The sequence below is a fragment of the Chenopodium quinoa genome, unplaced genomic scaffold (assembly GCF_001683475.1).
Source record: "Chenopodium quinoa cultivar QQ74 unplaced genomic scaffold, ASM168347v1, whole genome shotgun sequence".
NCBI classification, from domain to species: domain Eukaryota; kingdom Viridiplantae; phylum Streptophyta; class Magnoliopsida; order Caryophyllales; family Amaranthaceae; genus Chenopodium; species Chenopodium quinoa.
Genome location: NW_018742597.1, coordinates 227007 through 299095, shown reverse-complemented (window position 1 = coordinate 299095; position 72089 = coordinate 227007). Strand labels below are relative to the sequence as shown.

The 72089-nt window shown below is 38.3% G+C and overlaps 2 protein-coding genes and 1 long non-coding RNA gene across 3 annotated transcripts; all 3 read left to right on the top strand.

The window, feature by feature from the left end:
- The first annotated feature begins 14837 nt into the window (after positions 1-14837).
- On the top strand, positions 14838-15413 carry LOC110721109. The gene has a single exon (XM_021900236.1). The coding sequence runs from the start codon at positions 14838-14840 to the stop codon at positions 15411-15413; it is 576 nt and encodes a 191-aa protein (XP_021755928.1).
- A 2878-nt stretch (positions 15414-18291) lies between these two features.
- On the top strand, positions 18292-19041 carry LOC110721118. Its single transcript, XR_002511393.1, has 3 exons — positions 18292-18336; positions 18442-18535; positions 18997-19041. It is a non-coding gene; the product is annotated as an uncharacterized LOC110721118 (long non-coding RNA).
- A 43063-nt stretch (positions 19042-62104) lies between these two features.
- LOC110721108 (protein FAR-RED ELONGATED HYPOCOTYL 3-like) lies at positions 62105-65209 on the top strand. Its single transcript, XM_021900235.1, has 7 exons — positions 62105-62237; positions 62320-62457; positions 62717-62783; positions 63577-63895; positions 64011-64157; positions 64276-64344; positions 64448-65209. Exons 1-7 carry the CDS (start codon positions 62105-62107, stop codon positions 65207-65209), a joined length of 1635 nt encoding a protein of 544 aa, XP_021755927.1.
- The last annotated feature ends 6880 nt before the right edge of the window (positions 65210-72089 follow it).

The window sequence follows — 72089 nt, the reverse complement described above, 5'->3', positions numbered from 1 at the left end:
TATCTATCAGAACACTGGCGGTACGTTTTTTCCCAGGAGGCAAAGTCGGCATTGGGGAAGAGGCGACCCCAAGTCATGCGCTGGATTTGAGCAGAGTCTTCCATCATCTCCCGGACCAGCTCTTTCTTTTCTTGCTCGGCCTTTTCCGAGAGCTCCTGAGTAAGACATTTCTCCTGGGTCACCAGGCGTTTCTTAACAGCCGCCAAGGATTTCTCTAAGGTGTCGTATGAGGACATCTTTTGGCGAAGAGGTCTCAGCTCGGCCTTGAGATTGTTGATGGTCGCCTCCAGCTCGCTATTCCTCTTCTGGGCCGCCTCTAACTGAGCCCGGATAGCGGCGGTAGCCTGCGCCTGATAATAAAGAATATCAATTGTCAGAACCTCATTTTGGGCAATTTGAAACATTGCCTTATCACAGTCAGAGGCGGCCATAGCTTTTGCAGCCTTTACCTCTTTGTTCTTCCTGTCAAGCGGCTTACGGAGGCCGTTTACTCGGAGCAGGGCCTAAGTAAAAAGGGGAACAGGCGTCAGTTTCCAAAAAAAAAAAAAAAGAGGCGTCCTGGAATTCAAATACTCAAAAATATGTTAAGTATACCTCAGCAAGGACTCCTGCAATCCCGTCTAGATCAAGGGTGCCGACACCCCTGACCGCCTCCCTTTCAGCTGGAGGAACGACCTTGATCATAGACTTGTCCACCTCGACCAAGTCAGGCTCCTGAGGGCCGACTGCATTAAGCATAGACAAACGGATTAGACCTAGTAAAGAAGGGAGCAAGTCTAAAATTTACAAGGACAACTTCATACTTCTAGGCGGCCCAATTGGAGTTTTGGAAGGAGTGGCCGGCTGTTTCTCAGCCGCCGCATGTTTCCTGGCAGAACCAGGAGAGCTCGCAACAGTCGTCCTCCGGGCCTTGGAGCCCGACTGTTGGGAAGAAGAAGCTCTTGGAGCGCCCGACTAAAAAAGAAGAAAAGAGTCAGTATATGCATAAACACAACTCCAAAAAGAGGGTGAAAGGTTCGAAGCCCACCAAGGGTGCCCCCTTGTTGGGGGAGTTGGTTGAAGACTGTTGCATGATGGAGGCCCGCAACATGGCCGCCGCAGTATTGGAGGCGGTAATTTTGCTCATGGCGTCCGCTGCAAAAACAAATAGCAAAGTTAATAAAAGTCATAACAAGAAATGCATGGAACAACAGAGTATTCGACAGGCCGGCTACCTCTTGAGCACCGACTACTGAGGCCACAGGCGGCCAAAAAGTACTCGTCGTAGAGCCATTTGAAGCTCGGGACGCAGTGCAGGGGTACTTGCTCTCGTACCCCTGAAGTAGAGTTCACCTTCGACTCTACTTTGAAGAGTCCTTTATCTAGGATCTCTTTCTTAGCCTTGGGGGGAACAGGCGGCATGCTGCGGCCGCCTGCAAGAAGGGGCGGATTCCTGTTCCACCTGTTGAAGCGCTTGTTCAGCTCTGTGTCTGAACTCTCAATGATAAGGAAGGTGCTCCGCCAGTCCTTCCATTTGTTTGCTTTACCTCTCGTCATGAGGTAGCCCCTGTGGCTCGTCAATTGATACCAGCCGGTACCGCCTGCCTTAGGGGTCCGGCTGAGGTAGTTCATGTGGGCGAAAGCCTCGAAGTTCGGCTCCACCCCGTGCAGTTCGCACCCGGCCACATAGCCGAGTACGTTGACCCAGGAGTTCGGGGCTAACTGCCATAACCCCAACTCATACCCATCCAAGATCCGCTGAACAGCCGGATGTAGTGGGAAGGCGTAGCCCAGCCTTGATGGCCGCCTCGTAGCAGCCAAAGCAGGCGCCATCATAACTAGTACCAGCCGGCCAGACGACTGTGTCTTCTGGATCCGGCACGAACACTAAAAAGCCGGGGCCCATTGTGTGGTTTGCGATAAAGCTCCCCACTTTTTCTTGCATGGCCGTGATCCGGCCCCGAGGTACTGTGCAGTAGTAGGGGGTATTTTGCTCTCGGTGAGAGGCGGATGGCTCCGCCCAATTGTTCCCCTTCTCAACTGCGTGAGAAAGCCTCGCCTCTTGTAGGCGACTGTTTTTCTCTTCTGTGTCCAGAGAAGCATGGCCAGAAGAGCTAGACTCGGATTCGTCCTCTGACGAGTCCGAAGAGGACGACTCCTCCCCTCTCCCAGAGGGGCCCGCCTCCTCTCCTTTAAAAGGAGCAGGAGAGAATGTAGAATTGTCAACTGTAAAATGGGAAGGGGTCACTTTGACTCCTCCCTCAGAACTGCCGGCTTTCAAGCCGCTTTGTTTCACTTCCACATCTGGCGCTTGGTCAGATGTTTCACTAATCGGCACCCGGTGGGAGGAGCCGTCTGAGTTCGAGATCCTAGCCGTCTTTTTTGTTCTGGCCATCATGTTCTGCATAGACACATATACGGTCGGACTTTGTATAAAGGGCAAAGATGGGTCCAGAAAAGGGCAGGCGGCACTCCTAGTCCTAGATTCAGCCGTCCCCGGTGAACGGCTGATCGCTAACCTAGGTCGTGTCGTGTGCTTCCGTGGTGCCATTTCAAAAAAGAATAAAGTAAAGAGAAAATTTAGAGTAAGAGAACCGACGGTTACCTGAACGAGTGACGATTGATGAAGTTCTGAAAATCCTTTGCAGTCGGCTTGTCAGAGCAGGCGGTAGGCAAAAAGGGTCCAAAATGTCAGAGCAGGCGGTAGGCAAAAAGGGTCCAAAATGTCAGAGCAAGTTCAGGGGTCCGAATGTTCTCTCACAAAGTTCTCAAGTGTGAAAATGATCGAAGGCAACACTCCCTTATATAGGCGAAGTGAGAAGGCGAAGGGTCACTTCCGGAATTCAAAATTTGGGCGGGAGAATCTCTCGGCCTTTCGCTAGTGACACCTGTAGCAGGCCGTCGCCTGTTACAGGGCGACACCTGTCACAGGTAACACGTGACCAGTCACGTGCCACCTGTGAGGGGCAAATGATTAGGGGATTTTGCTCCCACCAATCGAAATGCGCCACGTGGGCCAATCAGGTCCTGACAAGTGTCCCCCCAGTTGGACCTCTCAGGGCTTGCCACGTGGCACACGCTTATTCGTCCACCCTGGACCTATTATGTCATGACACGTGGAATACTCCATGCCTAATGGAGAAGTCGGCCACCTAGGCCCAACTTCCGAGGGAAGCCCAATCAGCCCAAGGTTAACCTAAACCTAGGATTGGCACGTTTCCCGAGGTTATAAATACCTCCCTTAATCCTCATTAAGGGGGATGACGTAGGTTACACACATTAAACACTCTCACCTAGAGAGACCCAATCACTTTAATTTCCGTATTAATTACTCCTTAATCAAGTACTAACTTGACCGTCGGAGGCGGATCTCCAATCATCCGGAGCATCCGTTTGTTTTGCAGGTACAGGCGTCCGGTTCCAGTCTCGGAATTGTAACTCTCCCGCAGGACATCAGAAAACCCCGAAACAATTAACATGTCCAAGTCTCAAATGCCATAGAGAAGAGTAATCATTAACAACATACACATTATCTTTCAAAGTATTACAAATACTAAGTTTAAACATTCCATCACACAAGTAGCCAAGTCCTACAAACAAACCACTTTTAGATAATACAAACTTGTCTGATTCAAACACTAATTTGAAACCTAAACGATTCAGGATAGCACCGGAGACAAGATTTCTCCTAAGCTCGGGAGCATACAACACATCCCTTAAAATAAGAGATTTTCCCGAACTAAATATTAGCTCAATTTGTCCCTTGCCTAGCACCTTAGCGGTAGAGTCATTGCCCATGTAGAGTATCTCTCCACCATCAACCTCCGTAAAGGTCTTGAACAATGATTTGTCCTTGCAAACATGCCTCGATGATCCTGAATCGATGTACCACGAACAATCAACCTGCACACAATTGATTTCAGAAATCATACACACATAATCCATAAAAGAATTAAGTGAAACTTGTGTACAAGAATTACCTTGTTTCTCATGGGATTGGCTTGGCTCGCCTTTCCCATCTTGAGCTTGCTTCTTGCTCACTTTTTTCTTCCATATGGTACAATCTTTCTTACAACACCAACAAGGTCGTGATTTTTGACCATCACTATCCGCTTTGGGCTTCTTGCCCTTGTTTGTGTTTGAATTACTTCCCCTCTTCTTATTATTAGTCTTACCATCACCCACTATATTTATAGTAGATGAATTAGGATTACCATCCTTTTGACCATCTTGGATTCGAATTCCCTCTTCAATCCGAATGTGGGCTCCTAAATCCTCAAGACTAATAGATTCCTTCTTATGTTTTAGGTCATTCCTAAAAGTCTTCCAAGAGTTCGGTAGTTTGTTAATGATAGAAGAGACAATAAAAGTCTTATCTAAATTAATGTTGTGTTGTCTAAAGCTACCCAAAATACTTTGAATTTCATGGTATTGTTCCATAATTGATCTATCATCAACAATTCTAAAACTATTAAACTTGCTAACAAGAAACTTTTTACTTGAAGCATCTTCGGCCATATACTTGGCCTCTAGATTATCCCAAAGTATTTTAGCAGATTCACTAAATTGATAAATATCAAACAAGACATTGGACATACCGTTAAGTATATGACCACGGCATATGTAATCATCATTTTCCCATTTGTTCCTCTTACGAGCGGCATCCAACGTCTCATTTTCCTCCTCCACCGGCTTCGGAGTTGAAAGAACATAAGCCACACCAAGGGAAGTCAACAAGAAATGCATCTTCTTTTGGCATCTCCTAAAGTCCACACCTTCAAATTTCTCCAATTTCTGAAAATTGGTCATCATTTCCTTCACCGAAGACATCTTTGTAAAGAAAAATTACACTTTTGGATTGTTGGGGATAATAGTAAACAAGGGAAATTACAAAGAAATATGGAAATGAAAACAGAGAAATTTATCCGAGTCGTGAACGGAATCACTTTCCCAAAAGTGTAATTTCGACCCTAATACTACAACCGGGTTTCACGAAAAATTCACTTAGAAGATGAAACGGAACAATTACAATTTGTTGTAGTCAAATTGTAATCACAATGATTCAAGTGGTTTGTATTTGTGATGATGAAAATATTGGGAACTTGCAATACGTTGTTAGAGAATGGAAACCAGAAAACTAAATTATAATTGTATACATAATACTCAAAAGCAAATAATATAACCGATCAAGAAATCAACGGTCACTTTAATTTCTTGCTTTTAGATTAAAACCTTTGACCCAATTTATACAATGTATAAATTGTATTACTTGCTCTAATACTTAATAAACCCAAAATGCTACACCATTACCTAAGCAAATTAAGAGTATTAACATGAAAATAGTCTTAATACTCTAAATAATTCTACAGGAAATGAGGCATGCATATAAAGAAACGCTGGGGAAATTTTTTGGAGTTTTTGGTTTGGATCAGCTCACCAATATTCCCATCCATCTGATTCAAATCCTGTAATTAGAGGAGGAATTGGTAAACAAATGCTAGTTTTACAAAAGCTCCTGGTAAATAAAAAATGTGCAGATCACACTGAAAAGCTTTAACATATACTAAATACTCACCTTAGCGAGATTGAAGTCAATCAGATACACATTTACGGATTTTGATGAGAATAAAATTTTTTGATGAGAAACACACCCTGCAACTCCTAAATAAAAAAAAAAAAAAAAAAAAATTAAAGAAACACACCCTGCAAACATATATCTGTACTTATACATAAGAATTTGCAAAGTAATACATCTAAGCAGCAACATTATCCCGTACCCGCTTATGGAGTCCAAAGAGTGCTTTGAACATGCAGTAACCATACCATTGAAGCTGAGATATGCCAATGTCCTAATCATATTATGCATGGGTCAAAATCATAATTTTTAAGATACAACACAATTGAAAATAAAACTCCAAAAGGATCAACTTACTTCAGGCCTGTCATGCTCAACATGCTGTAGAATAAAGAAGTCAGAATTTTCACTCTTGAGAGAACATTCCAGATTTATCACATAATTCTTCCCCCTGAGAAACCAAATTTCCAAAATCTTACTCGGACCACATGAATTAAATCTCATAACAGTGAACTTTAAAGTCAAGACCACACTTACCCAAATCGTTGAAGCATCTTAAGCTCATTCTTGACATGATGTTTTCCGAGCATTTGTGTGAGGACCTATATTTCCACAAACAAAATTCCATCAGTCAGCATAGTCGTTGCACTTAAGAGACATATCAATGGTAACCTTATAGAAGCAAAAGCAGTGTGTGAAATCTGAGTAGCTACATGAATTATAAACTATGTCATCTGTTATTCCTGAACGTCAGATTTTACTCATGTGTTTCGTCGTTCAATTTCTCCAGAACCAAACCCTATGCAGAATAACTAGTGTAAATAGTGACTTATAAAAACATAGATTATGTCCAATACTAGCAAAGCAACCACATAAATTATTCCCGTTACCCTGCCAAAAGGCTCAAAACAGCAAATATCTGTAATTTAGGAGAGTCTGTTGACTTTATAGGCTGAGCATTAATAGACAGCTAATTTTCCTGCTACTCTAGGAAAACCTCATCCTCTCTTTTTGCTATGAAACCTGAAACAGATTGAATATTGTACTCTGATGCCTTTTAACGTTGATATATGAATTGCAGTTAATTCTGGAGTATTTTTGCAAGATATAATTAAGCTAATGTAGAAATTTTATAGAAGAATGATATAAGGGCAGGCATAACAAAATGGTTCGGTACTATGGGAGGCCTAACTCCTATTCTTATAAACTTATAAATAGTTCAAGTGATGGGTCAAACTCTCCTTGGGTTCCAAGCACCAGTAAGATAAAGAATGGAATTCTTCTTAGCGTACAGTCACACAAAGAAAAGAAAGGCAGAAAAGAGTTAAAAGACTTTAATTAGGAGACTAATCACATGAGACATACCAAATACAGTGGAACAGTAGAAATAATATATACAGAGTAAATAGATTTCAAAGTAAAGCTTAATAACTTGAATGGGATAGAACAAAAAAAACATTACAGTCAAGCTGCACAGAAAGAGGCCTACCTAGGAAGGCTTGTGAACATTGTCACATCTTTCTTGGATTGACGCATTGTTCTTAACAATGTGGTTGGCGCTTTCTGATGCTTTTGAACATTCCGTTCTTTATGGATAATAATTGCGTTATCCTGTATTAGCTTGGAAGGAGTTTGCTGCTTTTTTGTTGAACATTTTTCAGATCCAAAGATTTTTTCCTTGACTTCTGAGCACTAAATGTGGATCTCCATAAACCAAAAGCTGGCATGTTGGTTTGATATTTGTTAGCTCCTCCTTCAAAGTATTTGTCCTATCCCCTGAAATTTTTCTATTTGCCTCACATAATTTGTCCACAGAAGTAAAAATTCTTGCTGCATGAGCCAAAGAAGACACTCTCAACCCTTTCTTCAGGACTAGCATTATCTACCAATGGATATTCACTCATTACTCCAATTTTGTTTCTTGCATCTGAATGGTTACTTAAGTTGTTAAAGACATTTATAACAGCTGTAGAATACACTGATAACTTTTCACCAGGTTGATTATGTTCTACAAGCGGAGGCCCTTCAATAGGTCATTCCACCCACCAAACTTGAGGACTCTTTATTTTCCTTTTATCAGGGGTTTACATTCTGCCATTGTTTGTGAAAGAAGAGTGTTAGATATCCCCCATGATAAGTTGGACAATCTAAATATTCTTCCACAATGAAATTAACCAAATTATTGACCACATTTGATTTTTCATTGTTTTACCCCTTTCCTGATCTTCATCCATCTTTAATTGATGATCCAACAGCCCAACAAATGAGGCCACAACCATGTCACCAATGTTTACGAGATTAACTGCTTTGAAAGATTTGTCGTATCTAAGATGATTTGAGACTCTGTCAGGATAAGAAATGTTTAGATCGATTTCCTACATGAAATTACAAAGAGCAGCATAAAAATTTGCAGAAAAGAGATTAGAACAAAGAGATAAACAATGATTGTAACTAATTATCTTCGGTGAACACGTCAAATGCCTTTATAACATGACTAGGCATAAAAAGATTGGATGTAGTAGTGTTAGCCTGGAGTGTTTTGTAACTGATGAGCTTTGAGAGGGTCCTTCCTACACTCCATATAATGAATAAGAGTGACTAAACAGAAAACGAGAGGAAAAGAACAATGGTGACAGAGATATGCAATGTCACTAAATCTATAGGACTACTGGATGAAGGTTCAAGTCCGTGGTTAGGTCATAGAAAGCACCACCCACCAACCCACCCAACCCCCCCCCCCCCCCGCGTCTTAACTTCTTACTCCGTACTATGTCCTTCATACCACCTAGGGAAGCTCTCCGGCCTCTTGATTGTCGGTCACTATAGATACTCATTGTCTATAAATTTTCAATGACCAGTCTCAAATTCTAATTGAAAATTTTGGACCAGGTTCGGATTGGTTCTTCTTTCAGACAACGCTCTGATTTAGCAATCACCATGGTTAAAGAATAGCTGGTTAAAAAGATAAATCCTAGACTAATGATACGATTAACTCCAATGATCCAGTTGTTCAGTCAATTGCGACCTGTAATAACCTAGTGTTCTAACATCAGAACAAAGCTCTTGGAGATCAGTTAGCAGCTTAGCCATTTCAGTAAATAATCTTTATACTTCGTATACTGTATTAATTTACTTTTTTTTAGTTTTTCTACTTACTTTTGAAAGATTTTGATTTACTTTTGAGGTGTTTTAAATAACTTTAGAGTGTTTTGTAATTACTTTTTAAGATAACTTATGTAGGAATCGAACCTAGTGCTCTACCACTTGAGCTAATAGGTTTGCCTTTTTTTTTATACAAAGCAAACAAAAGGTCAGATTATTAAAAAATAATCGAAAGTTGGGATTTTTTTTGGCGGATGAGGCAAAAGTCGGAATATTCCCAGTAATTTTTCCTATTTAGAATGAAGTTGGTTATGATCAATTTGTTTAAGATCTATCTTATAAATTATAAGGTTCCATTTTTAAAATAGTCATGTCACTCATGTGAGATATCGTTGGACATATCTCAACTAGTATATCACCTGTGTGGTGCATGGTTTACTATTAATCTTCATTTTAATTTCGCGTCAAACCTTAAATTAATTGAATATAAGAATAACATTGAAATTCTTCAAATTAATACATTAATCATAAATTCTTTTCAATGTTAATCATAAAAAATTCAAGATACGAACCTCTCAAAAGGATAAAATTAAATGATGTATAGTCGAAGTACTTATTAAAACAATCTTTTACTCTTATTTTTAGAGGATCTAAATTAAATACTCCTTCCGTATTTTATTACTTGCTCCACTTTCCTTTTGCATTCGTATTTTATTACTTGCTTCATTTCCTTTTTTGGAAATTTTTAACAATATTTTTACTATTTTCCTCTCCGCTAGAGGTCACCTCATATCATATTTTAATATTTTGCATATTCTTTCTCCTCTCCTCTCCACTTACAATCACTTTTACTTTTAAGATTTTTTATTCTCCAATCAACTTCATATCCATCATATTTTATTACTCTCTATTATTCCTCCTAAAACTCCGTGCATGGAGAAAATGGAGCAAGTAATAAAATACGAAACATCAACAACTTAAACTTACAGACTTACAGTGCTATTTTGGTGTGATCAACAACACCGTGCGGCAAGCTGATACACACCAAAACTGGTCGGGTAACCCCTGACCGACCGAATAACCCCTGACTAAAGTATCCCTAAGTGACCAAGTAACCCCTGACCGACCGAGTAACCCCTGACTAAGTTACCCCTAAGTGACCGAGTAACCCCTGATCGACCGAATAACCCCTGACCAAGTAACCTCGACGACACCTGTGGGCAGCCACATATAAAAATTTGTGTTAAAGTTCACATCTTTATTTTACATCTTGTCAAAAAAAAAAAACAAAAAAATTCTTTATTTTACATTATGAGGGTTCTTCATCATATTCTTCATATTAGAAAAAGAATTAATTTACAATAGAAAAGTACAAATAATTTCATTCTATTTCCCATACAGGCGAATACAAAATCCAGTACAATAATTTTTGTCCTCATTCACCAAGGTATCCATACCCAGTTAATATTCGATCACCCGCCCATCACGTATTATACCTGTACAATCCTTGCCCTTCACTTTATTTCCAAGGTATTTACATCCACTTAGGATCTGTCCTGTTCACCTTATTTTCACTTATTTTTGGTGCAATAAATTCAAATTAGGAAAAATAGTTCTGATAAGGCCGGGTTACCCAACACAAATTACAACTAAAGTATGTTTTAATAAGGTGTAATAAGTTCAGATAAGATTTATAAATTAAGTTCAGATTAGTGAAAATCAGGTGAATACAACACACCCTTAAAATACATGCCTCATCATCTCCTTAGTCCTTATTGGATCAAACATGTATCTTAATCATAACTTTTAAATTGAATTTAATATATTTTTTAAAACCTTTCAATTTTGTATACCAAAAAAAATAATATCACGTTAACACAAAATGATAGTTATTAGTAGCCATTAAAAAAACGGCTTAGTTAGTTAAAGTTCCTTTCTATTTCCAGGAGATCATAAGGTCGATTCCCATCACATATTCTTGTGGCTCTCTAAACAACAAAAAAATTATTTAATAATAAAAGTATAATAAAAAATACTACTTTTAATGCAATTTTCTCTATTTATTTATTTTTGACAGAATATTATCATTAATAAATAGTCATACAACATCTACAATAATAATAAAGATTTGTAAACCACATAACTTTTACAATCAAAATTATAAATATTTTGCATATCGGGCATAGCTCACACTCCACCGCTTCAAACTTGACGCGAGCAGTGATTTTCGATATCTGCGCTGGTTTTGATCGTAGAGTTGATGACGAACCCTAAACCCATATGAATCCAAATCACCTTCTCAATTATTATTAAAACCCTAAAAATGAAATTCTCATCCATAGATGAGAATCAAAATCCCAGAAAATTGGAAAAAATAATCTAAAATAATTGGGACAGACTCTCACAAACGGAGAGAACAAAGAAAGAAAAACAAACCAAATAAAAAATAAGCGAAATAATTAAAAAAAAAAGGTCGGAAATAATCTAATTTCCGAAGAAAATTAGACTATTTTCGGCCTGAACAACCAAAAAAATTCAAACCCTATAGAAGAGAGGAAAGAGAAGAGAGAAAAGAGAGAAGAGGGAGGCGCATTTGACAACTAACATTTACATTTACATTAAAAAAAATAAAAAAATTGATCGGTTAGTTAAAACGCTATGTACTTTTATTTTAGTATTTTAGTCAACTTTACAAACTATCAGTTATGAATTGTTAAAAACTAAGCGTAAAGAAATTAAAATTTTAGTCAACAATATGAGATCATTTTCTCATTATACCTTATATAAAAAGAAAACAATATTATATATAGATCAGATCCAATAAAATGATCATATAAATTCTTTTAAACAGTAATGCAATTAATTATTTTCATAACTTTAAAGATTCCTTTTATCATATAATTTTGTTAAAAATATGATTCATTAAACAAAGATTATATAGTATTCTGTAAAATTAAGTACTTTACTAAAATATGAATTTTTTTTTGACAATTTTTCACTTTATGATTTTTTTGTTAAAAATATTATATTTATTTGACAAAGATTTTATACATTTTTATAGTAAACAAAGTAGTACTATGTAGTACCCATGTGATGTCCCAGATGTTAACTCGGTACATTTATGTTAAAAATTATCGGTATTATAAAAATTTAATAGCCAAACTTAGTAATTTAAATTACAAGTATTTATTCAATTGAATGATACAAATATAAAGAATAATGTTGTTTACAAAAATCTTACTCCGTATTATATTACAAACATCGCCTTTAGAAAGTATGAGAGAGAATGTATGTACCAACGATTTCTTCACATGCGTCGAAATTTTAGAACCCTACAAATAAAAATTATTCAACTGAATTAAACTTATTTAATATAATATTAAAATAAAATGTCCACTTTTATTCAAAAAAATAAATAAATTAAAATGTCCACTTTGGGATAATTTATAATAATAATAATAATAATAATAATAATAATAATAATAATAATAAAAAGAAATCATTAACCTTTTCGTCCATGAGGACTGTATCAATGGTATTTATTTCGGATGGATTGTTGAACTTCGAGATTTCCATAAATGAATTATTCACACCTTAACCTTCCAGTTATCCTTCATGGGTTTTATTTCTTCAATGAGATTAATATTGAAATCCATCTCATATTGGAATATATGTAAAGAAAAAAGAAAAGTTTAACGCGAGGGATCGCGTCGCACCTTCATCACTAACCTCCCCAAAATCACCCTGTAAGCTGATCTCACCGAGTACTCCCTCTTTTTTTCTAAATCCTAACACAATGTGTCCTTTGGAAGCTGGAAGCTCAATGGAATGCTCAAGATACGCTCTTTCTCAAAAGAAAAAAACATAGAATTAAAAATATCAACATTCCATGTCGTTGTAGGTAGGTGGATTAAGTCACACACCCGCATATTCGCTCTCGCCTCAACTCTTGGTGAAATAACGTAACACACCTATTGGTAGGTACCTATGATGGTACCACCAATCTAGAAGATCACCTTATGGCATACACCAACCTCATGTATCTATAAGGGTTGGATGATGCCGCATGGTGCCGATGCTTCCTGGCCACATTGAAGGGAGTCGCCCAACAATGGTTCGACAACCTACCAGCCAAATGCATCAATAATTTCAAGACGCTTGCATATTTGTTTGCGTCCAACTTCTCAATGAACATCCCTGCTAAGAAAACAAGTCTTGACTTGGGTGCAATTTAGCAGGAAGAGAAAGAAGGCCTTCGATAATACATCAGGCGGTTCAATCTAATGAGAATTCAGATTCAAGGACTGTCTGATGAAGTGGCCTATACAGACTTTTTCAAAGGTCTAAAGGACGAGTCGACCTTTAAGTTCGACCTTGTCAGAAAGAGGGTTGCTACCCTCCAAGAAGCATTGATGGAGGCGGACGCATATATACAAGCGACCAAACTTTGCAACGTCAGTAAACAGTCGGACTCCAAGAAGTCTAACAAAAAAGAGAGTTGGTCAGCACAACCGGCTAAGAAGGAAAACAAGAAAAGAAAAGAAGTCTGGGTGGCTGATACCTCTAAACAGCCGTCCCAGAAGAAAAAGAAAGAATCTAAAACATACACCCCCAAGTATGAGTTTAACAAGGATTGTCACTCCATCCTCATGGAGATCAAAGACCGGGTGACCATTGAGAAGCCGGCTGCTACGAAAGGTTCCGCCAAAAATTGGAACAAAAATAAGTACTATCATCTTCATGAGGATGTTGGCCATGACACCAACGACTGCTATAGTCTCAAGCGACTGTTGGACCGCCTGGATGACAAAGGAGTGCTCAAATCTTACATTCTAAGGTCTAAGGTTACTCTGCAAACTAAACCAGGGTAGTCGTCTTAGAAAAAGTCACAACCTGCTAATTGTTCTGATACAGACAAAGAATAGATCTATACAATTGCTGGAGGCGGCCCTACCATTTGGGGAACCAAGGATTACATCAGGCGGCTAGATGTCAGCTCAGTTGATGAGGGGCAAGCGTTTAAGGACACTTTCCCTAAAGTTTTCATCTTTAAGGGAGGTAGGGGCAATGTTAGGAGGCCGTATGATGACCCCATTGTCATGGAATGAAAAGTGGCCAACCAAAAGGTGGGTCGAATCCTCATAGACACTGGTAGTTCCTGTTACTGTGTATGAAACTCCGGATTTTGAGGCCCATCTCTGGATTCTGTCTTTCAATGAAAGATTTGAATATATCAATCTCATCGATCGGGTAGAATGTGGGTCTCCAAAACCCAATGTCGTAGGTTCAAATCCTACAGAGCGTAGCCTTAACCAATGATGGATCGAGCCAGGCCTGTTGTATATTTAGAGTGTTGATTGTTGCGCTCTCACGCCCATGAAGAGCGCCCGCCCAAGGTAGGCGCGGCCGCGTAGAGAGCTCACCTAAACCGCGCACCCCTCTGGAAATTGACAAATTGGAAGGGTGTGGTTGGCGCGCTTGCGCGTCCTGGTGGAGCGCCCGCGCTGTTGGTCGCGCATAAACCGCGCCCCTCACTTCCTTCTTATGAAATCTCGCAGATGGGCGCGCCTCCCTGTTTTGCAGTTTTTCCTGACGGTTGAGTCTTTTATTAAAAGACAAGTTTTGTGAAAGAAAAATACAGAAGTTTATTCTTGATCTCTCCAAAAAGAATTCTCCACATTTTCTCTCAAATTTCTTGCAAACTTTTGTGAGAAAAACTCTTTCAATTAATCCAATTTTGGTGAATTTGTCATCTTGATTTCGATTCTAGTACTAAGAACGAAATTTGCTGTCAATTGTATCTCAAAGAGGATTTCCGGTTTAACCCAAGTATCGTGTGGGGGGAATAAACCTCTTTAGGAAAGTGTTTACACGCCTTTGACAGTGCATCAAGGTACTAGTCTTACGGGACATCGGTTTTCTAATGTTCATGCTTGGAATTAACGGCTTGGAGGAAAGGCAAGTTTGATCATCTTCATACTAGTGTAATCTTTGTAATTTTCAGTAATTTCTTAGATATATTTAATACTTGATTGTGATACATTGAATTGTATTTGACATTTACAATTATATTGTAATAATATTTTAGGATTTGTTCCCACACATTGTTTTAAGTGTTTTCTTGATTGAAATCACTGTAACTTAACAATCTAAAGAGGTTTAATCTTAGAATTTATCAAGTATGTCTAGTGTGAAGGAATTATTAACAAATATTGTCAAACTCAAGAAGTTCGATGGTGTTGAATTTAGAAGGTGGAAGAAGAAAATGTATTTTCTTCTTACATCTCTAAATGTTGCCTATGTGATAAGTACTCCAAGGCCGGATGAACATGAGAATGAGACCTCGGAGAACGCTCGGGAAAGATTGAAGTGGGACAATGACGATTTCATATGTCGTGGTCACATTTTGAATGGGATGGAGGATGATCTTTTTGATGACTATGAAAATGTAGAATCGGCTAAGGAGCTTTGGGAGTCCTTGGAAAGCAAGTACATGGCGGAAGATGCATCAAGTAAGAAATTTTTAGTTAGGAATTTTAATAATTTTAAATTTGTTGATGGTCGGTCCATAATGGACCAATTTCAGGAATTGCAACGTATTTATGGTAGCTTGGAACAACATGGAATAGCCATGAATGAGTTGTTTGTTGTTTCTAGCATTATTGACAAATTACCCCCTAGTTGGAAAAATGTTAAACATGATTTAAAGCATAAGAAAGAGGACATGACATTGTCCGATTTGGTCACCCATCTTTAAATTGAAGAAGGGATTCGTGCCATGGAAGGAGCTAAGGATGGAAATCCTAGCACATCTACCGTTAATATGGTAGATGAAGGAAGAGCTAGTGCATCTACTAGTGGTAAAAGGAAGAATAATAATTCTTCCAAAGGAAAGTCTAAAAAGCAAGCAAACAATAATAAATTTGCTTGTTGGGAATGCGGTAAGGTTGGACACCGCAAGAAGGACTCGTATTCTTTCAAGAAAAGAATGGAGAAAGCCAAGGAGGGTCGTGCTAATGAAAGCAAGGATTCACCCACCAAAGGTAATCCAATTCATGAGGTTGAATTTAATTCCGGTTTGGATTTAAATGCAACGGATCCGAACATTTTTATGGTGGAGGATGATGACTCATGGTGGATTGATTCGGGGGCTTCAAGGCACATGTGCAAGAGTAAACATTGGTTCAAAACCTTCAAAAGGTTGTTGATGGAGAAGACCTCTACATGGGGAACAATTCTACTATCAAGTTTCTTGGAAGAGGACAAGTTGAGCTTGTGTTTAGTTTGGGGATTGCAATTATTCTTAGGAATGTTTTGTATGCTCCGGAAATTAGTAGGAATCTTGTATCCGGGACTACTCTGAATAGTCTTGGCTATAAGCTTGTATTTGAAGCTAATAGATGCATTATTACTAGGGGTGTAACGTTTATAGGTCGTTGTTATTTAGATAATGGTTTGTTTAAACTCTCATTGAGAGAGATTTGTGTTATGGATGATATGTGCTTGAATGTTGTTAACAATGTTAATCAAGTTGATTTGAATCTGTTTGATTTATGGCATTCAAGGTTAGGACATGTGAATTATAATAAAGTGCTTTTTATGTCCAAACAAGAATTGATACCTTCTTGTGATATTTCTTCTAATAAATGTTCTACTTGCATGTTGAATAAGATCACTAGAACTCCTTTTAAGAGAGTTGAGAGAAGTTCTAATATTTTAGAACTAATCCATAGTGACTTGTGTGATTTTCATAGTACTCCTTCTTTGGGGAACAAAAGATACATGATTACATTTATAGATGATTATTCTAGGTTTTGTTATGTGTATCTTTTGCATTCCAAAGATGAAGCTTTAACAAAGTTTGATATTTATAAAAGGGAAGTAGAACTGCAAGTAGAATCATTAATTAAGAGAATTAGAACTGATAAGGGAGGGGAATACTATGATCCAGCTTATTTCCAATCTTTGGGTATAATTCATGAGACTACAGCGGGTTATGCACCACAATCAAATGGTGTAGCTGAAAGGAAAAACAGAACTCTTGAAGAAATGGTTAATTCCATGTTATCTTACTCTGGTTTGAGTGAAGGGTTCTAGGGTGAAGTAATGTTGACAGCTTGTCACATTCTTAATCAGGTTCCCACTAAGGAAAAACAATCTACTCCTTATGAACTTTAGTACAAAAGAAAGCCAAACTTGAAGTATCTCAAGATTTAAGGTTGTAGGGCAATTGTAAGAGTGTCTGGCAACAAGAAAAGGAAGCTCGGTGAAAGGGGTCTGGATTGCATATTTATAGGTTATGCTGAGCATAGAAAAACCTTTAGGTTCTATGTAATAGAACAAAATGACTATATATCGATTCATTCGGTTATTGAGTCAAGAGATGCAAATTTTGATGAAAATCGATTTTCATCAATGAGTAGACCGAAAGATCTATAGATCGGTGCCAATAATAAGGAGATAGTAGAGTTGAATGATCAACTTGAAACTCATGAAAGTACATTCGATAATGAGAATGTTGAAACTCCTCAAGTGAGGAGAAGTACTAGAGAAAGGAAAATTAGGAATCCTCTAGATGACTTCATAATATATTTAGTTGAAGGGTCTAGGGATGTCCTTAGTTCCACTACTCCATATTGTTTTAATGTGGCCCCAAAGACTTATAGCGAGGCTATATCTTCCCAAGATAGTGCATTTTGGAAGGAAGTTATAAATGATGAGATGGATTCCATTATGGGAAATAATACTTGGGTCATAGAGGATTTACCTCCCGGTTGCAAACCTCTTGGTTGCAGGTAGATTTTCACTAGCAAGTAGACGATGAAGATGTGGAGAAAATGATAAAAGATTCAGCTCTGGCTAGGTATGCTTCACTGGTTAATTAGCATAAAAAGAAATTAGCTATTGTAAGTTACTGCAACTTTATAAAGGATCTCACATCTCGATTTCAAAGACATGAGCTGTTTAACCCTCTAAAAAATGCTCTCTGATTCACCATTTCTCATTCTAAATTGCTTGCAGGCAAATCAGAAGCTCAAGAAGGCCGAAAAGGCTTTGGAAAAGGTGCAAGGATATCTAGAACCGGAAGAGCTCCCTACAGATTTAGAAACGATAACTGATGAGGAGAGATTAATATTCCGTAAAATTGGCTTAAGCATGAAACCTTTCTTGCTTGTGGGTAAGCATGTGAACTTAGCTCTTAGGTATATATATGCATCCTAAAGAACTACTTACAAAAGCTGCTTCTTTTACAGGGAGGTGAGATGTTTTTGATGGTACCATAGAGAACATACATCTGCACTGGAAATTCAGGGAGTTGGTGAAGGTAATTGTGAGGGGCAAAATTTTTGGACAAGTTAAACATCTTGCAATATCGTTGGAGGCAGAGAGTGGTGGTGTGCTTGTATCAATATATAAAACTACTAGAGGCTATGCAATCATTCTATATCGAGGAAAGAACTATCAGCAACCTCTTCGGTTGAGGCCTAGGAATCTACTGATAAGAAGGCAAGCATTAGCTCGGTCAATCGAACTGCAAAGACGTGAGGTGACTCTGGTGATCGATTATTTTTATCATTTTGACATAATGAAAACATTCCTCTTACATTTGTCATACACAGGGACTAAAGCATCATATATCGAGTTTACAGGAACAAATGGAGTTGCTGAAGTCTGAAATAGTATGTATTCTCATTTATACGTTGTATATACAATTATACATATATTTTGTTGCATCTTTGAAAGAGAGTATTAAGGTTGACCCACTTTTGTATAAAATTTTGCAGGAAGATATGAAAAATGGAAAAGAGATTGATGATATGGCGTTTTATAAAAAAATTGGATGATTCTTCTATTCCTTCAGATGATGAGATGGAACAGGTAAGACTAAGAGGGATTTTGTATGCTTGTACAACATTATAGGATAGTTTTGTCACCTATAGTGTGTTTTGGTAAAGGGGGATTTGGAGGGAAGGGAAAGAGAAGTAGATTGAATGATGCAAATTAAATGGACATAAAATGGGGAAGAGTAGAATATTTTCCTTTGCGTTCAATAAATTAAATCCATTTAAAACCTCGAAAAATTTGGAAGGATATAAATGCCCAACTCTCTCTGCCCTCCCTTCAATTCTCTATCCTGTCCTTCCCTTCCTTCAATGGTTGCTAAGAACACTAAACAAACATACCATTAGTGTGGGAGGTAATAGGCATTTAAGCACATTTTTGGGTTGGTAAAGACTAAGAGTTGAGTGCTGACTTTCGGAATGGATGGGATTTTTCCCAAGGGATCCTTAATGTCACTGAGTTCTTGCTGATTAATTATTCAATTTTCTTAATTGTAGGATGAAGATGAAGAGGCCTACTTGCAAACATATGACAGTGGAGATGAAAATGGTGCTTTCATAGATGCCGAGTCGTCTCAAGATGACTTAGATGCATAGAAGTTACCAGAGTAATTATAGGTATCCAGATGTATGAAACATACCAATGTACTCTGTATATAATTTATCTAAGATATATACAAAAATTGACTGAAAGCAGTTCCATTCCTTTGGTATGAAAATCATAATTCATTCATTTATCAGCAACCGTGTGCGTCACAACATCGGGGAATGGGGACGAGTTTTAAAAAAGACTTTCCACGAATAGTTGTTTAAGGGAGGTGATACACATAGAGTTAGTCTATGTGTAGCCCCACATAGACATCCAATGGTATGGCGACACGTTAGCGTTGTAAAAAAAGAAAGAAATAGAGTTGAGCGGGAGAGTTAAGTGGTAAAAAGCTTGTGAGATTCCTGCCTAAGAAGAGAGGAGCGGTAAAGGAGTTGTGGATGAAATTATGGTGTCATTTTGTTAAAAAATATTACTTCTTCGAGCAAGGTATTGTTCTGTAGTTTTAGAAACAATTTCTATGGCAATGGCAAACAAAGTTCAAGAAATTTGTTGAATTGAAACTAAAGTAAGAAGGTTGAAACTTTTTTGGGCAACATTATTGGAGATAAGCTTAAAGCAATTGATCAGGTTTAAATTGTATAATTGAATTTTTTTCTCTTTATTTAACATAGCTATAGCGAGTAAATTAGGAATATGTTATATTTGATGAAAAGGTTTTTACAAAGAAATATAATTGATTTGAAGTTGTAACTATTTCGGGGTTTTTTGATGTGTCCTGCGGGAGAGTTATAATTCCTAGTATGTGCCACTGACGCCTGTACCTGCAAAACCACGAAGACTCCGGTTGGTGGGAGCTCCGCCTCCGACGATCTAGTCAGTAACGTACAGGAGACAATAAGTGCGGAAATAGTAAATACTCCTCGCTAATACAGGAGGATTCTGCAATTAATATTGCTCGGGATTGGTGTTTGTATTTATGAATGCCCCATAAATGAGGTCTGACCCACTATTTATAGTGGGGGGGGGGGGGCAAGTACCCCATCTAGGGTTCAAAGGACACGTGTCAACAGGGGATTGGCACCCTGTTGACCTATGGCTGGCTGCCACATGTCGCAGGGCCATTGGGCCACCTGTCTAGGGTAATTTTTACCCTAAACATTTTCCCCTCTCAGGTGCTGATGTGGCGGTGCCACGCGGCACCTGAGACACACACACTCTCTCTTCTTCTTCTTCTTTTTTTTTTTTTTTTTTTTTTTTTGAATTCGAATTTTAGAAGTTCAAAAGGCAGAAGGTGAAAAGGCACGAGAGTTCACCTTCTGAGGATTGCCTATAAATAGCAAAACTCCTCTCTCATGTTCACATTTACAACCTTGAACAATTTTCAAAGATTTTGAGAGCAGGCGGTATTGAGAGCAGACTTCCCCTGAATTCTACTGAGTGCACATCCGGTATTTTCCGTCTGCGGGTATTGTGAACAACATCGCAAATTTGCAGCTGCTACTTCAGAGAACACATCCGGCTACGAGGACGTCTGAGTCTTTGCAAGCCATTTGAAGTGTTTCCAGCCTGGTCAAGCGGATTTCTCCTCTTCTCAATTAACTTAGGTACCGCCTCTGTTCTCTCTAGCTCTTCCATGTATTTACGTTTGTGCTTCTTTCTTTCTTTTTTCTTTATTAGTTCTATCAGTAGATGGACCCTTTATACCCACACCCGGAATGTAGTTTTGAGACCAACCGGTCCCTCAGCACGGCTGAGTCTTGGGCTGGGGATGCCGCCTCTGGGTTTTGGAATCTTTCTTGTTCATCTCCCATTCCAACCGTCTCCGTGTCTGTGCAGGACACAATGGCCAGAACAAAGAAGATGGCTATGGATCCCAATTATAGAGGTGAAAGCTCAGAAGAGTTGCCGCCTGAGGAGAGGATCCCGAATGAGATAACAAGGGGATCTCCTAGAGGCACCCCAAGTACCCCTAGCGATGGAATTCTAGGGTCCGATAGTGGAGGCGGTGAGGAAGCCGCCTCTGTTTCTGGAGCTGAGGACTAAGAACCCTTAGCAAGAAATGAGAACCCTACTTCAAGTTCCGGCTCTGAGTCCGGCTTTGATGAGGGTGACAGCAAAAGCAGCTATCTCACGACGTCTGTGGATAGCGAGGAGGAGGAGAGGCCTTTATGGAACACCAAAGGTGATCCTATCATGATCTCCGTCTCTGCAAAAGACAGGGCTAGCATGCAGAGGAACCTAGCCGACTTTGTACTCAAGCGGCCCTTAGGAGAAGGGTATAAATTAGTTGTCTCGCCTGAGATGCGGACCATTGCCTGGGAGGACAACTAGCGCAATGCAGACGAATTTTTTGGCTGCTATGAGACGGCTTTTCTAGCGGGGCTCCGCTTCCCCCTTCACAACACAATAAAGGCCATACTCAGGGGTTATGGCCTAGGTGTCTGGCAACTTATCCCCAATTCTTGGGTAAATATTTTGGGGTATATTGCCGCCTGCGAAATGCAGAGCCTGAACCTCGGCTGGGAGGCCTTCGCTCACATGCACTATCTGAGCCGGAGTCCAGGCGGTTGGAGGGCCTGGTACACATTAACGACATATCCCAAGTACCTTATGACGCTTGACAAGTCGTCTAAGTGGTCCGATTGGAAAAACCGCTTCTACTTGGTCAAAGCCCCGATCAATGAAGAAAATCATGAGCTCCGGAGATACAACCGGAAGCCTGAGCTGCTCGGGCAAAAATTCAAAATGCCCACGATACCGGATGGGGACTATGAAGCGATCATAGAGTCCGAATTTTTTGTACTCACCACTTCCACCATCTCAACCGGAGAAGTTATCAGCGTACCCAAGAATCGGGTGCCCAAACATGAGTTCTTAAGGGACGAGGCGTTCTTGTCCGCCTGTGGGCTAAGCACCATGTTCGAAGATAAATGTAGGTTAAAAGCCTCAGCCGACAAGTTTTTGCCAGATGTGTAATTTTGCCTTGCTCATGTTTTTAGAACTTTTCTAACCAGGCGTCTCTTGTCATTTTGCAGCTGAGGCCAAAGGTATGTTGCCAACATACAAGACGCTTGCCAAGAGGGCCTCAGATATCCGCTAGGAGAACGCGGAGAAGAAAGCTGCCCAGGCGGCTAAAAAAGTAAGTTCGCCTAACCTTATTGTGTATTGCTTGTTTTCTCTTTTATTTCAAGCCATTTTAGGTCTATCCGTCTGACCTCTTTTTGCCTCGTTTCATGATGGGAGCAAGGTTCCTTGCTCTCTTTCCAAACAACACCGGCCAAAGCCGGATGGTGAGGAGCCTGCTCCTAAAATTCAAAAGACCTCACACGCCGACCGACTGACTGTCGGCGGCAAATCAGTGAAGAACACTGGGATGGGGCTCGACCTTTCCCATAGGAGGCCGGATGCCCCTCCCTCCCTGCATACGACAGGCTGTACATCCGCCGGAAAAGGCCCACGCGGCCCTCAAGAGACCCAAGGTATGAATGACCCCTTCAATCTCACTCTAATTGGCCTGCCCATGCGGGTCAAGTCTTACTCCCAACTCCAGCCGGAGGACTCGTCATCCAGCCGACACTCTATTGGAGGGGCGTTTGCTCCTTTCTCACCGTCTGTTTCTGGTGCAGATCAATCTCATTGCTGGCCGGACGTGATACAATACGCCCGGGCCATGCTGAAAGCCGTCCCTAGGGACGAGAAGGAAGCGATCCCTGGGATCAACGCCTTCAATGCTGACCGTGTGATGGTCAGCCTGGATGAGGTATTCTTCTACATCCGCCTCTTTTTTACACTGATCTCATACTCATCCGATAGTTTCTAACACCGATTGTGTCTTCCTAGTCTTTGCTGCGCGTAGAGGGGCTGAAGAAGGCCTATGTACGCAAGCAAGAGGAGGTAAGAAGAGCCAAACGGGATGCCAATGCGCCCATAATGTAGCTCAATATTCAATGATTCTGCATGACTTAGAAACTAAATCTATAATCATGCAATAGGCGGACCAGGTCAAGACCCTTCAAAAGGCCCTCAATGAGTCCAAGATTAAGATGGACAATCTTCAGGCGTCGCTCGATAATGCCGAGAAGGAGCTGAATGAGAACAAGGAATCCCTCCAGCGCATGGATAAGGCGGAGAAGGACAACAAACGCCTAAAGAAGGAGAATGACCGTCTGAAGAAGGAGGCTGCCACTTCTCAGAAAAATTTGAGGCAACCCTTCAGGCGGAACAGAGTCGACTCATTGAGGAGAATGAGCAAGACTGCGTGAACCGCATAAGGAAGGCGTGAGCTCGCCTATCGATACGCATATCTTACCTTTCTGGCGCAAAAGGAGGGTCAGCCGGGACTTGAGCCCTATGAGGAGTGGGCAAGGAAGGACATCGAGAAAATGCAGGCTGAGGCGGCTGAAGAAGAGGAGGAGACTGAGGAAAATGCTGAAGTTCCCATCTCCGTGGCCACTACCACTCAGACTCAGCCGGAGCAAACTCAGACGCCTGCTACCCAAAATCCGACTGACAACGTCACAGTTCAAATAGAGTAGCAATTACCTCCCGGCCTGCATGCCGTGTATTTCTTTGTAATTTCACCGGATGGGGATCGGTTAATAGTATAACAATTTTAATTTTTGAGTATTAGTTAAAATATATTTTGCCGACTGTGTCGGCTTTCCCTTGATATGATTCTCAGTATTTATTTTTCCACTTTTCGCGAATTTTTGCAAGTATAATGACGCCTGACTTCCCATATATACCTGGTGGGGCTGCTGATTTTGCCCTTGGATGGCTGGCTGTTAACTTCAAGAGGTTAACAGGAAGGCGTCCATACACGCACCCGGTTAGAAAGGCAAGCGGAGCTTAATTGCTTTATGCGAGCTGATCGTATTACTAAACCGGCTGAGGTGTGCTCGTAAAGCACCCTATTTTGCCATGTTTGTATGCAGCCGGTTATTTGGCCGACTGTAGGTCAATAATTCATTCGATACCAAGGTTTGGACCTTGCTAAGTTTAGTGGCATAACCGTTTGAGGTGCCTTTGTATAAAAGCTGGTTTTGGCATGACCAAGATTTCGCAGGTTGTATGTTATGTTTGGTAGCACGTACGATTGAGTTTTCCTACTGGGGTACCGACTGTATTATTTGGAATAAAGCCCGGGGGGTACCGCTTTGCGGAGATGACCGGTTATATTGTTTTGCAGTGAAGACCGGTCATACCTTGGTTGCAAAGGATCATTCAAACAGTTGGTTGGAGCCGTTTGGTTTATGATCACTAGAACAATGTACCACCCGGAAGGGAGATGTTCTGTTCGACGAATTCACCTCAAACGGGCGTCGCTGGGTGCCTGCTCTTTTGGAACAGACGGTTTTTATTGCTGCTGCCTGCGTTTTGCACTGGACATGGTGAATGTTTGCAAAAAAGGAAAATTTGGAAATAAAGCATTCTCATTAATACACTCTATTTACAAAAGTTTACAATTTTCTCAGAAGTAGTACTTTTTCAAGTTGTCTACATTCCAAGTTCTGGCTAGCTTCCTACCATCTGGGGATTCTAGGCGGTAAGTGCCGCCTCTAACTTGTTCAAAAATTCGGTAAGGCCCCTCCCAATTAGGAGTTAGCTTCCCTTGCTCATTCGCCCTACCGGTTGCCTCCATTTTTTGTAGCACAAAGTCCCCCACTTTGAGGGGTCGTTTGCGTACTCTTTTGTTGTAGGCCCTCGTCATTCTCAGACGGTATATCTCATGATGCAAGGCGTCGTTGCCCCTGCGCTCCAGGAGTGAGTCTAATGCAAGACGCATGGCCTCCCAATTAGCCTCCTCATCATAGAGTATGACTCGGAGTGTTGGCTCATAAAGATTAATGGGAAGGACGGCTTCAGTGTCGTATGTCATGAGAAATGGGGTTTCACCAGTTGCCCCCTTTTTCAGTTGTTCTGATGGCCCAAAGGACATGAGGTAACTCATCCGCCCAAAGACCGCCAGCTCTCTCCACTTTCTTTTTTATGCCGTCTGAGATGAGTTTGTTGAAGGCTTCAACTTGGCCGTTTGCCTGAGGCCGACTAACAGATGCGAAATGATGTGAGATCCCTTGATCTCCCAACTAGCTCTTGAGGACAGGCGTTTCAAACTGAGGTCTATTGTCAAAGACCATGGACATGGGAACCCCAAACCGGGTGACTATGTTTCTCCAAATGAAGGAAATTACATCTTTAGTCTTTATCCCTTTGACCGCCTTTGCTTCAACCCATTTGGTGAAGTAATCCACAACAACCAGGATGTAACGATGACCGCCTGACGCAGGCGTATACGGTCCCAGAATGTCCATGCCCCACTTTGCAAAAGGAACAGGATTGTGAATGGCTGTTAGGTCTGTGGCCGGACGGTGTATCAGCCGGCCAAACCGCTGACATCTGTCACACCTCTTCACCAAATTCATGGCGTCAGCCTCGAGAGTGGGCCAAAAATAGCCCTGCCGCCTGGCTCTCTTAGCCAGGGATCTGCCGCCTATATGTGATGCACAAAAACCCGCATGCAGATCCTCTAAAACTTCTCTCCCCCTCTCTGGGGTAACACATCTCAAAAACGGCTGCAAGTACCCTTTCGGAGAAGTTCCCCTTGATGCATTACAAAGCTAAGAGCTCGTTTTTTAAGAGTAGCCGCTTCTGAAGGGACATCCGGTAGAATGCCGTCTGTCTGATAAGCCCGGATGGGGTCCATCCAGGTAGAGCTTCGGTCAAGAACTCCAATGGGATCATGTTCAATACTTCTTTTTTCAATGACCTCCCAAAAGACTGACCTAAGCGCATCACAGGAGGCGGATGAGGCCAACTTTGACAGTGCATCCGCCTGATTGTTCTCGGACCATGGCACTTGGCGTAAATTGAATTTGTCAAGTGTTGCGGCCTCTTCTCTGACCGCCTGCAGATATTTGATCATAGCTGGATGGGTGGCTTCATAGTCCCCATGGAATTGGCTAACGATCAATTGAGAATCAGATTAAGCATCAACTTTCCTGGCCCCTGCCGCCTTGCACATGCGGATACCAGCCAGGAGGGCCTCGTACTCCGCCTCATTATTTGAGGCTTGGAATTTAAATCGCAGTGCATATTCATATTTATCCCCTTCTGGAGAATGACAGATTACGCTTGCACCACAACCGTTCATAGTGGAGCTTCCGTCTAAAAATAACTTCCGAACCTGGTCCAGATTTGTTGGCTGCACCGGCCTGGTCATTTCGACAATGAAGTCGGCAAACGTCTGACCTTTCACTGCACGCCTGGGTTCGAAATTTATTTCCAGGCTTTGTATTTCAACAGCCCATTTAATCATTCTGCCGGATGACTCTATTGTAGTCATTGTCTGCTTGAGTGGCTGATCAGTATAGACAATCACCGGATGTGCCAAAAAGTAGGGCTTCAACCGCTTGACTGCTTTGTAAAGAGCCAGCCCAAATTTTTCAATCATTGGGTACCGGAGTTCAGCATTTCTGAGAACATGGTTGATGAAATACACAAGGAGCTGATTGCCGTCTCTCTCAGCAAGGAGAACAACACTAAGGGAGTGATCTGAGACGGCTAGGTACATGTAGAGAACCTCCTTGGGCAGGGGGCTCACTAGCCTTGGCAAAGAGTGCAGATGTTGTTTCAACCTCTGAAATGTCGCCTCAGCCTCTTCACCCCACTCGAATCTTGAACTTATCTTGATTGCTTGGGAAAAATAGATGCACTTGTCGCCTGACCGGCTGAGGAACCTCCCCAATGCCGCTAGGAAACCGGTAAATTTCTAGACTTCTTTGACAGTACGGGGTGACTGCATGTCAATAACCGCCTGTACTTTTTCCGGATTAGCCTCTATGCCTCTTTGATTAATCAGGAATCCGAGAAACTTCCCAGACACAACACCAATGACATACTTCTTAGGGTTAAGCATGACCTTGTGCCGCCTGAGGGTGGTGAAGGTTTCTTGGAGGTCAGCCAGGTGATCCGTTTGTAGCTTGTATTTGACTATCATGTCATCAATATACGCCTCTACATTCCTTCCGATTTGATTGATGAAAACTGTGTTCATCATTCGTTGGAAAGTAGCAGGCGCATTTTTCAACCCAAACGACATCACCGTGTAACAATATAACCCCTGATCAGTGACGAATGCCGTCTTCTCTTGATCTTTTTTCCACAGGGGTATTTGGTGGAAATCTGAGTAGGCATCCATGAAACTCATCAGAGCATGACCGGCTGTAGAGTCGACTAAGCTGTCGATCTTTGGAAGTGGATAGCTATCCTTCGAACATGCCCTGTTCAGATCTGTGTAGTCTACACACATCCGCCAGGTGCCATTCGGCTTTTTAACAAGGACAACGTTTACAACCCAATCCGGGTAGTAGCATTGCCGGATGAACCAAGCATCTAGTAATTTTTTGACCTCGGCGGCAGCCGCCTGAGATCTTTCTTCTCCGTGATTCCTCTTCTTTTGCCTAACCGGCTTCTTTCTAGGATCAACGGCGAGTCTGTGGACAGCCAGATCCGGGCTGATGCCCGACATCTCTTCCATTTCAAAGGCAAAGATGTCTTTGAACTCTCTTAGCAGTTGGAGCAAGTCTGCCCCCAACTACTCAAAAGCAACCGTCCCGACCTTGACAGTTCTGTCGGGCCACATCAATGTTCTTAGCAGGCGGCTGGGGTCGGAGATCATCCGACCGTTCGCCGGTCAGTGATTGCTATTGTTTTTCTTTTTTGAGGGGTGCCAATTGGTCCGCCTTCCTCTTCTTACCGGCTGCCCTTGGAGCCGGTACAGCGTGCTCGCAATTATCCAGTTCTATGGGCTCTTCGCCATGACTGGCTGAAGCCATAGTTGGTTTGACGTCTGAGAGGTAGCACTCTCTAGCCGTCTTTTGGTCCCCATTCAGGGCACCGACTGTCCAATCATCCTTCTGAAATTTGATCAGCATGAGAGACGGGATGATGACAGCCTTTGACTCGTTGAGGGTGAGGCGACCAAAAATCATATTATAGGCGGTCAGCTCCTCAACAACAAGGAACTTGACGACCATGTTTCGCCCTTGTCCCTTCTCACCCAGCCGAATGGGTAGGTTAATCCTTCCCACCGGATGCACTACTCCTCCCCCAAAACCGACTAAGGGGTGAGAAGCCTCCTGCATGTTGCTGGGCTTGTACTTGAGCTTTATCAAGCACTGGTAGCTTATCAGGTCAGACGAGCTCCCGATATTAATTAGGATCCGGCCAACTCTTTGGTTGGCAACCTTGCATTCGATGACAATAGGGTCATTGTGAGGCCGCCTGACCTGGCCTCGGTCCTTTTTAGAAATAAGGACTTCAGGAAAGGTGTCTTTCGACGCCTGGTCCTCATCTACTAAGCTGACCAGCTTCCTGATATTCTCCTTGGCGCCCCGGATGGTAGGTCCTCTACTCGCAAAACCTCCTGCTATAGTGAAGACTGTCTCTTTATCTGTTTCAGAGTTAGCAGCCGTTGGTTTAGACGGGTGTCCCTTGTTTGTCTTTGGGGTACCCTTGGACTTAGGTAAGTAGGACTTTAGAGCCCCCTCCTCGACCAGACGGTCTAACAGCCGCCTAAGGCTATGGCAACCGTTGGTGTCATGGCCAACATCCTCATGGTATTGGTAGTATGTGCTCTTATCCCGACTGCTGACAAGGCTTTTCATCGCTGCCGGTTTTTCGAGAGACAACCGGTCTTTGATCTCCATGAAGATGGAGGAGCAGTCCTTGGTGAACTCGTACTTTGGGACGTACGGTTCTGATTTTCTTCTGTTCTTCTGGGTCGGCTGGCCAGATCGGTCTACTGCCCAGACTTCTTTTCTTTTCCTTTCTTCTTTCTTTGCCGGCTGGGATGGCCGGCTCTCTCTTTGTTCGGACTTTTTGGGGTCCGACGTATGCCTAAGGACACAGAATTCTGTCGCCTGTATATAGGCTTCAGCTTCCATTAATGCCTCTTGGAGGGTGGCAACCCTCTTTCTGACCAGGTCGAACTTGAAGGTCGACCCGTCATTCAGACCCTTGAAGAATTCTGTGTAGGCAACATCGTCAGACAGCCCTTGTATCTGAATTCTCTTCAGATTGAACCGCCTGACGCAGGACCTAAGTCCTTCCTTCTTTCCCTGGTGTATGGCCCCGAGATCGAGGCTTTTTTTCTTAGCAGGGATGTTCATTGAGAAGTTTGACGTAAACAGGTACGCCAAAGTTCTGAAGTTTCTGATGCATCCGGCTGGCAGGTTGCCAAACCATCGTTGGGCAATGCCCTTCAAGGTAGCCGGAAAGCATCGGCACCAGGCGGCATCATCCAACCCCTATAAGTACATGAGGTTGGTATACGCCATTAGGTGATCCTTTGGGTTGGCGGTACCGTCATAGGCGCCGACCAACACGTTTTTCACTTTGGCCTACTGAGCCGCCTCGGTGATTTCCCTAGAGAATGTCGTTGGCTGTTCCCCAGGGTTAAGCAGCCGAAGTTGCCAGTCCATAGGCTGGACCGGTTGTGCCGCCTGACCCCCAAAGAGGGCCGGCTGCATATATGGAGATCCATACGGCATGTACGGTGACCCGTACTATACCGGCTGGATAATTTTGGGACATGAGCGTGCGGACGGACCGCACGACTAAGTTCCTGCGCTTGATTCCGAATGCTTTATGGAAGCATTTCGGAAGCTGTTTGGGTAGGTCGACGTTGAAGCCGACACGGACAACTGCAAACTTTTCTTTTCCTAGATAAGCAACCGGGCATCAGAGTAAGTCTTCTTAGATCCATCCGGCAATACTTGTCGGATGGGCTTCCGTTGCCCTTTCTTAGGGAAACGAAGATTTAAGACGTCAATCAGGGACCCATCCGCCACCTTTGGTTTCGGGTGAGGGGTAGGCACACAGTCCTTGAGTTGCTTCTTCTCGGAGGAAGGTTTCTTTGCCGTCTGACCCTTTTGAGGGCCATTGGACTTGTTTAGAAGGCTCTTGATCTCGCCCTTGAAACTTGTCATGAATTTCATGAGTTCGTCTCTCGTGACGGGAGTAGTACCTTCTGCCGCCTGGGTTGTCCCAGTCGGTCTGCCGCTTGGGCTGCCTGGAGCAGCCTGATTTTCACCCCGCTCCTTTATTTCTTTGGAGCGGACATGTTTTGTTCTAAAGGACCCGTCTGGGGCCACATAGGTGTCGATTTCGTAATCGTCACCACTTTCTCGATCCGTATAAACCTCAGGCTCGACCGTAGGCCGTTTGCCTTCATTCGTTGGTATAGTTTTAGAAGCCATCTAGATTGTACTCTCCCCAAAGACGGCGCCAATGTTTCGGGGTTATTTTATGTCTCCTGCGGGAGAGTTACAATTCCTAATATGTGCCACCGACGCCTGTTGTAATACCCCGTATTTTTATACGTAATTTAAATTTAAATAAGTATTTCTTGAAGTATTTAAACAATATGAAATAAATTATTTAGGGTTTCTTCAATACAAAAAGAATGATTTTAATTAAAAATATATTTTATTATTTAATAATCTTGAAAATATTGGATTTTATGATTTAAAATATTAGGGGCACATTATTTTATATTAAATAATTTAAAAAGACAAGTTTTAAAGAAAGTCAAATCCTAATCCGATTAGGAAATGGATTATTAAGGGAAGTAAGTAGGAGGGCTAAGAGGGAGTATAAATACTCCTCATGTGCCTAGGGTGAAAATTCACCCAAAGGTACGTTCTCTTTCTCCCCTCTTATTTTATTTTTCCTTAATTTTGCCCTTCCCCTTTTATTTATTAATTTATTAATTTATTGTTTACACCACCCCCACCACACACGCCGGCCACCACCACCAACCTTTTTCGGTGGCATCAGCCACCAGGCAGCATGGCAGCGGCGGACAGGTGGTTGCATATTGTGTATTCTACGTTCGTAATTTTCTTAATCTCGATGTAATCACGATTAAATTCTAACTCGTCCGATTTTTACAAAATAAATAGTGTTTTTCGTGTGTTAACAATATTCTAAACAAACCTCACTACCTATGGTAGTGTTCTCCACCCTTTCGTGGCCAAATTCAGCCTCTAAATATGGTTTTCGGGCAGTTTTTGATTTTAACGAAAGATATATGTTGTTTTTCTTATTTTAATTAAATTTACCCTAAATCCAATTGTTGTTTTTTGGTTTTGTGATGATTCTTAGGATGTTTAATAACAAGTATTTTAATTATAATTTTTAGATTTTAGTTTTTAATTAAAAAGCCCCAAGATTGGAAACCCTAGGTTTTTAAATTAATGTTTATGGATGGAATTTGATTGTGGTTGATTGAAATTATTAAAATTAATGTTTTTAAACCAAATTACAGCAATTTTATAAGTTTTAATAATGATGGAATTTTTATATAATAAGTCTAATTTAAGTCTCTTGAAAAGATCTTTAATTACCCATTTAATTGGGGAATAAAGTAAGGATTTTAGATAAAAATTCAGATTATTTTAAAGGGGTTTTTGAGTGATTTAAAGATAGTATATATTGCTGGAATTTTGTGTTAGAAGGGTATTAATACTCCTTTATAATTGTGGTTTGTAGGAGACTTTCAAGTGAGTGACTTTGTGTAATCGTGGCTATTTTGAGATCGTATTCCAGGTACGTTCGCGTACTTGGTAAAGTTTAAGTGTATAGAAGCATGCTAGGCTTTGTTAAATTAATTCCAAGTAGTATCATGATAGGTGTTGGATGAAATTTGTTGATTTGATTGATATTGGTGAATGATTTGTGATGAATGAATTATTTATGGTGAACTGGTGATTGGAATTAATTATATTGGCATGTTGATATTGAACCATACTTTTATTATTGGCATGTTAGAAGGCATGTTTGGTTAAGCTGGATGTTTATCTTGGTTTGGATTATGGAAGAGGAATTTTATTATGGCTCATATAATTTTTGTTGATGCTATAAGCATGAGGAAAGAGCTATTTAAGTGTCTTAGTACACATGGATAAATTATATTGCGGTGCCTATGTGCACTTAAGGTGTTTCTAACACCGAGAGATAGGATTTGCGGTGCCTTATGCACTTAAGGTGTTATTTAACACCGAGGTAGTTTAAAAAGGATTCCACACTAAATTTATATGGTCACTAAATATTCAAGAATTAAATTGGTTGTTGGATTGCTTGAGTAAATTGAAACGTTTGGTTGTGTTGTGTTTGAGAGTCATCACCAAGTCTAATAATTTGTAAATCACGTAAAGTGAAAGAGATTACACACCAAAACTCTTGGAATGTATATACCTTGAGAATGAACATATGGGGGGGGGGGGGTTACGCGACTTTATATTTGACCATAACTTCTACTGGGGGTACAGGACGCTGTACTTTCCATTTTATTATTTATTATGGGCAGGATCCAGTCACTTCGTGTGGCATTTGCCTACCCGGTTAGCTCCCGGTGTAGTTTACCTCAATTTATTTGAGGCAGGTAGTTGGTTGGAAACCCATTCGATGTGTAATCAAAATTAAATAAATATTAATTAGTAGTCGAGTCAAGTGATGATTGTTGTGTGCTTGTAAACAGGTGCATCGAGGTAAGTTATATGTTGATAGGATGAAAGCATGTTAGTGTGTGTTAATTACGCTTATGTACTCAGCTTTGCTGATTGTGTGTATTGTGTTTGTCTGGCCTTGTCTTTACCTTGGCCCTACGACGACCCATTTCTAATGGTGAGTAGTGGGGACAAGTAGAGAGAAGCTTTTCAGGTGATGAAGCATAATCATGAAGGGGCATGAGTGAAGAGTGAATCATGCTTAGTTCTCGTTAGAATATGATATGTTTATTGCTTTGATTTATTATTTAATTATGTTGATTGTGAGACTAACACAAAGAGGTTTTCAAGTGTTTTGGTTTAAGGGCCTACAATGATTCCAAGTTGTAGATTGACTTCGTTTGACTTTGTTTGAGTTTTACTTTCGTTGGTTTGACTTTTAAAGTTGACTTGATTTTAAATAGTTTTAATGGTAGTCTTCCGCTGTGTGTCTTTGATAATTGCCTTAGCCGTTTTCACGGTGGCGGTAATGTCTTAGATTTTCCTTTTTCGTATTTTAAAAAGGGAAAAACATGTATTTTAAAAGGGACGGAATTTCTAGGGTGTTACACCTGTACCTGCAAAACCACGAAAACTCCGGTTGGTGGGAGCTCTGCCTCTGACGATCTAGTCAGTAACGTACAGGAGGCAATAAGTGTGGAAATAGTAAATACTCCTCGCTAATACAGGAGGATTCTGCATTTAATATTGCTTGGGATTGGTGTTTGTATTTATGAATGCCCCATAAATGAGGTCTGACCCACTATTTATAGTAGGGGGGACAAGTACCCCATCTAGGTTTCAAAGGACACGTGTCAACAGGGGATTGGCGCCCTGTTGACCTATGGCTGCCTGCCACATGTCACTGGGCCATTGGGCCACGTGTCTAGGGTAATTTTTACCCTAAACAGTAACGGTTGAAGAAGATATGTTTTTAGTTTTGCAATGAATTTGCAATCCATGGTTTTAGTTTTAATGTAGTATGTCGATGCACTTGTGGGAAGTTAATGGTTTATAGTCAATAATGTACAAGTAAAATGTAGTTTTTTCTTGAGTTTTGAAAATTATAAGCAATATTAGTGGATATGAATTTTTTTAGTATCAATATAATCACTGTGGTATAATTAAGTGATATATGTAGTTTTCGGAGGTCTTTGTGGAGAATGATTTATGAGTTATATTCTGCAGGGTTGTAATGTAACGGCGAATGTGGAGAACAATTCAGAAAGAAATATTGATCTAAGTGTGGTGTTTAAGGATTGTGAAGAGGATGATCGTGGAATAGAAAACGACTCGGAAGTGGGAATGAGTTGGTAAAAATAAAGGTGAAAAATGTAATGATGAAGAAAAATTTTGAAGCTCTCAATGTGTTGATAGAAAATTTCTCAAGGAAAGAATTGAATTACGATGTAAATAACCAACAGTTCCTAATCAAAATGTTTGATGCCATAAACAATGAAAGATATTTCATCAAATTGATATATGTCTTCCTCTTTTGCATTGTAATTCTTTTAGCCTTTTCTGCTAAATGGTGGCGTTAAACCTCTTGTAATACTCTTCTAATGTATATTTCTTTCTTCAACCATTAATGTAATGTAGTTCTTATAACTTTATTTTCACATTTATAACAAACAAATTTATTTATTTATTTACATGTTGATTCCATAATGATACCACATCTAATATTTTGATACTAAAATAATACAAATGATGAATTATTTAAAAATTTCATACCAATTTCAATACTAGAACAATACAAATGGAGAATTAAACCATGTTTCTTCTGTTGAAAAGATGCTCTTTCACCCAATATAGTTTTCTTCCGTTCTCTGTCATCTACTCCGCTCGCTCACCTCGTCGTGGTTTGCCTATGATTTCACCCTCCATTGTTGCTTATCATTTCTAAAATCACATCTCTCTGATTCTGCCGACCGTCCCTTACCTTCCTATCAAACACCTCATACAACACTGTCGTCGCCCCGCCAATCTGCCATAGTATCTTCTCGCCAATCCTCTAACATTAGTCACCGTCATATATACAATTAAATTCAAAATTCAAATTTTTTTGTTCGCAAAATTTTCAAACTGGAATTCTAAAATATTCAAGTGGGACCAAGTGCGCCAATTCCTCTCAACCAATAGAAAGCTTTGTCTATGTAATGTGTACCCTTTTTGGTTATTTAAGCTATAAACAAAAATTCCGCTTTATACGAAGTATAATTCTGTTGTGAACTATTTTCAGTCTTAAAAGCTAAAACCATTGCTTGTGCAGTTATAATGAAACCTTTCTTTTTCAGAAATATGACATGCTGGTACCAGCTACCAAGTGAACTATGTGCTTAAAATCGCAACGTAATAACTATGTTTTCTTAAAATGTGTTGTTGGATTATACAGCCAAAACTCATCACCATTACAGCCTTATTTTTCCTGGCTTCCGCATGTAGTTTATGTTTATTGAAGCAAATTAAGCCATTGTTAAATTTCTCCTGAAGTTTTAATGAGTGACAATACTACCACAGATGATTTAGTCTGCCTGATTTCATAATTTTAATTGTTTCATCGAAAAATTTAACTTTTTTATTTATCCATAATCTAGCTCAACACATACCCAACAGTCAGCAAATACTGAATATGCTTGATTTCTAAAAGGAATCCTGCGGTTATCATCACAATCACCATTGCAAAATCAATTTTTGATAGGTAAGGAGGGCCATATCATGCTGGAACCTCTTACTGATCAACCCAACCAAGGTTAGCGGGTTAGGTCCTTTGGGAAGGGGGGGGGGGTGGGGGAGGGGAGAAGGGTAAGGGAATCCCCACCCCAAAGTACCTCTAGCGAAGTTTCCCGAGTACAAACCTTACCATTAGACTAATCTTTGCTTGGTAGGTAATATTTTGACGGAAATTACCTACCAAACAAAGATTAGTCTAATGGTAGGTAATTGGTGCCATTACAAAATCAATCGTCATGATAGTTTACAATGTAAAATTGGCAGGTAGATGTCTGTAGAATACATATTATTGGACCAAAATGTAGACTAGAGTGCATGTTGCAATCACTAATCCCGTTCTCAGGACCTTCTGTAAGGCCTTAGCAGAAAAGGATGCAATTAAACTTGAAACATTGAACGGGTTAAAGTCGTCAATCAGACAGAAAATTAGTCCACATAATGAACATCAATGAGACCTGTTATTACCATTTTATCGAGCTAACACAAGTCTTTGATTAGGGGCATCATCTTTAGAAAATAGGACATAGTAATCAATACTAGTATAAATGAGAACAAAAGCAAAGCAAAATTTCTTCCAATGCCGAACAAAAGCAAAGCAAAATTTCTTCCAATACTAGTCAAGGAGCGGGCGCTCCTAATCGAGCTCCAACAATCTGCCTTCTCTGATGCAGTGAGGAGCGGGCACGCAGGAAAATCAGGAGCGGGTGCTCTAGCCTGAGGAGCGGGTGCTCTAGCCTGAGGAGCGGGCGCTCCTATTCTAAGGAGCGGGCGCTCCTACAGTTTTGGAACCCGATTTTTGACGAATTTTCTTATGTAATTATTTGGGATTATAAAAGCGACCCTTGGTCTCTCTTTTACGAACTCTTAGGCCCTTAGTTTCTTAGAAATCTCATTAATTAGCTTAGATCTTCTCAAACTCAATCATTTGTACTACTTTAATTGGAGATTATTTTCTTGATTTCAAGTATTTCTCAACTTCGAAGCATCTTAAGTAATCTCTTTCCTCTACCTCCTTTAATTTATGTTGTTATTTACTTTGAAGTGTTAATTTCTTCTCTAATCTTGATTATTTGTCATTGCATGTTTAATCAACATAGATTTTATTACTCCTGTCAACTTGTTAGATTGATGTTAGAATTAGAACTTGTAACTATGTTGTTCTTCACCATGTTTAGTGAGTAGTTTATTAGCTAGGGGTTGGGTGAAGACCCAACCAAGCCATGGGTTGATTGATATTGTGCTTGCATGTTCATTTTGGGTTGATGTTTGATTGTTAAAGAATTGGTTAATTGCATGTGTAATTGGATGGCCACTTATTGCTCATGTATTCATTTCTATGCTTGCATCGAAAGATGAAGTTTGGTTGTGAACCTTTTCTTGTATGATTAAACCAAATTTCTATCTTGATTATGGTTCCTTGTTTGGATTATGTAGTAGTCTTAGTTGCGATAATTAGGTGAGAAATCCCAATTACTTGTGCCTTAATGCTAGCTCGGAACTATCGAAAGACAAACCCGAGTTAATAGTCTACTTCCCATCGTTAAGACTTGGTTGGCCTATCTTGTTAGTTGAGTTTGACTTAGGAATGCTTAGTGTTGTGGCTTCGAAAGAAGGCAATGTTGAGTGCCCTTTCTGTCACCCAATTTGTGTTCATGCTTGCCTATTGTTTTGATCCATTGGTTTGGTTGGTGTCGATTCCCATTTCCCCCTAGTGTTTGTCTTCATAGTAGTTAATTAATCAAAACCCCCAATTTGTGACCGAACTAGATTACAACCGTATCATAATCTTTGTGTACTCATACCCATTCCCTATGGATACGATTCTTTACTTGCCCTAGACTTGTCTTAGGTTAGTTTAGGTAGAAATAGTGTTTGGCTTTAGGGTGATTGTCCAACGACCGAATTATCCCTCTACCAAATACCAACTTTTAAATTTGACATTATCTTTCAAAATAAAATTTGATTATAATTTTGAATTTTAAAATAATTTTTTTTTAAAAAAAAATAGCACCAGCTGAACCAGCCTTGGTGGCCGTACATCGTATGGTGTACGCTACACAGTAGCAACGCACGGCAGCACCAGTGCCGCACAACTGTTGCACGATGCTGCTACTGCCTTCTTTGCTCGGACCTGCTGCCTCGCCCTTGCCTCCCCTCTTGGACCACCACCAGCGGCATCCACCGTGGTTGCGCCACCCAGTCGCGGCTGCCGCCCCGAATAAGCCACAAAAACAGTTTTTTCTTTTTAATTTAATTAAAAACAACACTTGTTAAATTAAAATAAATTTGTCCAAGTAATGTAAAATTGAATCACATTCATTTTTAAAATTAGGGTTCTTCATGAAAATAATTCCCAATTCAATTTAACACTTAAATTTATATCATTGATCATGCAAAATTCATAATTTATACATGAAATCAATTAAATTAAATTCATGAAACTATAAACAATCAAAATTATTCAAAACACAAAACACAAAATCAAAATTTAGGGTTTAGGGTTTCAAAAATTTCAAAATTAGGGTTAGGGTTTTTGAATTTTTTGAACATAATAGGGCAAAATCGGTCTAAATTTTAGGCAAAAATTGAGCAATTAAATCATATTTAATGATTCCATACGTTAAATCACCATTTAAAATAATATTTGACCCATAATTAAATTTTTCTCCCTCTTAATTGAATTATAATTTGTGGACATCAAAGATTATGATAAATATGCGTACATGCATTAGGCTAACTAATACCACTTTAGGATTATAGGTACTCTAAGCGGAATTGCATGAATCATATTCATAAGCACTTAAGCAGGATCTATGCACAAAACATAAAGAAACACATAATTCATGCCTTTGACGCGTGATTTCCACGATGCGATTGACTATCAATTAGGGAGAAAATAGAGCCCCAAGCGTTGCTCCTCTACTTAGTCCACGTGGTTTGAACGAGTCGTCCACTAATGCTATATTAGTCGGATGAAGGAGGAATGCACCACAATCACCACCTTTGCGCACAACCGGCCACCAAGAACCACCACCACCACCGTGTACAGCACCGGTGCAAGGAGGAGAGAGAGAGACGTGTGAGAGGGAGTATGAGGAAGGTTGGTTTTGTGTTTTCTAATTAGGATTTGATCAAAAGATCACAAAATGTTATGTTCAACCCTAGGAACCTAGTCTATTTATAATCATATTATAATTAGACTAGGAATCAAAGCCCAAACCCTACAATACAACCCACATAGCCGGCCACCTAGAGGGAGAAGGCCCATCGTGGGCCTCTTCCTCTTATGCTCAATCTATCCCTTTTGTGTGACCTTATAGGATCCGTTCAATTGGGCGTTGGACTATTTTACTAGCCCAAAGTTTGTAAGTGCCTCTAGCTATGATAAAACGATGACCTAAATGAACGAACTTAATTATCTCCATAATTTGATCCATTATATATCTAGTAATTGCACCTAAAGAAGACATAAAACATTCAAGTTTGACCTATGAGGAAAGGCCAGTGAAAAGTCTAGACAGTAAAATGAGAAGCACCAGAAACAAGGATGTGAAGATAGTCAAAGTTCTATGGATGAACCACAAGGCTGAGGAAGCAACTTGGGAGGCTGAGGCAGAAATGCGTAAAAAGTACCCTAACATTTTAATGGTGAGTGGTCAAGTTACATGGATGTAACTTCCTTTTTAAGGGAGGTGGGGGGGGTATAATGCGATGGAGTTTCGCGCTTTTAATTCTTTTTATGTCTTTAATCGAGTCTTTTGAGTCGAGTCCTTAGGTTGTGCATGAACTTACTAAATTTTAACTAATTTAGAGTTTTAATTCGAGGTATTCAATGTTTCTAAGTTTCAGGATAAACTTCTTTTAAGGGGAGTAGAGTATAATAATCCAAATTTTTGGAAAATATTTTATTAATTTCTTCAATTATTTGAATTTGGAGTCAAAATTTTTTTTAAATTTTGGCGCCAAAATATAAGTATTGAATTATTTGAAAAATTAGTATTTTTGGACATCAAAATTAATAATATCTACTTATCTTGGTTTAATTATAACTATTTTAATATTCTATCTTATGATTTACAACTAATTTTTGTTTTGATAATATCTAAAATATTTTATATATTGGTATTTTAATGATAAAATTGATTAATTATCAAAAAATTAATTATTTTCGTAATTAAATTATAATTTTCGTATAAATTATTTATTAAAAAAAGTCATATTTTTATAAAAGTCAGTAGCTGGCTGAAAAACTTGAATTTTTTTATTTATTTATTATTTTGTGATTATTTTGTTGGGTTTTGTAGTGTCCAGCACTACGCGGAACAAAACCCTTCCAAAATCCGCACAAAAATTAAAGTAACTAAACATGCATATTAATTAATTAACAATCACATAATTAATTAACATGGAGAGAGAAATTAAAGAAGAAAAGACGATCTTACCCTTGATGTGTGCCTCGCTCTTTCTTAGTGCTCGTACTTGAAAGCGTAAAGCTCCGCAAATGCGCAAGCCTCCGACGGCTCTCACCCTCGAGACCCGACCCGAACGGCCCCTACCCCAAAGCTTAGTCGGGGCTAGACCAAAAGAACTTAGAGTATTAGAACTAAGGTATTCTCTTCTTGGAGATCCCATAAAGTTCACAACTCAAGTGTCCTTTCCCAATGCTAAATGATTGGTATTTATAGGGAAAGGAGCCCTTGAATTCCAATATCCCATTAATGTGGGAGAGTTGGTAAAATGCATTTTATTCAATTTAATTTAATTCAAAAATCAAATTGAAATGCAAGTGAATCAACAAACGACAAGTTTCAAGTGGTGAACAAGGGGTTAGGTGAGGACCACAAGGGGGGACCACCCTCCCTTTGCTCCCCAAGCAAACCCTCACACAAGCTGCCACACGCACATGCTGTTGGCAGGCTACATTGGCTGCCAAGGCAGCCTCGCTGGCGCCTAGCACTATGGATGGGCCGGCAAGCCAACCCACATATGCCTACGCACAGCCAGCAGGCCACGCACGCTATGCAAGCTGCTGTTGCTGCTGCGTTGCTTATGCTAGGTAGCGCCTAGCTGCTGCTATGCTTGCTGTTAAGTACGAGGCCGAGCACGCTAGCACGCATGGCACGCTAGTTTCCAGCTTGCGTGCGACCAGGTGCACTAGCCCTACAAGCATGCTCGGCCAGCAAGCCTAGCACGCACATGCATGCTTGGCTTCCGGCATAGCCATGCGAAGCGGTTGGTGCCCTATGCTAACCTAGCCTTCGCATGGCTAGGCCAATGCGAAGCTACGCCTTAGCTTAAACTTGACATTTGCTTGATTTCTCGTCTCGTAAAATTCTAAATTCGACTCGACTTACGACCCTCGGTTTCGACGGTCTAAGCTCGATATCCGACGTCTTTGTTCGTAATACACTAATGACTCATTTAATCCTTCTGGTTAATTCGTCTTTTTGGTTCGGTTACTCGATTGGGTGTGACCCAAAGGGTTCGGTCAAGATTAAGCTATAATATTAATTATGCATTAAATTACTAATCGGAAGAGGCCTCCAGCTAAGCATTCCGATCACTTGACCTCACTGAATAATTAGCTTTCTAATAATTCCGAACCCTCTATCAGAATAATACACTTGTTCAAAGGACACCATTCCTTTCAATCTCCCACTTGTCCTTCTGAACAAGTGCGCTGTTAGTGTGTAGCCCATTTCCTATGTCACTTAATGTCTCTTCATGAACTATAAGGTAAGATTCTTCGTCATCCTTATTACGTCCAAAAGTGTTTCTCGATTTTCGAGTTCGATTGTCAATAAGCAGATGGTCTCTAAAATCCATCTGAGCACAACATGCATTTTCACAGTCTCGCTCTTTGAGAGGCCTTGTAAACAACAAAGACATGTTCCCTATTGTTAATAGGGGGACATTCCCAGTCTTGTATTGTTAGCTTCCTTTACTAAGAGGACCTAGCCGCAAGAGTGTTGCCCTTATAATCCCCATTTACGGCAGACGTTTGACAACATCAAAACGGACTATTACTCAAACAAGAGAACTTACAATACTCATGGTCGAGGAAAAAGGTTCCGATAGCTAAAATGAGAAATATACTTATGATGATTTTAAATTTCTTAAAGTATTCTCATAGGTCGATCCGGTATAATTCAAAACAAATACCTGTGCAAATGATTTATGACAATCATGTTCTTGTAGCACAAGAAACGGTGCTATAAATCATACTACACACTAATCTCAAGTGGTCATTAATCGTCCATCATTAGAATGACCTTGATTAGGGATAATTTTTCGATTAAAATATTCAATGTTCACTTAACAGATTTTTCTTTATACATGACATTGTTTTGATACCCTGTTTTGAATATTCTCAAAAGTCGAATGGACTCATTATTTAATTCTAAACCAAAATTAAATAGAAATGGAGTGATAATAATTTGTATAAAATTAAATTACTCCAAAAACAAATGGTTCAACCTAGTGTTTTACATTAAGATCTTCAAAATTTAATTAAAACACATGAATAGGGAAATCAAAGCCAATCTCCAACGTGCTTGATTCCCATTGCCTCAACGTGCTTGTTGTGTTTCACTTGAGGTAAAGGTTTAGTGAGTGGATCGGCTGCATTATCGTCCGTTCCAATTTACAAATTCTAATTTCACCCTCTGACTTCCATTCCCTTATCATGTGAAATCGCCTCTTGACATGTTTGACCTTCTGATGTTCCCTTAGCTCCCTGGCCTGAGCAATAGCTCCATTGTTGTCACAATAGAGGTCTATCAGACCCTTGATTGAGGGTACAACATCAAGTTCACCAATGAACTTACGAATCCAAGCTGCCTCCTTAGGTGCTTCTGAAGTTGCCAAGTATTCAACTTCAGTTGTAGAATCTGTAGTTGAGCTTTGCTTAACACTCTTCCAACTAAACGCTCCTCTATTTAGACAGAATATGTACCTTGACTGCGACTTGAAGTCGTCTCTGTCAGTTTGGAAGCTCGCGTCGGTGTAACCTTGAACCCCAAATCATTACTCCCACCATAGACCAGAAATTTATCCTTGTTCTTTTTCAGGTACTTTAGGATATTCTTGGCCGTAGTCCAATACCTCTCCTGGGTCTGATAGGTATCGGCTCGCAGCACTCAAGGAATACGATACATCCGACCTAGTACATATTATGGCATACATGATCGATCCAATAAGCGAAGCATAGGGAATCTGAGTCATCCTCTCTTGCTCATTAGGTGTCTGTGGACACTGTTTCTAGCTGAGAGTTATACCATGTGACATGGGTAGGTGCCCTCTCTTGGCCTCCTCCATGTTGAATCGTGCTAGTACCTTATCAATATAAGTACATTAGCTCAATCCAATCATCCTTTTAGATCTATCCCGATAGATCTTGATGCCCAATATGTACTGTGCCTCTCCCAAGTCCTTCATTGAAAAGCACTTTCCAGGCCAAGCCTTTACAGACTATAACATTGGAATTCTTTTTCCAATGAGCAATATGTCATCGACATATAAAACGAGGAATGCGATGTTACTCCCACTGACCTTCTTGTAAACACAAGACTCATCTGGATTCTTAATAATACCAAACTTACTAATGGCTTCATCGAATCGCAGATTCCAACTACTGCTTGCCTGCTTTAGTCCATAAAAGGATTTCTTAAGCTTGGATACCTTCCCAGCATTGCTTGGATCAAAAAAATCTTCCGGCTGTGTCATGTGCATAGTTTCTTCCAAAATCCCATTAAGGAAAGCGGTTTTGACATCTATTTGCCATATTTCATAATCTTAATATGCGAAAATTTCTAGGACAATCCGAACGGACTTAAGCATGGCGATTGGCGAAAAGGTTTCATCATAAACAACGTCGTGAATTTGCCTATAACCTTTTTCCACCAATCTAGCTTTGTATAAATATACATTTCCATCTTTGTCGGTTTTCAACCTGAAAATCCATTTGCAACCGATAGGTGTATAACCTTCGGGCAAATCAACCAAGTCCCAGACTTGATTTTCAAACATGGAGTCCATCTCGGATTTCATGGCCTCTTGCCAATTTGCAGAGTCGGAGCTCGTCATAGCTTGTTTGTACGTCGCTGGCTCATCTCTATCCATAATTAGGATGTCTTGATCTTTGGTTAAGACAAGACTGAGGTATCTATCTGATCTATTTGGTTGAGATCTTGGCCGTTGTGACCTACGCAGGGTAATAGGTTGAGCATTTGCATTGTCGTTTGGACTTTGCACATTGTTGGTTTGACTCTGACCAATGTCAACAACTGCTTCTAAAGAACTTTGATTGTCTGTTTTATCAGGTTGACTTTGTTGCTCGTCCTCTCGAACTTCATTGAGTTCGATTTTTTTCCCACTTGTCAATTTAGAAAGGTTCTCCTTCTCCATAAAGACGCCATCACGAGCAACAAACACTTTGTTCTCGGATTTGTTGTAGAAGTAATACCCCTTAGTTTCTTATGGGTATCCCACAAAGAAACACTTGTCTCATTTTGGGTGAAGTTTGTTAGAAATTAATTTCTTGACATATGCTTCGCAACCCCAAATCCTAAGAAAATACAACCGTGGAGGTTTCTTCGTCCATAATTCATATGGAGTCTTTTCGACAGCTTTTAACGGAGCATGGTTCAGTGTTAGTGCCGCAGTTAGAAGTGCGTGTCCCCAGAAAGAGATAGGAAGATCGCTAAGACACATAATTGATCGCACCATGTCTAACAAGGTTCGATTCCTCCTCTCGAACACTCCGTTCCATTGTGGAGTTCCGGGAGGTGTCAACTCTAAGAGAATACCATTTTCTTTCAGATGATCTTCGAATTCGTGGCTTAAATACTCGTAACCTCGATCTAATAAAAGAGCTTTAATTTTCTTGCCTAGCTGATTTTCCACTTCACTATGAAACTCTTTGAATTTCTCAAAAGATTCAGATTTGTGTGACATAAGGTAGACATATCCATATCTACTATAGTCGTCTGTGAAAGTGATAAAATAGCGATAACCATTCCTTGCGGGTGTACTCATTGGTCCACATACATCCGTGTGTATAAGACCCAATAAGTCACTAGCCCTTTCTCCCAAATTGGAGAATGGTTTCTTTATAATCTTGCCCAATAAACATCCTTCGCAATTTTCAAACGACTCTAAGTCGAATGAGTCAAGAATACCTTCATGAAGAAGTTTCTTGATGCGTTTGATGTTAATGTGGCCAAGACGACAATGCCACAAGTAGGTTTGATTCGACTTAATGGTCTTAGCTTTTTTAGTGGTATCATTAACATTATAAATTTATTTGTCTAGAGAAAGCACATAAAGACCATTTTCTGAATGGGCTATACCATATAAAACAATTATCAAAATAAAATGAACAATTATTGTCTTTTATTCAAAATTCAAATCCCTTGGCGGCCAACGCCGAAATTGAAATAATGTTTTTGGTAACTCTTGGAACATGATAAAAATTTTCAAGTTCTAGAATAAGCATAGAGGGCAAAGACAAATTGAGAGTTCCAATGGATACGGCTGACATCTTGGCTCCATTGCCAACCCGGAGTTCGACCTCTCGCTTCTCTAGCCTTCTATTTATCCTTAGTCTCTGAGCATTGGAACAAAGGTGTGAGCCACATCCGGAATCTAATACCCATGATGTTTTGCTAGCAAAGTTTAAGTCTATAACAAAAATACTTGATACAAAAGCAACGGTGCCGTTCTTCTTATCTTCCTTGAATTTGAGGCAATCTCGCTTCCAATGTCCTTTCTTCTTGCAATAGAAACATTCGGAATCGGATTTAGAAGAGGCTACCTTCTTGACCTTGTTGCCCTTGGTAGCGTTTGACTTAGGCGGAAAAATCTTCTTACTCTTCCCCTTAAAGCCTTTCTTCTTGCCCGAGCGCTTGAATGGCTTGCCCTTCTTGACCATTAGCATTTCATGCTTCCCCTCATCCTTGAGCGTTTTCTCGGCTTGCTACAACATCCCATGAAGCTCGATGAGGGTTTTCTCCATGCTGTGCATATTATAGTTCATCTTGAACTTATCATAGACTTTGAGCAGAATGGAGAATAATGTCAATTGCCATCTCGGTTGAATACCCAACGTCAAGCCTTTCCATGTTCTCAAATAATCCGATCATTTTAAGTACATGTGGGCTGACTGGCTCTCCTTTCTTGAGCTTACTCTCAAGGATCTGCCTGTGGTTTTCGAACCTCTCAGTTCGGGCCTACACTTGGAACATGTCCTGAAGTTCAGAAATGATCTCAAAAGTCGTCTCCTTTTCAAAGAAAGTCTTTTGGAGGTCTAGAGACATCGTGGCCAACATGATGCACTTGACATCCCGATTGGCAGTTTGCCATCGGTTTAGGGCAGCCTGAGTGACCTCCTCATTGGGAGCATCGGGCATTTCCTCATCAAGGGCGTATTCCTTTTGCTCTTGCATGAGAACTATACGCAAGTTCCTTTGCCAATCAAGAAAATTTGGCCCACTCAATTTCTCCTTGTCGAGAATTGATTGTAACAAAAATTGGTTGTTTGAGTTATTTGCCGACATGATTCTGCAATTGAAAGAATTTGCAATGAAAAAGCATTCATAAAACGAATAAGTTTGAAATTTAAAGCATACATGCAAATTTTCAATCTTATTGAGCGTTTGATCCACGCATTAAAATTTGTCCCTTTTAGGCGAGAATAAAATGATTCGAAGATCCCAAAAATCAAAAAGTGATTAAGCATGCTTTGGCTTGTCTTAACACTTAATTTTTAGGGTAAGCAATCCAATTGTTAATAGATCTAACTTACTCTTGGTTCGATTAAACGTCGCATCTAATGCTTTCTTGACGTTTTATCTCCATTGCCACGACATCTAAGGACTCCTTACTGATATCGTTGAGCTTAACCAAAATCAACTTGTATACCTAATATACCTTACATTCCTAGGGAGATAGTGATGCCTTGCTTTGGCATGTCCCATCACTATTCACATTAGTTCGGTAAGTATTATTTTGGAATGGAAAATTTGACTCAATTTTATAGGGACCTAGGGTTTCTATGTTGGTTGATTTAAGTGAACTTAATTAATCAACGCAACATTCGAAATCCTAAACATGCACCTAACATATCATTCATATATAACCATAATTATATATAGAAAACATAAGTAAAAAATGCATTTGGCAACTAGCATGACCCCTTGAGTCTTCAAGTCTTCAAGGGTTTTCGTTGCATCCTCTTGGCTTGTCTTCTTAGAAACGCTGTCTTCAAGACATCTCCACCAATTATGCAACTAATGGTAATTATGACTAGGACTAATCTAAATATTAAGGTACAAAATACGCAACGGTACGCAGACCGTATTTAGATTTACAAAAATACATAACGGATCGCAGTCCGTATTTACTATCCTTATCGGGGCCAACTAGTTGCCATTTTCACAAAACCTGTGATAGAATATACATTCCATTTATCCATTCACTATATGTGAATGACCCATGCATTTTACAACGTAAAACAAGTAACAATGCATAACACGCCTAAACTAGTAATTAACTTAGGTGGTTAATCGAATTAACTCGCCTAATTAAAACTAGTCAAAGTTGTTAATCGATTATGTGATTAAAACGCAATAAAATTAGCTCAAGTTATTAAGGAAGCTCCCACTAAATTCCGCATCCAACTTAATTAAAATTAATCCAATTAATTTAATTAAGCTGGTTTACCCAAATTTTGCCTAATTATTTTGCAAGTGCCAGCAAAAACCGAGGCCTAGCCTCATTTTAATTAAAATAAATAACCACAATTAAATAAATAATTAAATCGGCAAAAACGCAAAACACATAGCCCAAGATGCCCAAGTGCCTAGCACCAAGGCTTGGGGTGCCTTGTGTGGCTGCTCCCGCACAACCGCTTGTTGTGCCAAGCACATGGGAGTGGGTTACAATGTCGCTAGCGCGTTACACCGACCATATCAGCGCACATGCACACACAAGTCACGGCCTTAAAGGCCTTAAGCCATGCGGGCTTGTGTTGTCTTAGCCGCAAGCTTCCCGCAACACCAAGTGCGCATCAGCCGCGCATCCTCGATGTACCAGTCGCGCACACGCACCAGCCGCGCACACGCACCAGCTCTCGCACACACACTCGCACGCACACTTCGTTGCACCAGCAGCCCGCATCCCTAGGCAGACACATGCGGGCTGAGCGAGCAGCCCAGCTAGCCGAGGGAATGCTTGGGGTTTTCGTGCCTCGATTTGCGCGCTTGAGACTTCGGGATTTTATCCCCAATTTCGTGTGACATAAACATTTAATTCTAAATTAATTTTAGAACAAATATTGAGCAAGAATGAAAATAAAATAAGTCCAACTTAATTAAATTCAATTATTAGTGCACAAACCAAAATTAATTCAAGAACCATTCTTTAAATTATTTTTGGCTCAACTTGATGCTACAAAAATTGAGGGTCATTCTCACAATTAATTTAACTAAACATAAATTAATAATGAGATTTGACAAAATTAAAGGGGTTGGAAAAAATAAACACAATCATCCAATGAAAAATTTCCAACATTAACTTGTGTAAACTTGAAAAATTGCATTTTCCAATATGAAAATTATATTAAATTTCAATCACAAGTTTTTAACTTTTAAGACTTTAATCAACTCAAAAATGATTAAATCCAAAAATTAGTTCAACATGGAATTTAGAAAGTAAAGTTCCAACCAAATAAACAATTAAAGATTAGATCTTAAGCATTTTAGGGGCCTCAAAATTACAAATTCGCCATAAACTAACATTCACAGTTGAAGCAATTAATTTGCAAAAATGTGAAATTGCAAGTTTATGTGAAAAATGAACTCATCAAATTAAGAACCAAAATATGACTTCATAAACATGCTTAATTAAGGTTATTATTGCAGTAGATTAATGATGTAACCATACACATAATCTAACATTAACATGCCATAATTAATCAAGGTTTAAAGATTTAAAATTTTTCGTCAAAAACGAAAAACTCCTCGAAAAACATGTTTCTGGGTGGATTTTGGCTTTTGGACAGTTCTTAGGAAGGGACAAAACTGATTAAGAACATGGATTCCACCCAAAATTCACTACTTTTGGGTCGAAATCTGGGATCTTTAGCTAAAATTAGTATAAATACGAGATTAAAACTAATTAAAATGAGCTTCTAATATAATTAGAAAGCACAACCAGAAATTTAAATCCATTTAAATCACCTTAATTAATTACTAGTTACAATAATTAAATGAGCGTGGCTCCGATACTGCTGTTGGGTTTCGTAGGGTCCAGCATTACGCGGAATGAAACCCACCCAAATCCGCAAACAAATTGAAGTAGCTAAACATGCATACTAATTAATTAACAATCACATAATTAATTAACAAGGAGAGAGAAAGAAGAAAAGATGATCTTACCGTTGATGCGTGCTTCGCTCTTTCTAAGAGCGCGTACTTGAAAGCGTAAAGCTTCGCAAATGCGCAAGCCTCCGACGGCTCTCACCCTCGAGACCCGACCTGAACGGTCCATATCCCGAAGCTTAGTCGGGGCTAGACCAAAATAGCTTAGAGTATTAAAACTAATGTATTCTCTTCTTGGAGATCCCTTAACCAAAATAGCCATGCGATGTGGTTGGTGCCCTACGCTAGCCTAGCCTTCGTATGGCTAGGCCAATGCGAAGCTACGGCTTAGCTTAAACTTGTCATTTGCTTGATTTCTCGTGTCGTCAAATTCTAAATTTGACTCGACTTATGACGCTCGGTTTCGACGCTCTAAGCTCGATATCCGACGTCTTTGTTCGTAATACTCTAATGACTCATTTAATCCCTCGGATTAATTCGTTGTTTAGGTTCGATTACTTGATTGGGTATGACCCGAAGGGTTCAGCCAAGATTAAGTTGTAATATTAATTATGCATTAATATTACTAATCGGAAGCGGCCTCCAGCTAGGCATTCCGATCACTTGACCTCACTGAATAATTAGCTTTCTAATAATTCCGAATCATCTATCGGAATAATACAGTTGTTCGAAGGACACCATTCTTTTCATATTTATCTTATTTTAACTTAACCATTAAACCTTCTTTATTATCTTATTCTTGTTTTTATCTTCCTCCTTCCAATACCCTAATCAATTGTACTTTTATCTAATATTTCTTCTCATCTTTTATTCCTAACTACTCACCTAGACTTAATTTGATTCAAGTACTTTAACAAACCCCAAACTTATAACATTTTCTACTAATCATATCGTACCTTCAACTCTATCCTTTTCACCCTTTAAACACTATAAATGGACCCTCAATCCTTAACAAATTTCTCACACCAAAATCAGAAATTTCCTCTCCTTTTATTCCCTTGAAATCACTGTTCACTCTTTTATTCCTTTTCCTCTTAATTCCTTGCTCTTCTCTTCCTACGTGACACAACCGCAAACTGACCATCGTTTCCTAGCTGCTATCACCTTATTGCTGCCCATCTTTGCCGCCTACTACCCTCCTTTGTACAACTTTGCCGACACTCGTTAACCAGACTACCTACCCGCATCACCACTGTCCGTATGGTGCTATGTACCCCTGCTCCTTTACCATTACTACAAACCCAACACCTTTGCATGCATTGTTTTATACCATGCATTATAATGCTACGTACTCTATTACTACTATATTATTAAGTGATGATGGATATTTCACGTCGTCAAATAAAACACCCGACAATCAAAAAATATTTATAACACTTAACTAACCAAATACAAGTATATGGCAAGAAGAGGGATCGAACCACAGGGACGACATAAATACTATCAAACACCACCAACTATTAAGCTATATCAAATCAATGGATTAAGAAAACTAACACTAAAGGAGAACACTAACAAAAAGAACGATAAATAAACAAACTAAGGAGGTTGGATTAAACTAATCATGCAAATCAAACAACGATCAAGAATTAAGCAAAATGGAAAACATAGTGAACTAAGTTAACATGCTCATTGATTCAAGATACAATCTACTAACCAGTCGGTAGCAATTGATTTCTCTAAGCGCAGCATTCACGCTGTCGCCGTAAAGCCATATATTTAGAGGTACAAACAAGCACAATTCGATCAAATGAGATACACTAGGCTCACTGTCGTCGATCCCTAGCTTCACTCACCCATAAATCACATATAATTTGCAACTTATAAGCAAAATGTGGTTGAACATGCATAACAAAGAATTTAATCACCACTAAACAAAAAACCTAACTCATAAACATGTTTAAATCACAAATTAATCATCACCAAGCTCCCTAGAAAGAAAACTACTCAATAAACATGATTAACAAACTAAAACCAACAAGCTTTAATCAACTAATCAAGAAAAAGAGATTAACTAATTAAAACAATAAATAAGTGGAGAGAGAGTAAGAAATTCTCATTGATTGAATGTAGAGATCTCAAATCTTCTTGTCACATAGAAAATCTTTAAAATCTACAATCTTTCCTTGATTTCCCTTACTTTCTTTCTCTAAAACCCTATTCCCTCATTTCAATCCCCTAACCCGATCTCTCTCTCACTTAAGCTCTGTCACGCAACCCAAAATAACCCCCCCCCCCCCACCGCCGTCTCCTGTCGACCACCGCCAGCCAACGACGATGCTCTCTTCACTTCCTTGTCGAATTAGGTACTTGCCCCCTCTCTCTTAGGTTTTTAAAATCTAGGGTTTTTATAATTGTTGATATTTTTTTTGTGAATGTTAGTGTTGATGATGTTGAATTGTTAGTGTTGATAAAGTTGAATTATTATTGTTGATTATGTTGAATTGTTTTTGTTTTTGGAATTGTGGTTAAAATCTTAATAATGTTGAATTGTTAGTGTTGATAATGTTGAATTGTTATTGTTGATAATGTTGAATTGTGATTGTTTATTATGTTGAATTGTTAGTGTTGATAATTGTTGGTATTGTTGAATTGTTAGTGTAGAAAATTGTTGGAAATGTTGAATTGTTAGTGTAGATAATTGTTGATAATGTTGATAATTGTTGATAATGGTTGATAATTGTTGGTTTTTGAGTGATTGTGATAACCTACATTGTTGTTTATTAATGTTGATTTAGTGCTTCTAAGTTGTGTTAATTTGAAAAGTATGTACATTGTTGTTTAATTATGGCGTGTTTTGGATGTTATGTAGAATATGGCTACACAAAATGTAGTTTTGTTATGCCGGTGGGGAGGTGAAATTTTGTTTGATGGACCCCGTGTCGAGTATAGTGGAGGAAATATGGAACCACTAACACTTGAACCGAACATGACTTTCAATGATTTGATGAACGAGGTTCATAGTAGTATTGGTTCAAACCCAAGGAATGTTGAACTAAACATTAAAATGAGGTTTGAGACTGGCAATGGGCTTCAAGTGTTACCCGTTTCTACGAATAAACATTTGAAAGCTCTGAGGAGCGTTGTTGTAATGAAGGGTGTTCCCACTGATATATATGTAGAAATGGTGCCTATATGTACCTAACAAAGTACTCGGCTAGAACAACAATCCACATATATTTCTGGTTACAACACAGAGCCCTTCCAAGTTCCCTCACACGACATTCCATCAACCGAATATGGGATGGGATCTTTCAGTCGAATGTTGCACGACGATCAATTTCACATTCCGTTTAGTTCTCATATAGCTTCACCTGTACATGGGGGGGCATATGTGGCAATGACCGGCCAACCTGGGCCTTCGACATCAAACACCGTCACACCTTCATCGATGCAATTGCACAGTTATTCGCCTATGCAAGATGATGTTCAAGCATCGCCGTTTCAACTTGTGCCAAATCATCTTGAAACTATTGTGAATAACGAATTGTCTATGTATGATGTGTATACAAATGATGAGGGCGAGAGCGGAGAGGAGGAAGATGAACTTTAGAACATGGATGTTAAACCTGCACACATGGAAGTTGGCGAGCCCCTAGTTAGAACTCCCGTACCTTGGTTCAGTCAAGTAAACGAGAAATATGAAGTTGATCAGTATTGGGCCGAATTGGGTAGCCATACATCGCTTGTTCCCGGGGGAGAATTTGAGAAGGGGATGTATTTTGAAAGTAAGAAAATGCTTCAATAAATGGTGAAGATGTATTCTATATAGAGGAATCAATTCTACACCACAGTGACATCGAATGAGAGTGTCCTTCATTTGTGGTGCAAGAAGAAATGTGGTTGGATGCTACGGGTACGAAATCAAGTAAGCACTCGCGTGGCTTTACCCTAGTCACGTACAAAGGCCCGCACTGGGAGAATTGTGTCACTGAAGTACTATCTACTGATCACCCACACTTGGATTTGTCCATAATATCATAATATGTGAAGTCCTTTGTGCGGAAAAATCCGTCCTTGAAAGTTGAATTCATACAGGAACTCATCTCCAAGCAATTTCATTTTGATGTTCCATATCGAAGAGCATGTTATGCCAAGGAGAAAGCTATAGCTGAAATATTTGGGGATTGGGAGAGTTCTTACGGCAGACTTTCGCACTTCATGCAAGCACTCCAATAATCAAACCCGGGAATGTGTGTCGTATGGAAACACAAAGCTCTGGTGGACGGTGTATACTACAGCAACATGGAAGTGTTTGAACGAGTGTTTTGGGCCTTTGGTCCTTGTATCGACGATTTTAAACATTGTATGCCTGTTATCTGTATCGATGGGACGCACTTCTACGAGAAGTATAAAGGAACATTATTGGTTGCTATAAGTGTGGATGCAAGCTTCCAAGTATTTCCGCTAGCATTTGCGGTGGTTGAAGGGGAAAACACTTCCAGCTGGTCTTGGTTCCTGGGCTGCATTCGGGTTCATGTCACACAACGAGATGGCCTCTGTGTTATATCTGATCGACATGCTGGGATTATTGCAGCAATTAATGATCCTAACGTTGGATTCAATGGCCGCGAGCCTATCACAGGTTTTGTGTTCGCCACATGGCTTCTAACTTGAAGACTCACGTGCGAAGCTATGACATGAAATATATGTTCAAGGCTGCTAAGTACCAAAGGCAAGAAAGAAAACTGCAAGTTGATCTGTGTTCGATCGGTCAGGCATATACCTAGGCCATAGAGTATATTGTCCAAGTGTCGTTTCCTATGTGGTCTTTGTTTCACGACGCTGGTCGCAGATATGGGATATGTACTACAAACTTCTCTGAAACATTTAACAATGTGTTGAAGGGAGCTCCGTTTCTACTGATCATGTCCCTTATCGAGTTAACTTTCCACAGAGTTAACAGGTATTTCACTTTGAGAAGGGAGTCTTCTGAGGCTAGGTCTGAACAGGGACTTGCATACCCCCCCCCCAAGGTCACTGCCATTCTGGAGAAGAACAACGTAAAAGCCAGATATCACAGAATGGATGCCTATAACCGTCGTTTGCATATTTACCAAGTTACAACAGAAAGGGGAGAGCGACTTGGTAGTAAAGGAGGCCATTAACATACTGTTAACTTTAAGTGTGAGAACATGTACATGCAACAAACCAAAGATATTCCACCTCCCATGTTCTCATGTTCTAGCAGTCTGTGCGACGTATTCACTATCAAAGCAGCCGTGGGTGGACCTTGTGCACCACAATTTTGCAATCGCAGGCCTACACGAACACCTATGCACCACAATTCTGGCCTATCCCCTGCGAGACAACCTGGACGCAGTACGTCGGCCCTAAACTCATTCCGGACGGCAGCATGGTACGTGGAAAAGGGCGGCCAAGGTCAAAGCGCATACGCAATGAAATGGAAGAGACTAACTGGCCCCGAGCAAATGCAGCCGCTGTCACCAGTAGAGTCAAAACCGAACAACGTGTCCATCTAGACCGACATAGGACCTAAGTTTGTATTTGTTATATGTTATAGTAGTAGAAAGTAGAATTATTTTGTATCAGATTTTCTAAAGTTTGTAACATTTGTAACATTTGGATCATTTCTACTTTCTACTTTGGATGTCGTTTGAAATTTTCTGTCTTTGCCTTTAACTCGTCCATCTTATGTTTAATGGCTAATCCAGTAATTGTGTTGGTATTTGGTATATAACGTTTTCAAGAACAGATATCATGGACGAAGAAGATAGGACACCCGGACCTGTTGACCCTTCTATCCTGACACTACAAGACAAATATCGGAGCATTGACATATGGGAACAGACGGTAATATTTCATCTATTATTTCATGTACTTTTTTTTTATACATTGATGTACAATATAATTTTAATTACGGTTGTACAATGATTTTTCAGGTTGATGTAGCGAAGATGCTGGTTTGCAGGCACTACACTACCAGGGTTATGGGCGACTGGGTTGTCGATCCACGCATTATTGCGTACGTCGAGTACGCTGGCTTTGGTGGTATTCATCGGATGGCGTTCAGAGAGATCGATTGAGCGCTTGTCACTGCAATAGTGGAGAGATGGAGACAGGAGACGCACTCCTTCCATCTACTGGTTGGGGAGACGACGGTTACGTTGCAGGACGGTCGCGATACTCACGCACATTCCTATACATGGGACTGTGGTGACAGGACATGCGTTAGTCAATCTCGTTGGTTTGGTAGCCCGGGTTCTCGGGGTTCAACCGGGTCCCGACAATATTAAGGGCTCCGGGTTGAGGACCAGCTGGATACGCTATACTTTCCGTGCGCTGCCTGCGGACGCTGATGACGCCGCAGTTCAGAGACACGCTCGAGCATACTTGTTCCTGCTCATATCGGGGGTGTTGTTCGACAACAAGAGCGGGAGCCATATGCAGCTTATTTACCTACAGCTGTTAGACCATAACTAGGATCATATCCGTGGATACAACTCGGGTAGTGCCTGTTTGGCGACGTTGTATTGCCACCTGTGTAGAGCCTCCCACCGTGGTTCAGGTAGATCGGAGGACCTCTAATTGTGCTTCAGGTAACCCACCTAATTATCCACAAGCTAGTTTGGCAATGACTTACGTTATACTTAACATAGTTTTGTATTTTGGTATTACAGTTATGGGCTTGGGAGCACATCCATGTAGGAAGACCAGGTAGGCCTGATTTACATCGTCGGGGGCTGCAGGACCGGGACGAGCAGTATCAGGCGTACATCGGTCCACCGCTCCCTACACCTGATGAGGCGTACGGTTGCAGGTTTGTAAAATTTGTCATTCTTTTTTGCCCCCATACGGTTTCATTTTGCTGGATGACAAACTAAAACAATTTGTTGCCATAGGTGGGTGATCCCCAGACTCACACATGCGCATGCACCGAGGGGTCTTCCGTACTACCAAGACTCCCTTGACCGACTCACCGAGGATCAGGAGGTAACTTAAAAGATACTTGTAAACATTTATGTACTGTGTATACTGTAAGTGGACTAACCTATTCATGATATTATTGTTGCTGTTTTAAAGCAGATGACATGGGATTCGTATGTACCTGACTTGGTAGATGCCATGCCTGTACATCTGCTGGATCATCAGGCAGGGTGGCGTGCCAGGGTCCCCCTGATCTGTTTCGAGGTTGTGGAGAGTCACCTACCCGACCGAGTCATGCGACAGTTTAGACTATGCCAGCCTATCCCCCAGCAGTCTGACACTAGTGTACGCCTTCACGGCATTGACCGTCGGGGAAAGGGGGAGACAAACTGGTCACTGGAGCATTGGCGCTTCCTTGAGCTATGGCAGCAATGGTTGAAGTTCGTCATTAGAGGTGATCCGATGTAGGGCGTTATGGATCCTCACGATCCATACATGGTGTGGTACATGCGTATTACACGACGTTTCATCAACCCCAGCTACACACCACCATCCACACATTACCATCCAGCATATGACATAATTAGCGGATATGTGAGTTTCTTTTATTCTACTTATTGTCCTCAATTTTAAAATTTCTATATCATACAACTGACTGATCGATGATTACTACAGGCGGCGGATATGGTGGCGATGGTTGATGCACTATCAGTCGCCCTTCCAAACGGACCCACCAGAGCCCAGGTCGAGCGGGTGCGAGATATGGGCATCTCTACCTTACAGAGATATGATCACGGCTATCTCGTCCACCAGCGGGACGGTCATGATGGCCACTCCGTCCATTCACAGTTCGAGCTCGGCTAGAGCAGCGGTGGAGGTGATCCTACGTCACCTAGAGACGTAGAGGATTACATCATCCATAGTACTGCACCCACTGGTACCCAGGAGGACCCATCGTCCAGCCAGCAGACTCCCCCACCGCCCCAAGACCCATTCACCACCATTACTCATTGCAGGCGGCGTCATGTCAGACGGAGGGACGAAAGACAGAATACAGAACCGTTACCCCGAATAAATGAGTCCGGATAGTATTACCTGTTTTATTTTCTGTAGCCGGATATTCTAGAATGATGTACATAACACTTACATTATTAATATAATAAATGTTTTTTGAATGAATTTGTGTGTGGTTTGAAGTTTAATTTCCTTATTTGTCCAAATCGGACTTATGTCAGTCAAAATAGATCCTTCTAGGACGATATATATCAAACATCAGACATTTGGGCTCCATAATGAGAAACGGGGTAGAAGCGATGGCCCGTGGTGGTTAATGTGGTGGTTCATGGTGGTTGTAGTGTTGTTGGTGGTGGTTTGTGGTGGTCGACGGTGGTGATAAGGTTGGAGCTGGTGGTGGAGGTGGTTGTAGTGTTGTTGGGGGTGGTTGGAGTGTTTTGAAGTGCATAAGGGTGGTCGAAAGTGGCGGGAGGTGGTGGTTGGTGGTGGTCAACGGTAGGGGTTGGTGGTGGGGGTGGTGGTTGAGGGTGGTGGCTTATTGAAGGCTGGGGGTGGTGTGTTGGGGGCAGAAATTAGAGAAGAAAGCCTGCTTGCTGCTGATATTGCAGTTCAGCAAAAAAAACGCTGTCTGAGACAGCGTTTTATGTACAAAAAAAAATTGTAAATAAACCGCTGTCTCAGACAGCGTTTTATGTACAACAAAAATTTGTACATAAAACACTGTCTCAGACAGCGTTTTATGTGCAACAAAAATTTTGTACATAAAAAGCTGTCCCGACAGCGTCTTATGTGTATTTGATTTTTTTTAAAAAAAAAATTAGAAAATAAGAAATTTAAAAAAAAAAAAAGTCAATAGGTAAAACGTTGTCTCAGACAGCGTTTTACAAATTGAATTTTTTTAAAAAAAACTAGGGCATAAAATGTTGTCCAAGACGGCGTTTTATCCTGTAAGCTTAGTTTGGTAAATAATTTTGCCACGCAACCAATTTGCAAAATACAAATAAGCTCACTTTGGGGAAAAATCCCAAACAAGGCCTTAACTGTAATGATGAGATACCGTGATCTTTTTTTCTATCTTGCATAAAAGGTGTCCCTCCATTTCAAAACATTCGCACCATTTCCTATAAAGAAAATTTCACAGTAGTTGCACTATTTCTTTTTCTAGTAAAACTTTTTAGTTAAAATGAATTAGATATCCTTACATTTTCCATCTCAATCTTAACGTTAGCATGCATCATGTATACTATGTCCTTCCCAAAAAATTAAAAATAAAAATGTATACTGCGTATAATAGTTGCATTGTTTCATATGCCCTTTCTTCTCCTTATGACCAACTGTTCACAAAAAAAAAAAAAAAAAAAAAAAAAAAAAAAAAAAAAAAAAAAAAATCTTTTGACCAAAATAAAAAATTGCAATTACTTCAAAATAAAGGTAGAGTTAAAAACAATTAAATGCCCTCTTTGTTTCAAAATGACTAACACAGTTAAATTTGGCAAATATGACAATTAATGCTTAATTTTGACCGCAAATATTAGTAAAATGGATAGTCAAAGTTAGTATATGAATAGTGAAAAGAGTCAAAGTGTGTCATCTATTCTAGAAAGCAACGAATAAGTTTTTTTCTCTCTAACTCTACCCCTTTGATATTGATTTGCATCTATATTTATAGTAGGACAAAAAAGCGAGGGGAGTAATTAACGAAAAAATACAAGTATATCACCTTGATAAACAAAATTTGTTTATTGTAAATAAATCAAAACTTATTGTTAAATATGGGTCTTACAATTGTTGATATATTTACAAAAATGTCATGTTGATTAGACATTATTGTTGATTTATTTACAATTTTGCCACTTTATAAACGAATTTTGTTTATCAAGGTGATAAATTGGGACTATCTCAAAAATTGGGTCACCGTACTATATACTCCCTCCGTCCCATAATACATGAGACGTTGAACGTTTTTTACTATTCATGCATTAGCTTTGTCCATAATTTTTTACTAATATAATAAAAACATATTTTATCATAAAATATGTCGTTAGATAGGTATTAATATAAAGTTTCATATATAATATAATTATTAAAATAATTTATATGAATATTTAATTATATAAAAATAAAGTCAAACTAGTGCATTGGCATGTGTAATGTTGACTGTGTAATATATTATAGGACAGAGAGAGTAATTTATTTTTATTTGTTATGGAGAAGGACCCTGATCATACCTTAACCCTTACAGTTTTTTTGATTTGATATTTACGGGTCAGACACTTTGGGAGTGAGGGGGAAAGTCATCGTACCATATAACTGAGGGAAGTACTTGAATATAGTATTGCTGTAATGAAAGTATTGAAAGTAAAAGTATAAATAAATTTGCATTTGATGCCCTATAAAAGGTAAGTTATTCAAAAAAAAAAAAAAAAAAAAAAAAAAAAAAAAAAATCTAACCAGTATGTTTTGCTTTTCACCTTTAAATTGTAGAATGTTTATTAAAGATTGACATTCGTCAGTCTTGTTATACTAGTACTTCATACTTTTACTAGTTACAGCTTTATACAAGTATGTACTATTTATTTTTGTACCAATTAATAACTTGTTAAGATGGTGTAGTCAATTTATTGGAAGCATTAGGTTGGTCCAAATTTATGATAGGTAGAAAATGTATAACATTTAGTGTAACTATATGAAAGTAGAAGTCAATTAAATATGTTGGCCGTGGCCGCCTATCCATTTATGGCCTCTCTACTTTGTCAAAATTCTTTCCTCCATTGCCAAATGCCAAACTCTTCTATTCACTTTCGGTGGTCAAATGCACGAGTTCGTCTTTGTTGCGTCTATTGTCATCAATTTTACCAAGCTAGATAGCCAATTCAAGTAATTGGATTTTGGTACCTATTTGTACAATGAATTTTACTTTATACTTGTACTAAACTTTTTTTTTATCAATAATACTAAGAGTTCGATATTTTTCAAACAATTTATCTTGACTAATAACTACTCCACACTTGAAGATTTTATTTATGGCACCATTTACCTTTTTTTTGATAAATAAATGACTTCGTCCATACCAATTTATAAATGACTTCGTCATCCAAAATTCAACAATATAATAGAGGCCGAGGGTAGGGTTTTACAAAGAGAAGAAAGAGGTTAGGGTTATTTGTATTTTTGTTATAGCTAGCCCTATGTTCTCTTATATTATCTATTAACTAATAACTAATATTAAAACAAAACATGCCAATATCATCTTTCTCTAAATTTGTACACTTGTCGCTTTTTCATGAAAAAATTTTCTGCCTAAATGCTTTGATGACATTATTTTTATATTTATTTATTTTAAAGCTAAACTACTCTATTTTTATTGCTTTGAAAATTGTTGTATGAATTAGACTAAAAAATCAAATAAATGCTTGTAGAGACTACTATACAACCTGTTAATTATTATTGGAAGCTAATATAATAATTTTGATGACGTTAGTGTTAATTGTATATTGTATATTTTTTTTCTTCAGATTTCATCAATATGTATCTTTAAATAACTTTTGACTATTTCAACTATTAAATGTAAATAATGTGGTTCATACATTCTTAACTATATAAATTATTTTTATATCTAATCTAATCCTTATATACAATGTAATGCAACAGAACATATTACAAGAAAGATTAATTTTAGCCGTGCATTGCACGGGGATAACCTATTTATAAAATAAATCAAAATAAGTTAAAACAAACCAATACTAGGAAGATTTTTTATAGGAACCTCAGGAGAAAGGTATTGTTGTTAGAATCGAGATTTTGAAATTTTTTAGTAATATATTTAGAAAGAATGGTATTGGGATTCTGATAAATTTTAGTAAAGTTAGAAAGGATGGTATTGTTGTTAAAAGTTGAGACTCAAAGATCAGACTAGACCTAGACCGGATCAATAAAATTCGGCCAAAAACTGGATCAATTCGATTTAATATTTCCTATAGTTTAAAATATATTAATATTTATAATAATGATATGAAAAAGAAACAATAAGTAAAAGAAAGCTAATTATTGTTTATTGTCTTTTTGAAAGCATAATATTAAATAAATGTAAATATAAAACCTTCATGACATATTAGTCATCCTAACGGTTTATATTATATGCATAATTTTAAACAAAATATCGATTCGATTTAAGATCGACTTTTTTAAAAAAAAATTATTAGACCAGACTAGATAGAAAATCAAAAAATCGTATTCCCTTCGTTTTTCTAAGTTTTACTTAATTATTGTAGTTATATGAAGGCATGAAGCCAAGGAAAAATAGAAATAGGGACCATGCTAGCATGCGACTACTTTTGCTTCAAAGTGGCTTATAGAAGAAGAATATAAGAGATTTGTTTAATATAATTGGACCTCACAACGTAGGGTAGTAGGTGATAAAAAAATAAAAATAAAAAGGTTGTCATTAAATTAAAGGAATAAAGTAAAAGAAAATAAACTTTAAATAATAGGTTAAAACGATAAATGAATAGAACTCAAAAATTGGAGGAAATACTTATTGACTTAGAGATCAAACTAGTTCTCTTTGGACAGGTTCGATCTGGTCCATTTTCATTATAATTTTGGTCAAGTGACAAATTTTTTAATTTGTTCTTTGCTGGTACGGAGTACATTTATTTGGCATGTATGCTAATAGTATACGATTCCAAACATTATATCCTCAACTATTCAATACTTAAAAGTTTATACTTAGAAATTATATAATCAGATGAATATAATAAAACTCCATATGATTATATATTCTCATAAAAGTCATAAGCTAGCATACATCACAACTGGATTACTTAATTATGTGAATAGTATCTAGAATCAAGAATTCAAGATGTGTCAACTAAAGCTCTATTTGTTTAAAATTATTTTATTTGACTTATTTTAATCAAATTAAATAAAAATAAGTTATGAGAAGCTCACATTTAAATTTTGGAGAAAAATAAGATGAACCGCATAGTTGAAATTGAAATAGAGGAAGTATAGCTTGTTCTTTGCCCCACTCCAAACCGTGCGGAATTTAAGGCAGGGAGTTATCAATGACATTATTATAGCCGACAACTAGAATCAAAGATTACTTACATCATCTACAATCTTGATTCCCGAAACAGATTCCATTTGCCGTACGCAATACTCTACATTAATAGTAATCTTGTCTTTAAATAATTGCATTATTTTGATTTTTATTACATTACTATTTACAAGATACATTCTTATAAAAAATTTTGGGTGGACCACAAAATATCATGTGCCAAACCCATCAAGCAGCAATCCCAGCCCACAGACTCCGAGACTTTAAACCCGTAAAACCCCAAACAAAAGAAAACGGTGAATTCTCTTTCCCCTGCAACTTCATCATCTACGCCATAATCTGTTCGTAATAGAGCTCGAAGTTTTTTTTTCTCTCTCCTTCTAATCAATTCTAGGGTTAATTATCTCTCCATAATCAATCAATTTATGCAAAATTCATGGAAAAATCTTCTATACAATCAATTGAAATTGATCTAAATCGAAATATACAGGATACCATAGAAAACTTCGATATTAATGTCATCAATTTCGATCTGAACGATGAAGCTCAAATTGAAAGCAACTATGACGGTAAGAATTATTACTGATCATCTAATTGATTTTGATCAAACTGTGCAAATTTATTGATCATTGTCTGATTTGTCAAATATAGAAAGCTTGTATCATCATCCCATTCAATTCGAACTTGAACAAGAAGATGACGCTGTTGAAGATGTGGAACAAGCTATTATTGAAGCTGAGGATGAGAATGAAGTTCAGGAGGAAAATCAACATGTAATGGAAGCTCAAGGTATTCTGCAATATATATGCAATTGATTTTAGAATTTGATAATGTGAATTAAGCAATTATGCAATTGCAATTGTTTGTTTGGAAAATTAAATTAGGCATTTAGGTATTAATTCGTATAATTGCAACTAGTAGTACATAATTTATATTAATTGAAAATAAATAGGTTTACAGTAGTTAGAGACATGCAAAGCCAGTTTTAAGTAATATAGTTGCCTTTAGCGATAGTGTAGTGATCTATTTTAAACCTTTTTTAAAATAGGTCATATGTTAATGGGAATGTTAGATTGTCAGGGTATAAGAAGGAGGTGGTTTCCTGCAATGTCAAGGTATCTTATTTTGCCTTGTGAAGACTTCAGTCTTCCTCATGTTTGCATTTAAATTATATCAATCTTCTTCATGATCTTGTCTATAACTTTATATAGCATAAATACATGGTACTTACATGATGGTTAGTGCTTTTCTAATATGTCTGCTGTACTGTAGACTTTAGAGTGCAATTGCCATATCCCCAATTTGACCTATATAAATGATAATTATGGATGGTGCAAATAATAATGAAGAGATTAGTGGTTGGTTAGTAGGAGAAACTCGAGCAACACTTGCAGAAATACATGAATTGTATTGTAACATGCTACTGCAGTTGGTTTTAGTGTTAGAAAAGCAAAACAGGAACTAAAGATATTATCACCAAAAATTTCTTTTTATGATCTGCAGTTGGATTGAGAAATTCTGGTAAAAAGAAGAAAAAAAATTCCAGAACTCTTGACAGAGGAAAGTAGGAGAGTTCCAATAACAAGGACGAACTGTAATGTTTTGATAATAGCCAAATTGAATGAGGAGGGGTAATTTGAGATAGCTCAGCATGTGTGATGCACAATCATCCACTCAAATTAAAGAGCAAGTGATTGAGGCCATGCAAGAATCTGGACTAAGACCTATGGAATCCTTTAATTACATGTCAAATGAAGCTGGAGGAGAAGATGCTATTGGTCATACAGTGAAAGACCACATGAATTATTGTTATAAATTGAAAATAAAGGCCATTGAAGGAGGAGATTCTCAAGTAGTTGGTGACAAATTATAGGAAGCTTATTCTGAAGACCCTAACTTCTTTTTCAGAGTAAGGTTGGACGCAGATGGAAGGGTTTGTAACTTGTTTTGGAGGGATTCTATGATGCTTGAAGATTACAAAATATATGGGGATGTCACTGTATTTGACACTGCATATAGGACGAATTGTTACAACCTCATTTGTGCACCCTTTGTAGGAATAAACAACCACTGGAAGAACACTATGTTTGCTTGTTCTTTTATTGGTGATGAGACCATAGAGTCATTTGTGTGGCTATTTGAGACCTTCAAAAAGGTAATGGGTGGTAAATCTCCTGTCTCACTATTTACAGACCAAGATGCAGCCATGGCAGCAGCAATACCCAAGGTAATTTGGTTAATACTACATCTAAATATGTTTGTACTGAAATTATATTTAGTTACCTCTATTTTAAATGCAGTAACCATTTGTGAAACTATAGTAACTGTATGAAAATGTACAGGTATTTCCAAACACTAAACATAGGCTATGTCTATGGCATTTGATTCAAAGTGTTGTAACAAGATTTGGAGTTTTGTGGAGTGATGACACATTCAAAGATGCTTTCACGAAATGCTTGAGTGGTTGTATTTACAAAGCTCAGTTTGAAGTATGTTAGGATTCAATGATGACAAAGTACAAGCTGAAAAACGACAGTTGGTTCAAAAGGTTATACTCACTAAAGCATAAGTGGTCAACAGCTCTAAGTAAGGACTTTTTTTCCGCAGGAATCTTGTCGTCACAAAGAAGTGAGAGCACAAATCATGCAGTGGGATTCAAAGCAAACAAGAAGACAAGTTTGACAGAATTCTACAACATATTTCAAAAGACAGTGAAGACTTCGAGAAGGAATAAGGATTTTTATGAGTTCAATAGCACAAAATCAATTCCTACTTCAAGTTATCCAATTTTGCCTTACTTAAACATGCTGCTGAGGTTTATACACATACATTATTCAGCGACTTTGAAGAAGAATTCAACCTAGCCATTGGATCTCAAACTAATCTGCTATTGATTAATGGAGGCAAAATGGTTTACCAAGTGTACCTTGAAGGCAGAGATGGCACAACTCCAGCAGTAACTTACGATCCAGCAAACCAAACAACTCAATGTCCATGCAAGAATTTTGAAGAGTCGGGTTGGTTATGCTTCCATAGCCTTAGAATCTTGCACATGCATTCTGTTGAAAAAATCCCAGAGCAATACATATTTTTCAGGTGGACTAAAATGGCTAAGGTTGAAGTTTGGAAAAGTAAGGAGGCAAAGCAAAAGAAGAAGGGGACATTAAACAACTTCACACCCGGGCGGCTACACATGGTGAGGAAGTATTATAGTCTAATCCTTAAGAGCCACAAGTTTGAACAAGCAAGAAAAGTCTTAGAAGAAAGCTTCCTAAAAGATTCAAGTGCAATAGATGAGATTATTTCTGCTATGAAATCAACTAACAACCATTCTGAGAACACTACAGGTGTAAAAGAGAATTCAGAAGCAACTTCATCTAGTGTTGTTCAAGTACTGGACCCAGCTCGTGCAAAAACTAAAGGAAAACAATCAAATAAAAGGATTCCAGGAAGCTATGACTACATGAAAAAGGGGAAGAGGAGGAAGCATAGAGAATTTGGTGCTAAAACACCAAATATTAATAATAAGTATATGCTCTAATAGTCTAAAGAAATCAAATTTTGTCTTAAGAACACCAAATTTTTTCATAGTAACCTGTATTGTTACATGGTTACATTTTATTTGTAATTTCATTTTTGGAAACTTTATATCTTTTAAATACTGATTAATATGATATAGTGTTTTTTATGATTGGCATAGTAACCTTTCATTTTGAGATATAAATTTTTTGGAATCGTAATTTTTTTTTTTTTTAAAATATAGTGATCTTTATTCCTAAATAGTAATCTTTATTTCATAACCTTGTATTGTCAGTTTTTCGCCATTAATTAACATATAGTCCATAATTTTGACATAGTTACCTTTATATTTAGAATAGTAACCTTATTAATAAAATAGTGACTTTATTTTAACATATAGTGGCCTACAATAATTACGATTAATTTAACATAGTCCTTAATTTTGACACTATACAATATTGAAAACGAAGTGACCTTTTTTAACCAAACAAAGACCTTATAAAAAATATAGTGACTTTATTTTAACATATAGTGACCTATGATAATATAGTGACATTTCATCGTAAACCTTTTCAATATATATTTAACCTCTAATATTAACATAGTTACCTTTATTATCACATAAAGACCTTTATAAAGATAAGTTTATAATAACAATTCACATTAACATATTCACCCGTATGTTAATATAGAGACCTTTTTTTATTTTAATAACAGAGAACATTAATAATTGAATTAAACAAACAATATACCATTTTCATAAAATGTTGGCAAATGCTTGTTTACACGAAATGAATATTTTTCCAATCTTCAATAACCTACACAAATATTGAATTAATACTATTTAGCTATACAATGTTCAAAGTACTTTGCTTAGCATCAGAAAATTATGATCATAACTAAGTCAAAATATTAGTTACACAATGTTCTGACATCTTAAGCCTTCCCGTTTCCTTTCTTCTTCTTGTCTTCAGTCAGCTTCTTCTTATTCTTCCTCTCTTCAATCTCTTTCTTTCTTCTTTCTACAACCTCTTTTGAAAGACACTGCCTATCAGATTTGAACTCAGCCATCTTTACCAATTATAACTTATCTAGCTTCATTCATATCAGATAACACCAAAGATGTAGCAATTTGAATACGGAGAATCTTCCTATTTGAAGCCTAAAAAAGTAAGTAATCAATATAAGATATTGTGATATTAATAAAAAGAAATAAAACAAATAATTTAAAAGGGAAAGAATCATAACTGTTTTTACAATTTAACATTTAAACTCATCAGCTCCATTGAATAAAAGCATGCTCATTATAATATAAACACCAGAATCTGAATTATCTTTGCTAGATCTCCAATTCAAAGTAGGAAACACCAAAGCGTAGTCAACCATAGCTCCAGATTAAGTTAACATTTGATCAAAGAAGGTATTGATCATATCACACTAGAAAAAAAGCATATAATTAGATCACAGTCGCATTAAACAACCACAGAAGCACCAGACAAGAAAAAGAGTGAGAATATGTGGCTCACTATAAACAAGTCAATACAAACAATAAACAATAAACTTAATTGTGAAAATATGGAAGAGTGAGAAAGTAATACCAGGAGACTAGACAACTTTTTCAAAAAGATACGATTATCCTCATCATAATTCAGATTATAAATAAATTGAATTTTTCCTTTAGTCAAATTCACCACAAATAAGCAATAGTGATTGCCCCAAAGATAAGGTAAAAATATATGCAACAATAATACTACCATTAGTCAGAATAAAAAAAAACACATATAGATTCTATTTTTGATATTATATTGACCTCTTTTAAAAATATACTTATGCAATTTTCAATAGTCACTCTCATTTAAAAAAAGGTATCTATAACATAAAAAAAGGGAACTGTATTTTTCAAAGCATAAAAAAACAGAAAATATTACCAGCTCCACTTCTGACAAATTAAAATCATTGCAAGCTATTTTCATCTACTCCTCCAAACCTTGATAAACATTGTCCATTAGTTGTGAATTGCCATCACTACCAGCAGCTTCTACTACTGTAACCTTCATAATATTTTAACAAATCAAAAAAAGTAAAAAGTATAAACATGTATAAACATTGAAATAATTAAATAACTCACACTAATTGAAGAACCAAAGTACAATTTCCGAGGTCTATCCTTCAAATATTTCTGATTTTAATTGAGAAGCAATGCCCAACAATCCAAAATACTACTACTCATGGTTTTTGAAGGCTCTTTTAATGTGTAGAATTCTTGCCTTTGAATCAAATGCTTTTCGTGAAAAAATACCAACAGTTCACTGAGTCAAAGATTATAAAATAAGAATTAAAAAGGTGTTTCATAAATAAATAAATAAATAAATAAGAGAAAATCAGTGTAATCAAACAAAAGATTACTTATTTTGGAGCCAAACAAGAATCATTAATAATGCAATAGTCAACAATCTTCATTTCCTTGTTATTTCACTTCAAAAAGTGTGAAATGAGTATAAGCTTTTCATCAGATTTCCTATCCAAAGAAAACAAACACCTTGACCTTCCATTTGCAAGAATATTTTCAAAGCCAATCACAGGAAAAGTGCCTCTAATTGCCTCCTTCCCTCCATTTGTTTTGTTGTGGTCAAATGTAGAAATTTGATCCAACACCTCAGGAAATTTTGTCACCCAAAGAGCAAGTTCAGAGATCTCGTCAATCACATATTGAACTCGAGGATCCATAAAAAACGAATCATACTGGGACAAATTAATACCAGAACAGTTGTTGGCCTCACGACGTGAAAGAAGAACCTCTTTTATCTTGTCATTGTAAAAACAAGAGATCACATGCATATCTCTTTTCATGAACAAAAATTGCTCATGAATGGGCTGCAAAAACATTAAAAAAACATGTATAAACATTTAAATCATATCCAATAATAAAAGTAATAATATAAAATAAAAGTCAGCTACTCCTTACATCAATAGCAGCCGAATGGATTTCTTGATATGACATCGAACCTTGTGGGAAAATGAATTGTATTATACCCTGGGAATCAGGCACATCAGCACTCCCCCCGACATTCCTCACAACATTATCACTCCCCCCAACATTCCCCATACTTCCCCCTGTAGTACCCACAACATGTCCATTCAGAAACTTTAATTTACCACTAACAGGATACACATCAGAGAGTAAAATCCCACACCCAAAACTTTTGGACAATTTTTCCTTCTTAATTCTATCCCTAATCAACTTATCATTCCAATGTTGAATTAAGGGTAAAGAAGTACTTAATTCAACATTCCTAAATTTCAACCTATAGAAGTAAATAATCTCTGACATCAAAATACAACCACAATAGTTCTGAATTTCTCCTTTTTTGTAACTTTTAACACCTTCACACAGTTTTTCAAGAACATATTTACACCAATTCAAATTCTTAATTTGTTCAACATCATCAAGTGCCTTGACAATCCTAAGATCAACGGTTCTATTAGAAGTAGGAGCTAAAAATGTGGATATTGCATGCATAACAAAGAGTTGCTTAAACTCATTTCCACCTTGACCTAAAGTAGGTATCCTAAATTCTAACAAATTAAGTGGAATTTGATCATTTTCATCTGTTAACCCAAAATGTAATCTCCAATAATGTTTTAAAACAAAGTCTGGATTATTTTTATTAGCAGATCTAGGTATCTCCTCAACATTTTTGGGGTTCAAAGGAAGGCAAAACACGTCATATACACCATACTCATTCACCACAAACTCATTATTATCGATTGAAAACATGCAGCTACCACAGTCAAAAGAATCAATTAGCCACCTGTACATACTAGCAGGATTCCTTTTCAACTTCAATGATAACAACCCTCCAAAACCGATTTCATTTACAGAATTTGTTTGATCAAGAGTAAAGTTAGACGTCATGTCAACCAAATGCAAAGGCCTACATTTAGTTTTAAATGGCCGCAATCTGCAAAATAGAAATAATAATGATATCAACATTAAATCAACATTAAGCTAACAAATCAAAAAATCAATGTAGTCTGACAAGTTCAAATTAGTGGCCAATAATTAAAGGTCAAAGAAGCACAACTTAACCACAATCTAGACCCAAATTTGCATAGTCACACCAACATACATGTTGAATCTGACTTTTTTAGAGCACTCCAAAGTAAATAAAGTTACTTACATAGGTACATCACCACCAGATTCACCAGCTTCAACTATTGATTTCTTCGTTCTTGTCCTTGGCTTCTTAGGATGAGCAAGAGCAGCAGCTTCAGCTTCATCTTCATGAGTTCTCTTACGACAAGATGAAGGTGAACCAATTGCAGAAACTTGATGCTCAAGAACATCTTCATGAACCTCTATAGCAACACTCTTTTTCTTGATAGCTCTAGTTTTCTTCTTCAAGCCTTTGGCACCATTATTATACAAAAGAAATCAAAATGTAAATTATAGTGACCTTTCTAAAACAATAATGACCAAAAATTTAAGACTAGAGAATCACAAGAATCAACCCTAAAAAACGGAACCATTACAAATTACATAATGCAGGCCAGTAACCAAAGTATTCAAGCTCAAAAATCCGGTAAACTTCATTCAAACAGTAGAGACAGAAAAACTAATGAATTAACAGCGAAAACATCATTGAGCACAAATCATCATCGAGTACAAAACATCATCGAGTACAAATCATCATCAAGTACTGAAACTAAACTCAAAAACAATAAATCAACGACGAAAACAACTAAATCATGAAAAAATAAAAAATCAATCAAAATTCAACGAGAAAACAAACAACTAAACAATCTAAACAAAATTCAATCGAACATTTATTGTGGTTTTGTGTGTTCAATTGAACAATAAACAGAGAAAACATTCGAACGTCGGGAAACCCTATATCTTCAAATAATCTTCAATATGAAACAAAATTCAAACAAAAATTCATGCAAATAGTTTCAATTAAAGAAAAAAAACAATTAATAAGCTCAAAATTGCAGATTTCAAATGATAAACAAATATTATACTAGAAAGTGGTTGATCTACTTTTGTAGTGGAAGAACGAAGGCCTCTTCTCCGGTGAAATGTGCCACCACCTCGAGTTCTTGCCATTGAAGAAGAATTCAAGCAATTTTACAGAAATAGCAAAGCTAATTTTGAAGAGAGAGAAAATGGAAGAAGGGAAGCTTGGAAGAGAGAGAAAGTGTAAGCCTGCGTTTTTGCGAAAAGAAAGAAAGGGAGGTGCATTTTGGCTAGTAATAGGGAAGTAAGATGTTGGAGAAAGAAAGGGAGGCACGTGACGTTTCTGGCCCACAATAAATTTATTGTGGACCAGGTTTATTTAAGAATAAGTAATATTCTTAATTGCGGTCATTTTGTCGGAGTATATACTAAAAAAAAGGATTATCGTTTTAGTGTAAGAATAATAGGGGTTACTATTAAGAATTTCTCAATTCAAATTCATCATGAAATCTATTAAAACAATGCTTAAACACATCTTTTAATTATTTTTGTATTTTATTTTATTTAAAATAATTAGATAATTGTGAGTTAACACATACTATATGTGTTGACCAATAGAAGTGCGCAAGTCGATCAAAATTAAAGTAGGTATCATTGTATCAAATATTAATAGAGGGATAGGGAGCGACTACATAAACGATACGAAACATAAACGACATATTTAATAGGCTATAAGTTGTAGGATTTTTATCTAAAATTTGTAATAGCTACATTTTTTTTTGAAAGAATTAATAATTTGTAATTCTATAAAATATGAATTGAATTCAACTAATTAAAGGCTAACAAGCATGCTACTAGACGAATTCTCAAAATCTCTAATCCTTTGACCAATCATAGCAATCAATCCCAATTAGAAACCTGAAGTGTAAAATAGCCTCACAAAAAACAATACTATCAAATCAATATCCCAATTAAAAAAACATTGAAGAGTAAATTAAATAGCCTTCCCAATAAAGAATTCCTCAACAATCTACCTCGCCATTCAAAGTACACTAATAGTGAGTTTGGATAGAGAAAGAGGAATTAAAATGTTAAATTATGACTCGGATCGAAATTAAGTTAGGCTGACTTTGAATGCATATATCTCTCAAACTAAAGTTATTTTGAGATGATTCAAACTGGAAGTGATAGCTTGTTTCAAGAGCTTTCCAACGGTAGGTCATATGCCTAATTCCGATAAGAAACGAGAAAGTTGTGGCCGTTTTACGAAGAATTAATGATGCTGGAAATTTGTTGACGAATTACTCGACCAGGCTCGCCCGTGCCTAAAAGAGACACGTCTGTGCTTAGTCGGAAGTTTCAGAATTTTGGTCCAGTTTTAACTTAATTGTTTTAGGGATAATTTCATAAAATTTTATCTTTTCTATGACAGCTATTTGAATGGAATAGGGGAACAATTTAGGGTTTTATTAGGGTTTTCTTGTTTTATAAAAGGACCCTTTAGTTAATCAATTAGATCATATCTTTTTGAGCCATAAGAATTAGGACTCCTTGTATTATTCTCTCGTGCTTTCTTTATTATAGTGAAGAAGCTCTCGAATCCCCCACCCGTAGATGTAGGTCTAATTAGACCGAACCACGTAAATCCTCGTGTTCTTTGTTTATCTTCTTTATTTCTTTTCTCGCTCTAATTTTTCATTGACTTGTTCTGCATTGATTAAACACAATTATAACCTAATTTCCTAAAAAATTGGTATCATAGCCAAATTTTAAGATCTTAGGTTTTAGGTGTTTATGGAAGGAATGGTGTCTTTCAAACAAGTGTATTATTTCGATAGAGGGTTCAAAATCAATTACGAAGTTAATTATTCAATAAAGTCAAGTGATCGGAAATTCGGGCTAGAGGCCATCTCCGATCAGTGAGATTAATTAAATTGATTTCACA

Excerpts from the sequence above, each read along its gene's own strand:
- LOC110721109 (XM_021900236.1), top strand. The coding sequence starts at position 14,838 with ATGTCTAGTGTGAAGGAATTATTAACAAATATTGTCAAACTCAAGAAG.
- LOC110721108 (XM_021900235.1), top strand. The coding sequence starts at position 62,105 with ATGGAAAAATCTTCTATACAATCAATTGAAATTGATCTAAATCGAAAT. Across the intron at positions 62,784-63,576 it reads TGGTTTCCTGCAATGTCAAG|AGTAAGGTTGGACGCAGATG; the intron begins GTATCTTATTTT and ends CTTCTTTTTCAG. Across the intron at positions 64,345-64,447 it reads CAAAGCAAACAAGAAGACAA|TTATCCAATTTTGCCTTACT; the intron begins GTTTGACAGAAT and ends TCCTACTTCAAG.